The sequence below is a fragment of the Pavona decussata genome, unplaced genomic scaffold (assembly GCF_977016875.1).
Source record: "Pavona decussata unplaced genomic scaffold, jaPavDecu1.1 SCAFFOLD_300, whole genome shotgun sequence".
Taxonomy (NCBI): domain Eukaryota; kingdom Metazoa; phylum Cnidaria; class Anthozoa; order Scleractinia; family Agariciidae; genus Pavona; species Pavona decussata.
The window spans coordinates 5,944,234-6,010,000 of NW_028145697.1; the positions used below are offsets into that span (position 1 = coordinate 5,944,234).

Below are 65,767 nucleotides of genomic sequence, written 5' to 3' on the forward strand. Positions count from 1 at the left end.
ATTGTCTCGTCTTTAGATATTTTTGGTACAATATATCATTGATCGTGATAGAAGGATACAAGGACGTCTTTTGATCCGCTTTTATGACTGTTTTACAGTGGTGAGAAAAAAGGGGAAAAAATAAAAGCGCTTCACTGAGCAAGTGGTCCTTGCTTTATTCAAGGGTTAACATCCACTGCCGGACTATCAGGCTCTCCCCCCCCCCCCCCCCCCTTCCTCACTTAAAGAAGCCTGACACTCAGCTAAGAAGGTCCAAAACATAGGTTACATCAAAGCTAAAAATATAACAGATACCACTAAATAACAACAAATTGAACAGTGCGAATTAACAGCGACAACAACTAAACTTTTACTTTACCAGCACATACCATGTACACATGTGTAATCACACGCCATTTTTGTTTAATTTTGCCATGAAATATTTAGTGTTGCTGAGCGTAAAAACATTGATGGACGAAACTGAAGTTCATCATCATTACAAGCTTAGGCCTATAAAACATGGCTATTCCGACGTGAATCCAACGACCTGCATCCGCCAAATCATGTTTGAGGTTCTTTCCAAGCAAAAAAAACATCCAAATCTCTTAAAATTGATAATAAATAAAAGTGTTAAGTAAATAAACGCGTTCAAATCTGTACACTTTTAAAAATCTTATTTTTGTTTCATTTTAGGCTGGTCACTGATCGAGCCTTATTTCACATCACCATTTAAATTTCTATCAATGGGGAATACAACAGAGTATATCAGACTACTCTACTATATAAGGTGTTTATTACTTATTCTGTGACAGGCAAACTTAAACGCGTTACTTCACTGGTATTAGATTAGAAAAGATTGCGTGACGAGGCAAAGGGGTGTCTGCAAGGGAGACTACGTGTTTGAGAGTTATCGATTATTCTGATTTAGTCCATTGCCTTCAGTGTGCTGGGGTGTATTCTTTGTATACACTGTGGACGCCTTATCAAACTACGCACCGCTCGACGGACATCTCCATTCCTACCATAATTCAACAGCGGATTTAGGAACCCATTAAGGGTGACAAAAACGTGATAGAATGGCCTAAAAGGAATTAAACCAAAGCTTGAGTATCCTGCTATTACCAAAGCAAGTGGAGCAATAAGTGCTGGAAGGAAAGTGAAGCACAGCACTATTAAGAGCAAACCAACTGTGTTTGCTAATTTCTTCTCATGCTGCAATGTGGCGAGTGTTTGACCTCCGTGCTGATTCATGGTTGTCCTGTGGCGTCTATTTGCAATGAATATTCCAACATAAGAGCAGATTGTGATGAGGATATACAAGGCATACAGTAAAGCACCAACTACCCTTGATAAGAAAGCTACAAGTGGGAAATAAACTCCACAAGCCACAATCCCCGCCATTATCAGACTCAAACTCCAGATCACGGACGTCTCCTTGACGACACGTGATCTTGTCGCGCGATTACGATACCGCCAAGGTTTGCTCACTGCTAAAAACCGGTCTCTGCTAATTATGGCCAGGTTACCTAGGGTAGAAATCATACAAAGAACTACAAAACCCGCTCCTGTCGCACCCAGTTCCTCAGGACAAAAATCTTCAAGCGTAAACGTCACGGTGTTTTTGACAATGGTAAATATTGCCCACAGCACGTCAGTTATTGAGAGGCTACCCAGCAAAAGTAGCGAAGGATGCTGAAGCGATCGTGTGCGTAGAATAGCTGTGAGGACAAGACAGTTACACGTGATTGACAGCAAAGCCAACAGCATGTCAAGGGGAAGTATAACTCTGCTGGTGATGTCACTAACGGTGTGTTGGACATCTTCAGGGATGTTTGGAATGAGGCATCGCTGATAAGGAAGCTTTTCGGAGTATTTGCTTTGGTTGAAAGCAGATAACGTTGCCTTAAATTTAAAAGAAAAGTTGCATATAGTTAAAGCAAAACCAGCGATAGCAACAACAGTGTCTTTACAACTATTTACTTATGATTTTCATTAAATTCGAACAACAAAGTTAAAAAAAAAAATAAACAGAGAACAGGGTTGGCGAAGTGGTGAGAGCACTCGCCTCCCACCAATGTGGCCCGGGTTCGATTCCCGGACTCGGCGTCATATCTGGGTTGTGTTTGTTGTTGGTCCTCGTCCTTGCTCCGAGAGGTTTTTTTTCAGGTACTCTGGTATTCCCCTTTTCTCAAAAACCAACATTTCTAAATTAGAATTAGATTTGCAAAAGTGTCCCCAATTAGTGGTCTCCGCTAAATACATTGACACTTCAATAAAATGATATTTTATTTTTAATTGTCTTAAAATGTGGTAAAGTTATAAATTCGTGAGGACAGAGCTAGAAAATTGTGGCTAGCATTTTTATTTTTGGTGCAATTTGAGATAACATAATTCTAAAAGGGTATATGCAAGGCATGACCTTCATAACGGAAAATAATACACTTCTTTACTTATCTGTCAAAATTCTCAGTTTTAATAGTTTTATAAGCTACGATTTGGCAACTAATAAGCTTTCGATTAAAGCGCTCTAGAAAAATCGACTTTTTTTTTTCATAGGAACAATAATTTGAAATGTTGTAGAATGTGGTTCGAATGAAACCAGCTTGATAAGTAAACTTACATGGTCAATCCAGATAAATCTATTACTTTTTACAGCCTCCTTCATGATATGTAATAAAACACGGTTAATACTTACCATGGCGATTGGGTTTACAAATCCTTTATTCCATAGCGATCTTCATTGAAGTCTGCCTGAATTCAACATCTCTGTTCTTCTTGACACCTCAGTCAAATAACAGATTAATTTTAGCTACAGCGATTTGTAACTGAAGGATATGGTGGAACTAATGTCTGCTTAATGACTATGTCTTCCTGATAACTGCCTTCTTGATTGTAAGGTGCACGCAAAGTATGCTTGCTCCAGGGCTGCAAAAGAAATGTGTCATAGCTTTTAAAAAAGTTAAACTCGGATTACCATGAGATCTGAATAAAAATTTCCAGATGCTTAAACCTTCAAAACAATAGAACTTTAGCCACATTGTCTCGAGAATTTTTCTCAATTGGTTGGCTTTGGTTGGAGCATTGTCTGTTTGCCTCGTCATTGAGATAAAACAATAGAGGTATTCATCCTATATTGGATAAAATCATCACAAAGTACTAAAGTACTATTCGTTTATTTACATGTAAAATATATGCTTACAGACCATACTATTAACTTCCTTGTATTTGATATAATACTTAAGGGAAAGATAAAAATCAGCCCCAATAATGGATTACCCAATTCAAAGATGTTATTGGCGTAAAAGACACTTGTCGTACTTCCCCGTGTAACATTAAAAACACGGAAATAGAAAATATATTTAATTTGAGAATGTAATGGCTACAATCCACGACTTTGAATCCGCAAAACTGATAGTATGTTAATTTCACTAATTTAAAGGCAAGATGAATTATTTCGGAACGTTTTTTAGTTAAAGGAAGTTCATAGTATGATCTAAGTATATTTCCGACATGCAAGTACATAAAGGACTGAATTTGACACGAATTTTCCGCATTGGGCATTAAGAAAGGAAAGAATTAAGAGGCCAATAAATTGTCTTTGTGCTGACAGGATATTGGTCTTTCAATGAAGTCAATGTAGTTTTGTACTTGTTTCATAACGCAATTTCCAAACGCAATTTCTGTTTAATTGCACGTTAAGCATTTGATGGAAATAAGTCTTTTGAGATAAAAGGTACTTGAGATATTTCATCATTTAAACATTAACAAGATGAATTTTAAAAAAGCTTAATATTCAAAGAATTAAATATGCAATTTCATTTCTAACTATAAGTTTTTAGTTTCAACAACTAAAGCGTAAATGTCTAAAATTTATCTTAACTGCAGGCCACACTTTTGTAGTTAAAAACAATGTTTTTTTTTATTGTTTCAGTCAAAAATAATACATTTTCTTTTATTTATTTGTAAACTGTTAGTGTAGATTTTTCAGTTAACGCAGTTTTGAGATTCAAGAGTCTCAGAACGATGTACCAAATAATCTGCTTGTAATGAGTTTTTGGCTTTATATGTTACTTTCTCGATTTAAAGAAGTTGAGAGTGATGCTTTTAATCAGTAAATGACACAGGCATACTCAAAACACAAATCCGAGTGCTCCTATCAGGAGTCGAACCTAAGATCTTCCGATTACTAGTTCGGATGCTCTACTGAGCTACAGGAGACTCGTGGGAGCTAAGGCCGTTAAACTAAAAGAAGTTATTTGACTCGTGGGAGCTAAGGCCATTAAACTCAAAAAAGTTATTTGAATAAAAGACACTTATCGTACTTCCACACAAAGCATCAAAAACAACATGAGAGTGAAAAAAAAAAGGTTAGTATCCAAGAAACGTAATCCTCAGATGGACAGTATCTGCATTTGGCTGATAAAAAAGGTAAAATAATTTATTTTGGAATACCTTACTGATAAGTATAGAAAATTAACGCTCGTGTTTATTAAGGTATGGGAAATTAACGCGACTTAAATTAACGTGAATTGAAGGAAAATTAACGCGAAAGAATTGCTAAAATTTCAAAATGAGCGACATTAACGCGACTTACTCAAACAAAAAGAATTTGTTGAGACAACAGGAAAAATTATATTAATATACGAAATGCAAATGATCTTCGTAGGATTGTTCCTAAACGTAAGGGTTAAAGGGCCCTAGTCAGCCACATCTTTGTTTTTGTCTATATGCGAGAGTTTGGCTATTATATTTTATTCGGAGCATGTCGAAATAAACGAAATCACTGTGAAACTACTAAAGATAATGAAACATACTTTCAAGAACACAACTTACAGTTAAGCAATAAGATTTCGCTTCACCATGCAATATCAATAATTTCGATGGCATCGAAAATGGCGAAGGCTGACTGGGGGCCTTTAAGAGATGAAATCTGAGCACTTCGAACAACCGTTCTTCACAGTGTCCATGCTACCGACCGATCTTCACTCTGATAAAACAGTGCTTTTTCCTCTCTCCAGTGTATCGGTGATTTGGGGCGAAAATAATGGAAATTAAGGTCACGGAAAATTAACACGCCACTTAATTAATGACGCGGAAATTAACGTTAACAAAAATTTACGCGAGTTTTAAAAATTTCAGTCAATTTCATTAAGCGTTAATTTCCTATAATAAGGTATGTTTTGGTGAATTCAGTTCTTTGTTAAAACTTCCTCTGAAGGCAACCCAGTCAGAATTCACTGTGAAAATGATTTAGATGAACTTTGAAAGCTTTCTCTAAAAGATTAAAGGAGGACGAAAGTATAGCTTAAAACAGGTCTCAAAGAAGGTTAGTCTCTTTTAAAAGCGTTTGTTATAATGATGGCTTCTTTACACGTTTCTGTTTTTATATTTATCAACCAATCATATCTCAACTTTAATAATAATAATAATAATAATAATAATAATAGTAATAATAATAATAATAATAATAATAATAATTTACCAATTTATATAGCGCGTATTTTAAAAATTGTAACCATTTATTTCCAAGTTTTTGTTAGCTTTTCTTAAAAGAAGGTTACTTTATTGGACAATAAAATTACCCTTTTGTAGCTGTTTGATCGGTCTTGCATTTGTTTTGTTTTGTTTGTTTGTTTGTTCACTCAATATTGCTGATCCTGATCTACACAAATTTCCGGCTTCACTTTTCTGCTGTTTTTATAAGTTGTCCTTGCATTGTTCAGGAGTAAACACCCACTGCCCGACTATAAGGCTTCCCGTCTGCGACCGGGGGGGAGGGGATACTCTTCCTCATATGACCTTCACGGGGACGTGCTGCCAGATAGGGTATAGTTTTCAGGGTGTTTTGTCTTGAACGGGGTATCTATTCCATCACTTTCTATCTTAAACAGGGTATCGCTACATGACCTAATGGCTTAAAAAGGATAAGCTTAGATTTCTGTTTATTGGTCTTTATAAGAACGAAGAATATTTCAATGATTTCAAGTAGATTGTGATTGCCAATGCATTAAAATACACTAAGAAACTAGTGTATACTTATTTTCATTCTAGTCTTAAACAGGGTATGATTTTGGGTTAAATGTCTTAGATAAGGTCTGAAAATTTTGAATTCTGTCTTAAACGGGATAGGGAAATCAGAGAATTGTGTCTAAAACAGGGTTAGGGTTTGAACGCCCAGGCCGCACCTCCCTACCCAAGCATCTGTTGAGTAACTCCTCCCCCCGGGGGGCGCGGGGTCTGCGAGGAAGACTAAGTGCTTGAGAGATATTGATTATTCTGGTTTAGTCCACTGCCTTCAATGTGGCTGGGGTATATTCTTTGTATACACTGTGGACGCCTTATCAAACCACGCACCGCTCGACGGACATCTCCATTCCTACCATAGTTCAACAGCGGATTTAGGAACCCATTAAGGGTGACAAAAACGTGATAGAATGGCCTAAAAGGAATTAAACCAAAGCTTGAGTATCCTGCTATTATCAAAGCAAGTGGAGCAATAAGTGCTGGAAGGAAAGTGAAGCACAGCACTATTAAGAGCAAACCAACTGTGTTTGCTAATTTCTTCTCATGCTGCAATGTGGCGAGTGTATGACCTCCGTGCTGATTCATGGTTGTCCTGTGGCGTCTATTTGCAATGAATATTCCAACATAAGAGCAGATTGTGATGAGGATATACAAGGCATACAGCAAAGTACCAACTACCCTTGATAAGAAAGCTACAAGCGGGAAATAAACTCCACAAGCCACAATCCCCGCCATTATTAGACTCAAAATCCAGATCACGGACGTCTCCCTGACGACACGTGATCTTGTCGCGCGATGACGATACCGCCAAGGTTTGCTCACTGCTAAAAACCGGTCTCTGCTAATTATGGCCAGGTTCCCTAAGGTAGAAATCATACAAAGAACTGCAACTCCCTGTCCTGTCGCACCCAGTTCCTCAGGACAAACATCTTCAAGCGTAAACGTCAAGGTGTTTTTGACAATGGTAAATATTGCCCACAGCACGTCAGTTATTGAGAGGCTACCCAGCAAAAGTAGCGAAGGATGCTGAAGCGATCGTGTGCGTAGAATAGCTGTGAGGACAAGACAGTTACACGTGATTGACAGCAAAGCCAACAGCATGTCAAGAGGAAGTATAACTCTGCTGGTGATGTCACGAACGGTGTGTTGGACATCTTCAGGGATGTTTGGAATGAGGCATCGCTGATAAGGAAGCTTTTCGGAGTATTTGCTTTGGTTGAAGACAGTTAACGTTGCCTTGAATTTAAAAGAAATGTAGGATATAGTTAAAGCAAAACCAGCGATAGCAACAACAGTGTCTTTGCAACTATTTACTTATGATTTTCATTAAATTCGAACAACAAAGTTAAAAAAAAGTCAATAATCCCCTACAGAGAGCAGGGTCGGCGAAGTGGTGAGAGCACTCGCCTCCTACTAATGTGGCCCGGGTTCGATTCCCGGACTCGGCGTCATATGTGGGTTGTGTTTGTTGTTGGTCCTCGTCCTTGCTCCGAGAGGCTTTTCTTCAGGTACTCTGGTATTTCCCTTTTCTCAAAAATCAACATTTCTAAATTAGAATTCGATTTGCAAAAGTGTCACCAATTAATGCTCTCCGCTAAATACATCGACACTTCAATAAAATGATATTTTATTTTTAATTGTCTTAAAATGTGGTAAAGTTATAAATTCGCGAGGACAGAGCTAGAAAATTGTGGCTAGCATTTTTATTTATGGTGCAATTTGAGATAACATAATTCTAAGAGGGTATATGCAAGGCATGACCTTCATAACGGAAAATAATATACACTTCTTTACTTATCTGTCAAAATTCTCAGTTTTAATAGTTTTATAAGCTATGATTTGGCAACTAATAAGCTTTCGATTAAAGCGGTCTAGAAAAATCGACTTTTTTTTTTCATAGGAACAATAATTTGAAATGTTGTAGAATGTGGTTCGAATGAAACCAGCTTGATAAGTAAACTTACATGGTCAATCCAGATAAATCTATTACTTTTTACAGCCTCCTTCATGATATGTAATAAATCACGGTTAATACTTACCATGGCGATTGGGTTTACAAATCCTTTATTCCATAGCGATCTTCATTGAGGTCTGCCTGAATTCAACATCTCTGTTCTTCTTGACACCTCAGTCAAATAACAGATGAATTTTAGCTACAGCGATTTGTAACTGAAGGATATGGTGGAACTAATGTCTGCTTAATGACTATGTCTTCCTGATAACTGCCTTCTTGATTGTGAGGTGCACGCAAAGTATGCTTGCTCCATTGCTGCAGAAGAAATGTGTCATAGCTTTCAAAAAGCTAGACTCGGATTACCATGAGATCTGAATAAAAATTTCCAGATGCTTAAACCTTGAAAACAATAGCACTTTAGCCATATTGTTTCGAGAATTTTTCTCAATTGGTTGGCTTTGGTTGGAGCATTTTCTGTTTGCCGCGTCATTGAGATAAAGCAAGAGGGGTATTCATCCTCTCTTGGATAACATCATCACAAAGTACTGAAGTACTATTCGTGTATTTACATGTAAAATATATGCTTACAGACCATACTATTTACTTCCTTGTATTTGATATAATACATAAAGAATGATAAAAGTCAGCCCCAATGATGGATTACCCAATTCAAGGATGTTATTGGCGTAAAAGACACTTGTCGTACTTCCCTGTATAACATTAAAAACACGGAAATGGAAAATATATTTAATTTGAGAATGTAATGGTTACAATCCACGAAGTTGAATCAGCAAAACTGATAGTATCTTAATTTCATTAACTCAAAGGCAAGATGAATTATTTTGGAACGTTTTTTAGCTAAAGGTAGTTCATAGCATGTTCTAAGTATATTTTCGACATGCAAGTACATAAAGGACTGAATTTGACACGAATTTTCCGCATTGGGCATGAACAAAGGAAACAATTAGGAGTCCGATGAATTGTCTTTGTACAAGGAGGAAATTGGTCTTTCAATGAAGTCAATGTAGTTTTGTAGTTGTTTGATAACGCAATTTCCAAACGCAATTTCTGTTTAATTGCGCGTTAAACATTTGATTGAAAATAAGTCTTTTGAGATAAAGGATTCTTGAGATATTTCATCATTTAAACATTAACAAGATGAATTTTAAAAAAGCTTAATATTCAAAGAATTAAACATGCAATTTCATTTCTAACTATAAGTTTTTTTTCAACAACTAAAGCGTAAATGTCTAAAATTTATCTTGACTGCAGGCCACACTTTTGTAGTTAAAAACAATGATTTTTTTATTGTTTCACTAAAAAAAAAATACATTTTCTTTTATTTAATAGTAAACTGTTAGTGTAGATTTTCCAGTTAACGCAGTTTTGAGATTCACGAGTCTCAGTACGATTTACCAAATAATGTGCTTGAGTTTTTGGCTGTAAATGTTACTTCCTCAATTCAAAAAGTTGAGAGTGATGCATTTAATCAGTAAATGACACAGGCATACTCAGAAAAAAAACCGAGTGCTTCTATCAGGAGTCGAACCTAAGACCTTCCGATTACTAGTTGGGATGCTCTACTGAGCTACAGGAGACTCGTGGGAGCTAAGGCTATTAAACAAAAAGAAGTTATTTGACTCATGGGAGCTATAAGGCCATTAAACTCAAAGAAGCTATTTGAATAAAAGACACTTGTCGAACTTCCCTACAAAACATCAAAACACATGAGAGTGAGAAAAAAAAAAAGGTTAATATCCAAGAAATGTAATCCTCAGATCGCCAGTATCTGCATTTGGCTGATAAAAAAGGTAAAATAATTTATTTTGGAATACAATACTGATAAGTATAGAAAATTAGCCACTCGTGTTTATTAAGGTATGGGAAATCAACGCGACTTAAATTGACGTAAATTGAAGGAAAATTAACGCGAAAGAATTGCTAAAATTTCAAAATGAGCGAAATTAACGCTACTTGCTCAAACAAAAAGAATTTGTTGAGACAACAGGAAAAAATTATATTAATAAACGAAATGCAAATGATCTTCGTAGGATTGTTCCTAAACGTAGGGGTTAAGAGATGGAATCTGAGCACTTCGAGCAACTGTTCTTCACAGTGTCCATGCTACCGACGGATCTTCACTCTGATAAAACAGCGCTTTTTCCTTTCTCGGGTGTATCGGTGATTTGGGGCGAAAATAATGGAAATTAAGGTCACGGAAATTAACGCGCCACTTAATCAATGACGCGGAAATTAACGTTAACAAAAATTTACGCGAATTTTAAAATATTGCGTCAATTTCATTAAGTGTTAATTTCCTATAATAAGGTATCTTTTGGTGAATTCAGGTAGATATCGTAGTCAAAGTGAGAATGTTTCATGTAAATGATAATAGTAATAATAATTTTTGGGATGGGAGCCGACTGCAATTGTTTTCTCAAACGCCTAGCCGAGAAGCTCTCAGAAAAGAATGAGGAACCTTATCACATTACTATCACTTGGATTAGAACATTGCTTTCTTTTGAGATTTTAAAGTCGGTACACACATGCGTACGAGGCTCCAGGACACCTTTTCACAAAATTCCATTTGGGGATTTCATTGATGACTGCCGCTTAAACGCTAGCCAAGCGTGTCTCCGCTAATTTTAGAAAGTGAATGATGGCGTGACGTTGTAAATTAGTATTTTAGGATCTTTTTAACAACTTTTTTATTTCGTCAAAATTTTAGTCTTACTATTGTTAAAAAATTGTGCTTGAAAATAGCTCTGTTGTGCTTGGAAATAGTCGCTTTTTTTTTTAATCGAAATGAATTTTAAATATTGAATTGTAAATAGGTTTTAATAGCTCTTTTTTTCTACTTTTAACTTGTAAATATCAATTTTGCTTGGAATATTATAATAATAATAATAATAATAATAATAATAATAATAATAATAATAATATTAATAAAAAAATAAAATCTTTCTTTATTATAATATTCCAAGCAAAATTGATATTTACAAGTTAAAAGTAGAAAAAAAGAGCTATTAAAACCTATTTACAATTCAATATTTAAAATTCATTTCGATTAAAAAAAAAGCGACTATTTCCAAGTACAACAGAGCTATTTTCAAGCACAATTTTTTAACAATAGTAAGACTAAAATTTTGATGAAATAAAAAAGTTGTTAAAAAGATCCTAAAATACTAATTTACAACGTCACGCCATCATTCACTTTCTAAAATTAGCGGAGACACGCTTGGCTAACGTTTAAGCGGCAGTCATCAATGAAATCCCCAAATGGAATTTTGTGAAAAGGTGTCCTGGAGCCTCGTACGCATGTGTGTACCGACTTTAAAATCTCAAAAGAAAGCAATGTTCTAATCCAAGTGATAGTAATGTGATAAGGTTCCTCATTCTTTTCTGAGAGCTTCTCCGCTAGGCGTTTGAGAAAACAATTGCAGTCGGCTCCCATCCCACCGTTGGTTCCAAAAACTAGGGGAGTGAAAGATCCCATTTCAACGTCCAGCACCCTCTGTTGGTACTTCCGCTTTTTCTCTTCTACCTGCTCTTTAAAGATTGTCGATGTTGCTTTTCCCTGGTTACACTTGGAGTTAACATGCGTTACTCTGACATCGAAAAATGCTGTAACTCCTCGAGACCAAAAGCCCCCTGCCTTCATGTCCAGTCTTGCCTCCGGACTTGTCACCGCGCTTCTGAGGTTGAATTGCTCATTGTCGAGAGGTTGTAGTTGTGGTTCGACTTCAACGTTGGTGCAAACCTTACCAAGAAAAGAGGTAAGTAGGTTGCGGACGCCATCATGTCTCTGCGCCACGAACCCTCCCTTTTTGCATGACAGGGCATGGCAGACGGTATACTTCTCCCCACAAACACACTTGCTTGGTAAATCAGACAGGGGAAAATTATACCTTAAACGCAGAGAGTCTCTGAATTCTTGTTTATTCAGCACTAAGCCTTGATCGACAAGAGGTACTGCGGTAAGCCACGAGCTCGCACCCTTGTCTCTCGATTGGTTAACTGACCGCAGCAGATCCGAGGGTAGAGTGGAATCAATACTTTCCATTCTCGATTTCACCGACGCAATTTTTGAAGCTTGATGTTGTCTTTTTAACTCCTCCGTGGACCTCTCGCCTGCCACCATGAAAGTGCTCTGTTTGGTGATGGAATCTACGTGCGATGCTGTTATTGTCGTAGAAGCAGCAAACTGCTGTGGAGCTTCAAACCGTAAGTCAGGTACGCCAAGCCCTCCTTGAGCGGGTGTCAAAGTAAAAAGCTGACGCAGATTGCTAGGGATGGGCTCCGTTTGACCTAATAGTGTTGGGAGGAGTAAGTAGTCAATCGCCTCTTGAATAGGGTCAACGTAATCTTCAAACGACTCTATTGTATTTCAATAATAATAATAATAATAATAATAATAATAATAATAATAATAATAATAATAAAAAAAAAATAAAATCTTTCTTTATTATAATATTCCAAGCAAAATTGATATTTACAAGTTAAAAGTAGTATAATAATAATAATAATAATAATACTACTACTAATAATAATAATAATCCCGAAGTTTGAAATGCTTATTTGAAAAAATTGCATGTCAATGTTCTATGGATATTGCACAATTATCAAAAAGTTCCTCAAAAGTCCTTCTCGGAAAACGCATTATTAGAGCGCAGCAGGAGGAAAGTACTTCAAGCAAAAGCCGGCTAATGGGTGACTATTGGCTCAAATTCTGTGGTACTTTGAGGTGTAAAAACCTAGACAATTTATATTCGAATCACACAGTATTTTAATATACTTGTACTTATCTCCACAAAACTATTGCTTTGCGTCGCGAGACAACGAAACCAGTTTGTTTAGTATTCTTTGACGTCATGGGCTTGGTCAGTCTTTTCGTGTGCTATTTTGTAAGGTTGTTTCTTCAGCGCAGCTCAAGGGAAAAAGAACACACACCGTTAAAGTTAGGCGACTGAATTGATCAGTGCATACAGCGTAGGCATTTTGGTTAACATCTAATTTCCTCTTAAGACGTTTCTTAACGTTCCAAATGTTTTGAAATGCTTTTTAATGCTTTTTATTAAATTAAGAACAGTGTTTAATTCAATTTATATATTATTTAGTTCGTTCAACTATTAATCAACACACACATTGCTTTGGCTGGAAGGCCTCAGAAATGCGAAAGTAGTTGTTTTGATATACAAAGAACTGACAAGACCAAATGAAAATAAAATAACTTATCATGACCTATAAAAATATAACTTGACGGAGCGTCAGGGTGTCATCTATACCGCTATTTCAAAATTATCTGAATTTTTTCTTCTAAACGGTCAATAAGTAGACAAAGCTAATAATGCCGAAGCACATGAAGCAGTCCAAATGCCCTCAATGTGAAATGAAACTAATTTTAGAAGTGGCGTTACTTAACAAATTGACGGCAGTTTTCTATGGTCTATACTCAGTATTTTATTAATACTCTGGATCGTTGTATAATGTAATTCCAGGGATTTGATTGGCGTATATTAGCGATCATGGTATATGAGCCATTATACCATGCCTGAGACTGATAGCGACCATTAAATTGTCTTCTGGTTTTTCTTGCAAAGCGAAATCAGCAAGATCTATCAATGTTTCTTGATTGATTTTAATAAAACAATTACTCCATTCACGCTTGTACGTTGCATATGAGATGATTATTTATCATCTCATATCCAACGCGCGCTCGTGGAATAATGATTGAAGTCACAACAATGTTCAAACTCAACTTGGCAGTGAAACTACTCGCCGAACTCGAATTTTGAACATAAAAAACTTCTGTCGATTTGTTTTATTACAATAATATGGAAAAGTACGAGCGGAATTGGCTTTTTTTTTTCGTTGAGAAAGCGCGTGCGTTACATCAGATGTAATTTTTATTGCCTCTACTCTAATAAACAATAGCTACGAGCCAATCAGCGCGTGGGAATTTGACAGTTATTGTAAAAAAGCTCTTCTGGTAGTTTCGATAGATTTCGAATTACGACTAAATTTAATTCAGCGCGGTTTAAAAAACTAAAACTTTAAAAAAGGTTGTCTCCTGTGTAACCAGGTCGTTTTGTGACCTTTAAGGAATATTTTTGTAACTAATACAGTTGAGTTGATATTGTGGCACTAGAAAAGGTTCAAAGAAGAGCTTCGCGACCTACTTTAAGGCAGAATTTTGGCGGAATGAGTTATGAACATCGTTGTAGCTTACTGAAATGGCAAACACTAGAGAAGCGAAGGGAATTTTTATCTCTGATTCAATGTCATAAGATAGTTTTTGGTATTGATCACCTCTCTCTCCCAGCTTGCTTTGAGTTTGCCAAAAGTACTCGTATAAGAGCTAACTACGACTATAAACTTTACATGAGAAGAGCGGTTTGTAATTGCTACCAATATTCTTTCTTTCTTCGCATTGTAAGGAAATGGAATCATTATCTGTTTTTAAGAGTAGACTTAAAATTTACTTGAATATTTATTGAATCAGTAGCCATCGAATTTTATCTAGTTCTAGAAATTTTAAAACATTTTTGTAAGTTTGTAGTTGGGGAAATAGTTTTAATATAGGGCTAACCTCACGATTTTCCTATTCAGGATGTTTTTGTATTTGTGTTGAAGCCTCCTGAATAAATGTTATGTTTGTTTGTTTGACCTTATATCGCATTTTTAACGAGACATTTGCCATTTACTCCTCCAGTCTGACAATGAACGGGATTAGTTCTCCAGCGCTACGAAACTTTAAAACGAACTTTTAACAAAGAAAACGTTAGAGTTTCAATTCGTTAAAACCAGGAGCCAGTGACCATGGGCTCCTGTTAAAACTAAATGCCCGGGGGGAGGGGGGTACTCCCCTATATGGGCTATACGGGGACGTGCCGCTGGATAGGGTATGGTTTTTGGAGTCTCTGCCCTGAATAGGGTATATAATTTCAAGCGAGTCTGTTCTGGACCCGTCCTAGACAGGGTATGGTTGCAAGACTGTCGTCTTGTATTTGGCAATCCGAAATCAGGGACAGTTAGTCTGTATTTATTTTAGTGAACAATGCTTCACAGTTTCCACTGAAGATTCACCGCTGTTAATGCGAAATTTTGGGATTTTTCGCCATCACTTCAAGGAAGTGTATTATTTTATCTGTTGTGATTGGTATTCGCGTTTCAATGCGCGGAACATCACGTCCGGTAAGTGACAGTAGGCCTTTAAATGTTATTACTATTGCCAATAAACACTTGTGAAACACAAGAGATAGATGTTGTCCTTTGTCCTAAATAGGGTCTTAAAATAGAGGGGTCTGTCCTACACAGGGTAGGTATTTAAGGTTATTTTCGTCCTAAACAGGGTCAGGGTTACAAACCCCCAGCGGCACCCCTATACCCAAACATGGGTCAAGTGCCCCCCCCCCCCCCCCCCCGGGACTAAATGCTAATTTCTGAGGCAATTAAGTTTTCCCCACCCGGATATTCATCGAAATGCAGCATTGGCTGTCCCTGCTTATTACTTTTACCTTTGTCTGGAGATCGGTAAACAGGTCCACAGTTAACAGAACCTAAAAGATTTGAAACTACGTAAAATCCCGTAAAAAAATTAGAGGTCTTTGTTCGTTTACTATGTTTTCTTTTGTTTTTCTCTTCGCAGACAATTGTTTCTTCATGAAACCGAAATTTCCGTATACTGTATTTTGAGTAGCCATTCAATGGTTACAACAGGTACCTCCTACATTCGACACATCAAATTGATGAGACCAAACTGTCCACCGTTCTTTGACTAGCACTGTAAAAATGTAATTTCTGACGATTTAGTGATAGGGGAACGAACCAGTCAGAAATTATTATTCGGACGGCATGAGGCAGAGCCGTACTTCGGGACAGGAGCCTATTACCCTGGAAATGCGGAAGGCATGGGGCCAAACGTCAACGAATACATGTCATGACAGTCGTCACTGAAATGTCTCTAACGGACGTTTTGCACGGCTACAAAGCGATCTAAAGATGGCGGACGCATTGAACTTGCAAATGAAAGTTCGGCAAAATGCAGAAGAATTACAAGACATCCTGAAAGATTTAAACAGTTGGGAGGACGAGATGAAAGCCAAAGATAAGGAGCTTCGTAATTCAAAGATAATCAACAAACAGGTTTGGTGCTGAAAATTTCTGGTCTTTTATTCCATGTCGGAGAACTTAAGCTTGACTTATACGAATTGTTCATCACTAATTGCGTTTTGTTGTGGTGTGAAGAATCTGATTTAATGCTTACAACACATTTGCATGGCTTAGGAAATCACTCTTTATCTATTAATTCACAAATCAAGTCAAATACATGTGTAACAAGGATATGTGTCGATCAAAGTTACCATGACACCAGACAACACGTGAAGGTTATAGTTAAGGCAGTGATGGAGGACATTAATTTTGTTACTGCAGGATAAATGGACAATTAGGGGCATCTAATGGTTCGTTTTGGGTGGAATATCCATTTTGAAAGACATTAGCCATCTGAGAAATTCGGATTAAATTGTGAAGAACAAGTAGTGTTGTCTTTAGTTAAATTTGCAGCACTTAAAAATTAGTCCCCTTCGATTTTGGAGGGGCTAAAATTACATCATCAAGAATGCGAAAGAAAGTGCACCTAGCATTTTTGTAAAGCTTTGACAGCAGCTTATAAATTCAGTGAATAAAATTCCATAATTTCCCTAAAATGTCAGCTAAAGAATCTGAAGATATCAAACTGTGTGAGTTTACACTATTGATCACTTGTTTACATGTACATGTACATGTATGATTATTCACCAAATTGGACTGCACTCTGACTCCTATTACAAGTACCACTATTTATAACATATTGTCACTTTGTGTTGATTTAAGTGTTATGCTTTTTTAATTGATGTACCAAGTTGTAACGAAAAAAGCCTTAATTTGTAGTTAATACAAATAAACAACGTTACAAGACCAAGCTGGTAGTAAACCAACCAAACCGGTAACTGAAATAATTGTATACTGTACAAACTCACAAGTCCATGCTTGACTGGTGGTGTATAGGTAATGGGTAACATTGATATTATGTCTTAATGTATCCTATTATGAAATCCTGTGGTAATTTTAACAAACATACCCGGAATATGACAACAGGAAGAATTACATGTACATGTAGTTGAAATAGCACATATCTTAACACTAGTTACATGTACTCTATGTGACTCTATCCTTTCGATTTATTTTTCTGTTGTTTTGTTTTGCAGAATTTGCCTCCTATCAGGAATCAAACAAAAAGAAAGAAAAAGAAAAAGCAAGAGCCATCACCAGATACCAAAAAAGGCAACAAACCTCAAGAAGGAGAAAGAATAAGCTCTTATGACTACAGATCATGGGATAAATTTGATGTTGTAAGTGTTTGAATTCTAGTGTCACCTTCCTTGGTGTTAGGCATGCTGATGAAGTACATCAGTTGACTTGCTTTGTATTATCCATGCACTAATGTCAATTTCATGTTAGTACGTTTAGTTTACTATCAATGATAGTGTGCCCAATCTCCCAATCGGGGGACTCAGGTAAAAAACACTTAAATATGGAAAAAAATGGCTAGAATATGTCAATTTGATTAATTACATGCACATTTGTACACGGTGGAGGTTTGAAATATTTCTTAAGTTAAAAATCCTATGTACACTGAGTCTGTCTATAAAAATTGAATGACAACAAAGAGGTACAGTGTACATGTGTGAAGAAAGTAAATTAACTCAAAGACAGTTCTTATGCTGGTACTTTGGGCAGCAAACTGTAAGTTTTTCAAGAGAAATACAATAATTTAAAAGCTGCTCCTGAGGTGTATGCATTCATCTTTGGAAAAAAAAAAGAATGTTGACATTATGTTGCTGCATATATCTTGCAATGTTGATTTTTTTAATTTTTTATTTTTTGTGCTTGACTGGAGTTTATATATTGTGTACTACCATGTCCATGTATTTTCTGTCATTTTGTGTGTACAGGACAAGGTATTAAAAGACATGGATGATGATGAGGAGATGCAAACATTTTCCAGCTCTGAAGATGAAAGTGACGAGACTGATGAAGAGTTGGAAAATGAAAGGCGATTACAAAAGGCAATGGTTGAAAAAGACAAGGTCCGAATAACAATAATATTAAATCTGCATTCAGTGTGAATGGTCATCTTGACTGTAAAGCCTTAGATACAGGTGTATCATGAATTCTGTAGTGAATCATCCTTGGTTGGTCAACATGTACAGTCATGTACATGTATAAGCTGGGTAATGGACTCATTTCGTTTTGTGGCTTTGTTACATGCTGGTCCTTAAAATCCCCCCCCCCCCCTCCCCCTTGCTCCACCCTGTCTACAAAGAAAGAAAAAATGGGCAGTACCGCACGTTATTTGTAAATGGGAGACCACTGTAGTTATAATGTGCAACTTACACTATACATGAAAACAGTTTTGCAAGCAGAACACCTGAAGGAAAAATTCAAGTTGAAACAGGATTCATACCCATGACCTCAGTGATACTCAGTGGTGCAGTGCACTACCAACTGCACCAAGAAAGCTGAAGTATACATGTATTTGAACTGCGGATGAGAGAATTGACAAATGAGAGACCATTGTAGTTCCATGTACTAAATTTTGCAGCTTATTAATTGCAGGGATCCCGCTGAAACCTGAATTTTCGTTAGGCTCTCTTGTTTATCAAAATTTCTTTCATCTGCAGTTCAATAGAATTTTATTCTTTCACTTCCACCCCACAGTGTAATTGTCATCATCGCCATCATCATCACCATTGTTGTCACCACCATCCCTGGTGAAAAACCTCACAGGATCTTCAAGGATCTTTAAAGATCTTCAAAGACCTGCCAAAGATCTTTAAAGATAAAGATCCTCAAAGGATCCTTATAGGATCTTTGAAGATCCTCCAAAGATCTTCAAAGATCCTGCATATGCAAGATCTTGTTATACTATCTGCAAAGATCCTCAAGGAATTGGTAAGGATCTTGCAAGAATCTTTGTAAGATCCTTGCAGAGATTCCTGCAAAGATCTTTGCAAGGATCCTTCAAGATCCTCAAAGATTTGATGAGGATCTTTGAAGAATCTTACAAAGATCCTTTTAAAGATCTTGCAAAGATCTTTGCAAGGATCCTTCAGGATCCTCAAGGATTTAATGAGGATCTTTGAAGAATCTTACAAAGATCCTTTTAAAGATCTTGCAAAGATCTTTGCCAGGATCCTCAAGGGTTTAATGAGGATCTTTGAAGAATCTTACAAAGATCCTTTTAAAGATCTTGCAAAGATCTTTGCCAGGATCCTCAAGGATTTAATGAGGATCTTTAAAGAATCTTAGAAAGATCCTTTTGAAGATCCTGCAAAGATCTTTACCAGGATCCTCAAGGATTTAATGAGGATCTTTGAAGAATCTTTAAAAGATCCTTTCAAAGATCTTGCAAGAGATCTTTGCCAAAATCTTCAACAATTTAATAAGGATCCTTCGAAGATCTTGCAAAGATCTTTGTCCGGATCCTCAGGGCTCCTAAAGGATTTTTGAATTAAGCTGAATTATCTTTGACGGATCTTAAAAGGATCCTTGATAGTAAGGATCTTGCAAAGACCTTTGTCAGGATCCTTCATGAGCTTCAAGGATTTAATAAGGATGTTTGCAAGACCCCTATGATAAATAGAAAAAAAAGGTGATGGAAAATAAAAGGCCATTACACTTGCAATTACAGTGTAGGCATTTGGTAATTTATTTTATTTTTATTAATATAATCAATAAGACTGTTTATTCAAATACACTTCGCAGTCCAAAGACTGAATTGCGTGTACAAATAATTAAATTGTATGAAACTGAAAAACATAAATATATATACAAAATATACAAAAAATTTAATAATTACAGGTAACATATAATAAAGAAGAATGCATAGAACTCTGCGAGAGGAAAAAGGACATTATTTAAAAAACTACATACTCCTACTAATGACTAATAATAAAAGAGTTCTTTTAACGATTAGTCTTGCACACCGGAATTATAAAACGGTTATTGCTCCTAAGCTTGTGAGATGAAAGGGCAGGTGGAGGCAGCAAATTTGAGCGTTTGTGGTTTCTTGATGAAGATATAGAGTTAAAATAGTTTGTTCGAAAGAAAGTCACACAGATCTGCCCGCTTTAGTAACAAATACATTTGTCACTTTTAAAATTAAGAATCAAAATTTCTGTTTCTACTGAGTTTGAGCTTCCAGAGTAAATAATTATACCTTAAAGGTGTTGGAAGGCGGTAGGCCAATCACTTGCCCCCGGAAAAAAACAGAAGATTACCGAAACTGCAATTTCTCAAGTACTAATTAGCAATGGCGAAGCTGTGGCCGTGGACGGAGGCACAACCGGACACACCATGACGTCAATGGGTGAAAGCCTACGGGAAGCCCACAGACCGACAAGGTCATTGGCAACGCCAAAATCAAGAATGCGTGTGGGATGCTGGAACGTACGGACAATGTACACAGTTGGAAGCCTTATGCGCCTCATGGCGCGGAGAGAACTAACTAACTAAAGGTGTTGGAAAGTACAGACTGTTGACTAAAACTCTGAAAGTTGCAATAATGCAATGTCATCAATACTGCTGGGTTTTTGCTTGGAACTATTGCTTGGATGTCTCAGAGAAACGGGTACGTGGAATATGGAATTTTTTTGTTTTTTCGTTTTGGCAATTTAAATTTGTGATATGTTGCACCAAGATTCCTGCTTTATATGGCTTCCCACCAAAGGATATAATTCAATAGACAAATAAATAAGTTTACTCAGCTGATTGTCTGATCAGTGCTTGTCATGCAGCATGATAGTGTCTTAGTGATACTCAGACTCAGTAATTCATTCTTATAAATAAAGAGTGATTTCCAATAGCTAAAAGTTTGCTCACAGTCTTCATCAAATGATTACCCTGTCGCTTTCTTAGCTTGCACAATACTTCTTTTATAAAGGAAACAGGGAAACCACCGGGCCAAGAGCGGCAGCCATCTTGGATTTCCATCAGACTTGGAAGACTGGGCACGAGCAAAGCCAAATTTGGTCAGCAGCTATACACTGCAGGCTCGCAGAAAGACCGTTTCTTTTGCAGGACTCAAGAAAACAAGGCACATTTCCTCGGTTTTTTCTTCTTTTAAGCTAGAAAATGATGGCTTTAAGCAACAAATCGTGGACAACTACTTTTTAGAAACAGGTAGGCTTTAATATCAATGATTTTGATAAAAGACTGGCTTGAAAATGTGATGCACAATTCAACCAAATGAATGCATGTGCTTCTGTGAATTTAGCTACAAATTCATCTGATCTCGGTTGTCGAGGTAGCCATTTCCTATTTATTTTTAAAATAAAACATTTACAAACGTCTTTATGGGGTAAGTTTGTAGTTGTAGCGCTAGTTGAAATGAACAATCAGATGATTGTAGTTGTACTGAGAATCAATTGCAAGCTTTATTTGTGTGGTGACTTATTCGATCGAGTATAACATTACTTTAATTTGCCTGTGATTTGATTAAGGTTGAAGGTCATTTGGTGGAGTATTATAATCCCCACATGTACAATAAAATAGCACCATCAGTTAAAAACGAATATGAACACTGTAATCACACAGAAGAACTGACTAAAGTGCATGATTTTTTCTCTTTTTGCTGTAGATCCTCAACTCAATGTTGTTGTCAAGGCCGATACCCAAGACTGCAGCTTCAGAGTGTGTGAAGTCACCAAATCCTGCTCAATAAGCTAAGTCACTTGTAAGCAGGGGAGCCTATTTTTAACTGATTTAGTATGGTTATGAATTGTGACTTCTACTACTATATATACTACTCAGGAACAATGAAAAAAATAAAAAATTTTGTAACTTTGAGCCTTGAATTCATTACTTGATGTTTGATAGTTTAATAGAAAATTAGAGGGTCAAATTGTTTTGGTCATGTAAATTACAAGCAAATTGCTACTCTTTTGTCTTTTAGCACTGTGCTTGCACAATTATTATGCCTATCAAATTTTTATAGTAGCACAACATTTGCTGATGTTGTGATTGCACTGTTTTGTTACATTATTCATTATCTAGAATATAGTTATTCCACATTTTGTGGGTCATCACGAGGGAAAAACTACAATTTTTCTGAGCTACTATAAATGTGTTAAAGTTGTGCAGACAAGGCAGTAACTTTTAAGTTTTGTTAAAGGCTGATAATTTAGAGAGGGATTTTGACTTGCACTAATGTTGTGAACAACATCTGTTGAAATATGTTGCACTGTGTAGCCTTGTCATTAGAACTTTTGTACATAATCAGAGCTTGCTATAAGTTATTGTTTTTCTGTTATTATGTTTTCTTGTACAAACGTTTTCACTGGCAATTATCAAACCAAATTTTAGAATAAAAATTATTACAGTTTCTTGTACATTAACATTAGGATCGTGATCACCCAGGCTTCATGTTGTAGTCAAAATTTTGTCCATCATGGTTGAGGTAAAATATCCATCTGCTGAATATTATTCTTTCACAATACATATTAAAAGTTATGTTTCTATTTCTGATTTTATTTACTCAAGTTATTTTGTATTGATTTAGCATTGTAGACCTACATTTATATACAAATAAAACATTCCTGAATCTTAACTAAAATAAGTTAGGGATTGTTCAATAAAATTATCCCTTTTATGACATGCTGATGTTCTTTTTCATCTACATACTACATGTACATTCTCAACAGCTTATTCTGAGACTCACCAGAAATTTCAGTCACAAATGTTTTTGTGATTTTGGAAAGTTCAAAGTAGTACAAGATCTTGAAAAGGTTCATTCAAGATCCTTGAAGATCTTTTGCAAGATTATTGAAGATCTTCAAAGATCTTGGCAAGAGCTGCAAAGGATCCTGTAGGATCCTTGAAGATCTTTGGCAAGGTTATTGAAGATCCTCAAAGATCTTGAAAAGGTCTGCAAAGGATCCTTGAAAATCCTTTTAAGATCTTTGGCGACATAATTGAAGATCCTCAAAGATCTTGGCAAGTTCTGCAAAGGATCTTTGCAGATCCTCAAAGATCCTGGCAAGATCTGCAAAGGATCCTTAAAGATCTTGACAAGATCTTGGCAAGATCTGCAAGGATCCTTAAGGATCTTTGAGGATTCTCAAAGATCTTGGCCAAGATCTTCAAGGATCTTGGCAAGAAAGTTGAGGATCCTTAAGGATCTTGGCAAGGATTTTTGAGGATCCTTAAAGATCTTTGCAAGATTGTTTAAGGATCCTTAAAGATCTTCATAAGGATCCTCGAAGATCTTCATGAAGATCTTTGAGGATCTTTAAAGATCCTCAAAAGATTTTCACCAGGGATCATCAGTATTGTTGTCATCATCATTATCATCATCATCGTCATCATCATAATCACCGTCATTGCCATCAGCATCTGTCCGATTGAAACAACTACTACATGTACTACTACTACTACTACTACTATTTCAATTTCATTTTGTCCATATTTTAGGGAAATGCTTTGTTCAAGGAAGGCAAGTATGAAGCTGCTATAAACTGCTACACTACAGGAATTCAACTTGACCCAACAAATGCAGTTCTGCCTGCTAATAGAGCAATGTGCCTTCTCAAACTACAGAGGTGTGTGTCCTTTCAGTTGTTTGCAACTGAATTATAATTATGAAAGATTTACATTGTACCACTTAGGGATACAGTTCCGGCATATGAGAATGTGAGCCCCTGATGTCAGGTCAGGTCTCCATCAGTGAGGTGCCAGTGAAGTTTGCTTGAGTTTGACTTTGCAGGTACGGCGGTAATTCATCTGGCCTGCTGGTTATAAACATTATTTAATGAGAACATGTTTGGCAAGGCGACAGTGGTAAAATCTCTTCTAAAAATCATTAAATTCCAAATTCAGTTGATGGTGAGATTGGAGCAGTCATGTGAAGGAACACTGAAGCAATCATCGGGGGAACTGTACATGTATGTTACAGAATGATATTCTTGAGGCTCCATTGGGACTCAAAGTGAATACTTCTCCAGATGGCAATTATATCACATGTACATGTACTTGACTGGTACATGAAAACCAGGCTTTACAAAATAGAAAATTGGAATTAATCAAGAATGGTAGCCATCTATTATGATTTGAAACTGTAGTATAATGTTCAGTGTACAAGTTACAGTCAATTCACGTCACGCGTGACTGGTATTTTGGAAATTTGAACGGAGTTTTGAAATTTACATGTCAGTTTTGAACATCGCCAACAAGATTTCAGAATTCCCGTAGAAATTCCCCTTAATTATAATAGTTTATTGACGGTATAAAGCTATGAATTTTTCTTTACATTACAGCATTGAGTATTTCAACACTAACAATTGTTTCCCAAGTATTTAGAATCTTTTTTTTTCCTGTTAATGCGTCTTTTTCGGAAAGATTTCCAGAGAAATGTTCAACATTCCATTCACATGTCGGACATTACAAAGAGAAATTCGAATGTTCATTTCATTCTCGGAAGTACTGGTCACGTGTGACGTGAATTGACTGTTATGCATAACTTAACCTGATTTCTGTTCGCATATCAGGTTTAATTCATCAATGAAATATTTAATAAAATAATGCAACTTCTGGGCTAAAATGACAAGTCTGTGTTTTTTTATTCTATAACCTTTAAAATTTGACTAGTCATTATTAAATGTTTTTGTGTTTTATTTACAAACTAAGGGCAAAACATGAGAACTTTTAAAGTAGCATACAGTACAATGGCCTTTGGGTATTTGACTGTGTAATTTTATGTGTACAAATTTTGTACTCAGATATGGAGCTGCAGAAGTAGATTGCAACCAAGCATTGTATCTAGATGGATCATACACTAAGGCATATCTTAGAAGAGGAGCAGCACGCTTTCAGCTGGGGAGGATAGCAGAAGCAGAGGCGGACTTTAGAGAGGCGCTGAGACTTGAACCAAACAATAAACAGGCCCAAGAGGAGCTGAGGAATATTAATAAGGTGAACTCTGCTATAATGTGTGCTCCTTTATTACCTATACATGTGGTTTTCTGTTGAATTAAACTGTGTGATTACACTGTATATTGTTTTGTATTTAAAATGGATCCGTCTTTACTTCTAAATCTTTCCTCCAGACTCACTGTGACATTTTCGGTTGGACAAAACAAAAACAAAAAACAAACCAAAATACAAAACAAAGAAAATCTTGCTGGTTTAGAACTACATAATTTTGATATTTTTCTTGATTGTTTTCTTTGCTCCTTATAGTTTAAACTACATGTATTGCTATTACAGCTGTAAGTAATGTTTTAGCTCAGCTTATTTTATTTGGATGTGTAGGCCTTCATTAAAATTAAGTAGACACTTCCAGCTCTTGTGGAAAAAAAAAATACAAGACCAAACTCTGGGGAAAAGTTGGGGCCAAAAATGAGGGCAACTTCTGGAAACAGAATTCAACTCATTGACTAATTTTTGTTATTATGTTCACTGACAGTTCGTTAGAGGAATCTGGAATTTAATTGGCGATATCTTTTCGTAAAAAAATGAAAATGCAACCTAAATTTGACAGGCACTTAAGGTCCCCAGCTCCTCAATCTGTGCAGTGCACATGCACAGTCCAGTCAAATTTAAGTTGACAGTACGTTGAGAGTCACTGACAAAAAATTTTTGCTACGAAGTCCTTTGTTTTCTCATTTCAAAACTCAAGTCACTTGACTCAAAACTCAGAGCTCTCGACTCGAGACTTGATACTCCTAGATTTTGAGTTTTGAGGATCGAGAATTATTTAGTCACTTCATTCAAGTTTCTGAAGTGACTCACTTTACATTTGACTGGTACTCTGCATGTAAGTAGATTTTGGTGAACATTAAATTTTTGGCCTTCTGTTTCTTTTTGTGTGTGCACACTATAATAATAATAATAATGATAACTTTATTAACGCGTCAAGAAATGTAGCTGAGGGGAGAAGTCCCCTCTACTTATAGTGGACACCTAACTACATTCTAGCTAAAAAAGAATTAACATTCACATTTAGAAAATTATTTTCTTGGCTAAGTTTGGGCATCAGTACCAAAAGGCAGAATTTTGTGAAAATTATTTCTGAAGCAAAGCTTGTACCTAGGTTTTGGTAGTTATGGTTGTCATTAGAAAACAGTTTCCCTTGTGGCTAGTATCATGTTAACTGCTATTTATCTCTCCATTTCTTCAGCTACTGGATGGAAAGAAAAAAGAGTCAGGATTAAAAGCACCTTTAAATGAAGATGAAGGCAAGAGAAAATCAGCAAAGTCAAAAGTAAGCTGGATATTATAATAACTGTGCAACCTGCTTTTTATTTGAAATGATTGTAGTGATGTCACTTACCAAATTTAGGTGCATTTTACATCTTATACTGTCAGCCAAATTGTTTAAATATGAACTGGTGTTATGGGAACTGGTCATAACAAGTTTCTTCGAAGAGGACCCACCTTGTCGGTCTGGGGTAGGGGGGTTCTTGAAGACATGACATTGCTGACAAAAATTTATTAGCCTTAAAATTTGAGTTGACACAGAAATATTCAGCTAGCAACAGTCACCATTGTTAGATAAACAAGAAAAATGAGATTGGAATCTCATGGTCATTATTTTTTTTACTGCTGGATAGAGTGGTGGCTATGCAAAAAAGACACCATCTTTTAAGGTTGAAAAGGGGCGTGCAGGGAGAGATCACCATCTATCTTTTTGGTTTGGTGGGCCCTGTTTGAGTATAGTAGTTTTGATCTCTTCCCTAAGGCTATTGTGGTTCAGTGTCATGACATACAGAATCATGTCATTCACAGGAAGCCCATTTCACAGTGACACGAGAGAATATCAAACAAAATGTTCAAATTTTTTTATCCTGCATTTCCTCATACATAATGTAATGGCATGGCCTTCAAAAAGAGATATTTGTGTAACACAGTTCGACCTGTTCGGATTCTTTAGCTGAAAATTTGATTGCCGAAAATTTTAGGGGAAAAAATCTTTTTTCCCGAATTTATGACTCAATGCTGTTTGTTTTCCGTAAGCTAGAATACCAGCTGGCCTTTTTTCGCAACTTCAGTGACTCAAATAGAAAGGGGATTAGTTGTTCTCCACTGCGAAAGTTTAAAGTCACCTTTCGGTAAAGAAAGCACTTGTTTTCTTCACAGTTTAATCCGAATTTCTGAGGTGGGCAATGTCTCTCCGAACAGATATACAGTGTACCATCGAAATGAACCTTTGGTTGCCACTGACTTCAGTTCAACCAACCAACCAACCAACCAACCAACCAACCAACCAACCAACCAACCAACCAACCATTACCAACCAACCAACCAACCAACCATTACCAACCAACCAACCAACCAACCAACCAACCAACCAACCAACCAACCAACTAATCAATCAATCAATCAATCAATCAATCAATCAATCAATCAATCAATCAATCAATCAATCAATCAATCAATCAATGAGTGAGTGAGTGAGTGAATCTGTCAGTCAGTCATTCAGTCAGTTAGTCAGTCAGTCATTTAGTCAATCAATCAATCAATCAATCAATCAATCAATCAATCGATCAATCAGTGAGTGAGTGAGTCAGTCAGTCAGTCAGTCAGTCAGTCAGTCAGTCAGTCAATCAATCAATCAATCAATCAATCAATCAATCTTTATAGTTTATACACTAAATCGTATCATGTTACATGGTCTCCCTAGGAGTCGTGTAAATTTCGCCTAAAATACATCAAGTTACCTAACTACCGAACCTAAAAGACAAATAAAATAAAACTTTCAAAGTTAATTTTCACTGAGTAAAATGGTCACAAATGTAATTTTAAAATGGTTTAAATTGGGCCGCTGCCTAATCTCTAAGGGGATCCTGTTCCATAGTACCAGCTTTTAATTATCATAGGTCCGTATTCTGTTTTATGTGTGTGCTATTTTTCTGAACAGTTTTTTTATTTACATGTAGTACTGGATGTTTTTCAATATCTTAGAAGCCCCTAAAGCGGATTGTTATTGAAGAAATTGGTACAGCAAGTGAAACTGAAGACGATTCAGCTGAAGTCTCCACTAAAGCACAATCAACAACGTCTTTGTCAACTGAGGAAGAAAGGACAAATGTGCAGCAAGCAGTCTTAACAGAGCTTTCTGAACAGGCTAACAACTTAAAATTGGAATCAAAAGACACTCCTTCTAAAACACCATCATTAACAACTTCATCCTTAGCATCATCACAGTCCCAGTCCCCCACGTCCATTACTCAGTCCCAGTCCACCTGCAAAACATTTACTGTGCCAAAGTCGTCTGGGCAGTTTCAAACAGACTGGAGAGCACTGCAGAAACAACCAGAGAAGTTATTCCAATATTTTAAGGTAACATGTCAACACCTTGTCATTATTACTTCGGAGTGGTTTATGTCCTGTAAGTTTTAAAAGTATCAAAGGTTTCTACTTTTGGATTTACAACCATAGTTCTAACCGTATACTAATCATTTCTGTTTCTTAGTTGTGGGCGTTTGCTTCTTTTAAGCACTGCTGTACTGTAGTGCAGTAATGTTTTAACCCCTCATCAATTGCCATGTTACATTTACGTTTGGCGTCCTGATACAGTTTTGAAGACTAGCGGCTAGGGTGCCGGATTTGTAATCTGGAAGTCCCTGGTTCAAGTCCACTCTTATCACTTTGATTTGTTTCACGGTAGCCCCCTTTTCAAATCCAAGGCCACGCTTTGTAAATAGCCAACTGGTTTGCCTCCCACAAGTTGTGATTTTTAACATATGTAATGTCCAGTTTGCATATTTATTTCACTGATTTATAGTATCCCCAATTAGCGATACAGCGCTAAATACTTTAAATAAATTCAATTATTTATTTCTCAATTTATTTGTTTATTTATTTATTTATTTATTTATTTATTTTAGTTTAAGCGGTCCTCAGGTTTTTTATTACATGTACTTTTGGGAGTTGGTTATCGTATATGATTTCGGGTTTTTGTCAAAACTCTCAGCTGTGGACTAAGACCCTATATTCTAGAAAGTTTTGGCTAAAATTGCCTTGAATTCGACATAAAAACGCTCAGCTTTTGGCTTAAATAAATACGGCAGACTTAGCCGAATATGCGTGCCAGCCGAAAGAATTTCAAACCTACGGTGTTCCGTACGCGGACGAGTTTCGATTACAAAGTTTCAAGTCTGGTTTCAAACAAAATGCCATTGTGCATATTAAACATAATTATTTCTTTTCAGTGGGATTTCCCTTGGCAATCGACGTAACTCAATCTGGTTGCACTTGTGTTTTTTTCGCGTGTTATCCTTACGATAGTTTCTTACCATCGCACGAGAGCTTTACGCGACGATACTTTCAGTTTTTGGTTCTTCGCGCGCTACGCGATTCTCGTAGCGAGTGACTTGATTCGCGTCTCGCGTGAGGGTAGCGAACTTTGTTGCATATCCATCCAGTTCTTGTCATTGCATGGGTATTTAAAGGGGAAGTATCACGAAAATATGATGTCATTTCAAAACCCAAAAATGTTTGTCTAACAACAGAAACAAAATATAATTGTCTAGTTTTGTTATAAATTATCACCCCAGTGCAATAAAACTGTCGATTAGTGTCTCTGGCCAGAGACAGAGTAGGTCGGAATGGATTAAAACTTGAAAAATATTAAGCTAATGTTTTTCAAGTTTTCGTATTTTTGTTTCCAAAATGTGCCAGAGCAGAGTACGAGTTGTTCCTTTCAAGAATTGACTTGATTTTTCTCCTCTCGTTGTTCTAGAATTTTTTTGTAGCTATGTGAAGGTCTTATTTTACCATTTTTAACAAAAGAGGTCAAAAACCCCTTGATACTTCCCCTTTAAGAAAGTGAAGCAAACTTCGTGGTCAGTGGTAGTCAAATCAATGACTTTCTGCAATTCACCAAATACCCTAATCAACTGTGTTGTAGGGAAAGTTTTACTTTCGATCGGGATACAAAGAAGCTTTCCTCTGTGAATATGATGGCTTTATATGAAAATGGTCGCCGTAGATGAGAGAACTTAACATTATGCATGTAATTATACATAGAGTCTAGTGTATAATGAATACATGCAGGGTTAAGATAATACTTTATTACAAGTCTGTTGTGATATGTATCTCAATTCTCCTGACATGTTTTTTTTATGCTATGCCCACTGATACCGTGCACTTTGAAAATATTGGTTTCATTACATAATTTATTTTTTTTTTCTAGAATATAAAACCCGAATGTTACCCTAAGTTGTTCCAGCAGTCCATTGAGCCAGACATGCTGTTGAAAATAGTTCATCTTCTACGGGACCTCTACATCTTGTGAGTATTACTGTGATAAAATCTACAGTACAAAAACTAACGAGCTACTTTAGAGCGTTTATTCTGTGTTTGCATTTGTCCAAAGATGCTTTGATTTCCATTTGTTAAAACTTGGCGCCCGGGGCCCAGTTGCTCGAAGCATGGTTAGCGCTAACCCGGGTTAAATACCATGACAACCTATAGGTTTTAATACCTCTTAACCAATGGTTAGCGCTAACCGTGCTTCTAGCAACTCACTGAGCCCAGGGCTGAGTTGCTCGAAGCGCTAACCATGCTTCGAGCAACTGGGCCCAGACAGGTACAGTTTGTAAACTGAACGTGTCATTTTGAAGTGACGGTTCTACAAATTATTGGTGTGCACCATTCGAGGGGCTGATGTATAATCACTTCCTCATAATAGGCATATGAAAAGCTTTGCACTTAGCCTCGTTTTCGTAATGAGGTTCACAGCAACTCGGAAATGGCCTATTATGAAGACGTGATTATACTTCAGTCTCTTGAATGGTGCACACCAATAATACGTATTGTTTGCGAACTAATTGGTTTAGCCAGCACGTTGCGATAAATAAAAGTTGTCCTTATGTCTTCCTGTGCGTGCACGATGAAAACCATGATCAATGCCTAGTTTTTCAGGATTAAAATACGTTCTATAACAAAACAGATTATTTGGCAGAAAAAAAAACAACAACAACAACAACAGTAACAACGTTGTTTGGCAGGAAAAGAAATTGACCTAAACAAATGCGAAGTCAATGATGTTTACCGCATGTTATAAAAAGAAAAAAAAAATGCACAAACACACAATACAGAATATGAGACTATAGACCAGTGTGTATGTACACATATATCCATGCTGGTCGTGCATACATAGCATTTTAAAACAATTTACATAAGTTCTTTACATGGCCTGCGCTTGGCAGCAGTTCTGATTGATTCGTTACGTTATATCTGTTTGTTGCAATTGGCCAGATGTGATTTCTTTGGTTCTGGTTGTCCTTCAGTCATGAGAGAATCGCCTATTTGGATCATAGTTTATCTTGAAACACGCTTGAAACAACTTCGATGTATTTTTATAGAAATGGCCTTCCTGTGTACAAGGAGATGAAGTGGCTTGCGGACGTCAAACGTTTTAGCATGGCTGTCATGTTTTTGTCTGAAAAGGATAAGAAAGGTAAGTTTTTAACAATTATTGCACGCATGTATTTAACAATTATTGTTCCCAAGTTTGTACCCAGTGAGATGCCGGCGCTATGTTTTGGCTGTGGTATCATAATTATGATAACCCATAATGATAATTTGCTAAACTTGGTGTTCAACCTTGTGACTAATTTTTATGCTAAAATAAAAAGTCCCATTTTTTGTAAGAATTTAAATGCTTCGGGCCTTTGCAAAGTGGGTCAGCCGATCTTCGAAATTATTCCACCATTCTACTTAGGCCTCTTCGCGTTTAGGCCTTTTGTTACTTTGAGAGATGAAAAGTCCCCGATCGACATACATGTAGCTGTGTGTCTATTTCTTTGGTGTTGCCAACGAACAAAGGATTGCAACGTGGAGCTTTGGCTGTGAAAAATACCCGAGCTATTCTATGGCTGGGTTGTTATTAGTATTGTTAGTGCTTCCTCGCCTAATTTTTACATTAGTGGCTGGGCAGACCAAGGGTCGTTTTCAGGGACAGTGGTGATGCAGACTTGCTTAACAACACGAGAGGAGTGAGGGAGGGTGGGTGGAGGGATATGGGGCGGGGGGGGGGGGGGGTAATATTTTAGTCTCACGTCTGTTTTCGATCTCGGTGGTTGCTATGGTGTTCTCAATACCTTGTATTTGTAACAAGAAATGCACACATTTAAAGGTACCCCAGGAAAATGAGTTAGTCGTAATGTTGTATGTCCTTTGTTTTGCATTGCAGTGATAAACGACCTTTTACAAAACATACGACAAAGCAAGGAGGCATTGGAAATAAATGAAGAGGATGTCCTCAGTTTGGCAAAGAAATACGGAGTATCATAATGAACGTTACAACTCTGGTTTAGAACGGATTGATCGATTGACTGATGTTAGTCATGAAGTTTGCTCGAATTGTTGTACGTTGAAAAAAATCAGATTGCTTGGGATGTGCATTTGTTTTACTTCTAGGAATTACAATTATTTATAACTACTTGTAGCAAAAGTAGTCCAACTTCAGCCATTCAAGTGTGGCGAAATTTCAAACTTTCAATCAGTCAGTTTAGAATAAAATTTTAATGTCAAAAGCTTGTTTTAGGAGCATTTTTGCTGGTTTGGTTTAGTTGCCTTTATTTGTCTGGTTGTAAGCGATGCGCATTCGGCCTCATAAATCTGAGATTGTAACGTTAAACGATCTCACCCTCCCCTCCCCCCACCCCTTATGATACAGCTGTATGTCCTGTTTTTGGCTCAAAATAACTTACCAGGTGGTCACTACATTACGTGCTTCTACGTGCTGACTTCGCCAATTTGCCATTTTTTCCTTGACATCTACCCACCCCCTCCCCGCCTTCTCTCTTGCTTCACAGTATTACAATTGTCATGGTTATCATTATCATCATCATCATCATCATCTCCACCACCACCACCACCACCATCCCCACCATCACCACCACCACCACCACCACCATCATCATCATCATCATCATCATCATCATCATCATCATCATCATCATCATCATCACCACCATCTCCACCATCACCACCACCACCATCATCATCATCATCATCATCATGATAACGACGCTCTCCATTACTGAAGAGCTGCGTTTAAGTCAGGAGAAAATCTAAATAAAGTAATCCTCACTGAGAGTGGGACCTTAAGGCCATGTGTTACACTGGACAATTTTTCCTGCAACTTGTCTCGCAATTTTGTTGCGACACAAGTTGTACGAATCATTGCCTAGTGTAACATATCCTGAAATGAACATGTCTCGCAATTTTTTTGTTGCCGCAACCGTTGCCTGAAGTAGAAGTCGGTTCTACTTCGTGCAACGGTGACTGCAACAACAACGTTGCGAGACGCGTTAATTTCAGGGTATGTTACACAACGCAACGATCCGTGCAACTTGTGTCACAACGGCTCAACGAGATTGCGAGACAAGTTGCAAGAAAATTTGCCCAGTGTTAACAGCGGCTTATACTCAAAATGATGAAAATTGAAATACTTCCGAAAACTCAGCTTCATGCTGTGCTAAGAAAAGATCTATCGTAGCACTGAACATTCAATGAATTATCCAGGCAATTACCAATTTTAATCGAAAATACGTATACTATGTAAAGAAACAGAAACAGTAATTTCCGCTATACCTACGCGGCACGACCGTTATCACAAATAGAAAAAAACAGCGGGATTAAATTTTTGTTGTAATTTATTTCACCCACTTTAATCAGTTTTTTCATTACGGGCGCGTCAGTTTAATTAAATTATTGGGAAGATATTTATTTTCCAGTGGTGCTTTTACTTAACCAGTTCTATAGAATGACAGGTGGCTAAATGGCTTTTGCGCAGGAAAACAAATAACACCATCGTTGTCAAAATAAACTTCAAATGGAAAGTAGGTGAGATAGATTGAACGAGTAATATTTGTTAACACTTGGGGGCCGGCTACATATCATTTATTGGTCATATCCGGACTGTCTGGGTGTGTTTCCATCATTCCATAATTTCTTTTCCAAGGAATTTTTCCACCATATATACACGTAAAGAACCGTGCTTTTTCACTATGCCTTGCGCTCAAGGAATTTGCCAGATTTGAATTTAGGAATTACTTTAAGCAACAGCGAACTTGTGCCACAGTAAACGAGTGGAAGTGGCTCAATTTGCGTTAAAAAAACAAATACAAACTATGATGCCTGACTAAAGAATCAAGATGAGTCGCTGAGCTAAACATGGCAAACCTTGTACAAATTCTTCTCTTAGCGAACTGTGCTGTGAACATCCCTCTTGCTCTAACAGCGATCATTGGCAACGCTTTGGTGTTACATGCGGTATGGAAAACACCATCTCTCCGCTCTCCGTCCATCCTGCTTCTCTGTGGTCTGGCTTCAACAGATCTTGCTGTTGGTGTAGTTGTACAGCCGCTATTCATTACACGGGTGTTAGTACTGATTTACACGCATTCCGTGGAGATTAACACGCTGTTTTTTCTCTTGTACAACGTTGTGGTTTATACTGTGTGTGGAGTGTCGTTCGCTGTAATCGCCATCATCAGTTTGGACAGGTTGATTGCCATTCTGAAACCTTTTCAATATGCAAACATTGTCACAATTCCAAGGTTGAGGTGGATTTTTATCGCCATTTGGCTCTCCTTCAGTCTCGTTGGCAGTATGCAGATTTGGGCAGAAAGTGTTCTTTTCCTTGTCGTTGGTATGGTTGATGCTTGTGGACTTTGCATCTCAACTATTTAGCATATCATGATTTACAGAATCGTTCGCCATCACCAGAATGCGATACAAGTGCAGTTGGAAGCAGTTCAAGCCTTCACTGCCAATACCCCCAACATTGCGCGTCTGAAAAAGTCTGCCCTGAACACTTTTATATTTTACATTGTCCTTATTCTGTGTTACTGCCCTTACCTTGCAAACATGGCCTCAGGCGGGGGATTTCTAGCGAACTGTCTCACTGGTACAATCGTGTTCATAAATTCCTCGTTAAACCCGATATTGTTCTGTTGGAGAATACGTGAAATACGAGTCGTTGTTTCGCAGAACTGCCGAGCGCTTGTTTTCTGGAAATAAATTATTTGTAAAACAGGCCGGCATTTCAAGGAACCATTATATCCCCAAGTGCTGTGGGAACTGATAAATTCAATACTGGATACAGTAAACCTTGACTCAGCTTAAAGACCCATTAAAAGGTGCCTCCGCCTGAGAAGTGTTATAGAATTACAGAGTACTTGTTTCCTGTAAATAACTTGCCCATTCTTGTAAATCTGCAGACGGTATTTAATAAACCTTCATGTCTCTAGTGACACGGGAGCTATGCCCAAAGTACTGGTAAAGCACTAGTGATGTAGTAGGGGCTAAGAACTCAGACTTCAGGAGTTAACTTGCATCTACTTGTAATAGTAACACAATTAGCGTGCACTTGTTTCTGTAAATTAAGGAACTGTTGTGTGCCGTTTAATCTCATGTGGATGACGCAAGGTGATACTCAGATTTTTAAAAGAAGTATTTGTACAAAAGCTTGTAGTAGTCTTGCAGAATTTCCCTGCATTTGCTTTTACGAAATAAATTGATACCCATCCCTGTAAACCAAATGGTTTTTCAAGGAGCCATGATATCTTTCTGAGTGCTCTGATCAACGAAGCGATAAATCACACGGAGGACATAAGGCTTAACTCAGATTTTAGAAGTCAATTCCTTGTGCATGGTAAAAATGAAGTCAAATAGACCGTCAACAAGTAAAAAGCTCTGCAAATATTCTGGTAGGCTGAGATCATCCATATTGAAGCAAGCATCAAGAATGAATGAATTAAGGTTACCCTGTACCTTCAGAGGTGTCTTCAAAGGTGTCTCGCGTCCAAGCGATGTAGCGCGTCCGGTATAAACTGTAGATACCTGAACCCTTATATCAAATTAAAGCTTATAGAACTGGCTATCCACCTAAACCAAGAATTTTGAAATAAAATGAATTGCCGAATTTTTAGCGCTGTTTTCTCGAATAATTTTTTTTCACTTGGAGGAGCCACTTCAAAGAGCTAAAACTCAAAAGGAATTTGTTCGTTTGCCTTCAAATTTGGACAGTAGCTAGGTTAACATACAAACAACAAAAACGTGTCTGCGAATGTTTTCTTTCGAAATATTTTTTTCTCCGAGAGCGATTTTTGTACGATTACTCCACATTTTTTTTCATCCTATGTCGAAAATGCTCTATAACTTTTCACTGCGATTAAATATGGAAAAACGCAAACACGTTTTTTTTTAGCGCTTTTGATCCGGAAACTGAGGAGCAAATAAAATTAGCAAAAATCAAAATTCACTTTGACTTGTAGCTTTAAAAAGGTGATCCGGACGCTCGCAATTAGAGGTCGTGAAAAATTCTACAATTCATTTTTTTTTCAAAATTCTTGGTATGGTTTGATAGTCAGCTCTATAAGCTTTAACTTGATATAGGGGTTTAGGTATCTACAGTTTAAACTGGACGCGCTACATGGCTTAAACGCGCGACACCTCTGAAGGTATCGGGTAACCTTAAAGAATGAATGAACGAACGAACGAACATCTTTGGCTGGTGAGTTTTTGTGCTAATATCTCATTATTACACGTAAAAGGGCAGGGCTATTGAACAGTGAAAATTGAAATTTCCATATTTCATTGTCTCACTTCAAACAGAAACAAATGTGAATCAGTTCCCCGCCGATTTCTTATTCTTTACCGTTTGACATATGTTCGTTCGCCAGTAGTCACGTGATCTTGTTTATTTACACGTCAGGTGTTTCAGCTCTACTGAGGACAGTAGTTACAGTGGTTTATGTTTGCATTACACCAAGGGAGGGGTCGGTCTCTAAATTATTAATGAAAAAGCTTATTCGGTTGAAACTTGGCTAATAAAAATGAGTGCAATATATTTCAAAAATAATAATCTTCTTTTTCAAAATATTTTAATATTTCGTTATGCATTTGATTTGATTTAAGTTGAAAATAACAGCTTGTGAAGTCATTTTTCCTGGCGAAAACCGTTGAAATCGAAAACCTAAAACCATAAGAGTTTTGGGAATGCGAAGCTCTGTTATCCTTCTTGCGCCAATCGGGCAAGACGCACAAACGTTATTCCAATTATACAATTTCGTGCGTTTTTCTGGCCTGAGAGAAGATTAAATTTCAGAAAACCACCAACATTGATTAAAAAAACAAAACAACCAAAACAAATAGAAAAACACTGAAATGATCCAAAACACGGAAATAATATAACAAAGTTAAAGTTACTATTTCTGGAAAAGAAAAAAACCATGGTTATATCAAAGTCACTTAGCATTGAAAAATCGTCTCCAGATAAATTTCTTAAAAACTTTTACTTCAATATTAAAAAAATATATATATAAGAAAAGTTTTTAAAGTCGGCGCGGCAGAATCTGTCAGTTGACAATATTGTTAAAACTGCGAAGCATCTTGCTCAGGTGATACAAAAGGTTTTTGGTATTCTTTAACGCTATTAAGTTTGGTTTATGTTCACCGACGTTTCGGCAGTGCTGCCTTCTTCAGGGTGGCATGTTGGTTCTGTCAGCCCCTTGTCTTGATACGGGGCTTCGAGTCACATTTGTAAACCCTCTTCATTACCGCAGTGTAAAAGAAAACTTTCTTTTGTTTTCTCTTCGTATATATAGTATTAAGGACGGTGCCTACTTTTGTTACTGCGCATACGTTCTGCGCATCTCGAGATACTCGGTTTTCCTATGGGTGGTCCCTACTAATACAGGGATTTTTGTCCGGTTTAAAAATATGCGGACAAAGCAGCAAGTGCGCTAAGTATCCAGAAGATTAGTCACCAAACATTTTTCAGATTAGTCACCAAACATTTTTCAGCTTCAATTTGAAAAAAAAAAAAAGTGCCATGCGTTGCTTTGTATGCTACTGCTTATTGTATGCTACTGCTTATTGAATAATTGTTAATTAATCTCTAAAAAATTGTCCTGCTACCCCCAATTTTCTTTATGAATTCCAGTAGCCCATACTAAGATCTGCTTTTCCCGGATAGTCATAAACTGTGCAAAAATACTTCTTTATTAGGAGGCACCGTCCTTGACGAGTTTGCGAAAGAAGTATTCCATTACCTTTTTTTTATGATTTTGGGAAGTCTACTTTCATATCTTGTTTTCAGAACCCCTTCGTCGTGCTGATACGGGGAAATATTTTTCCGAGACCAATTTGAAGTACTTCCCTTTTACAGTACCGTAAAGTTTGACTCCTTCGGAAACAATCCTCCCCAGAATAAACCATTAAATCGCAGACACAAACATCTTTTTTTTTTTTTTTTTTTAATCGATGTTTTATTGGAGTAGAGACAGAAATAAATATTAATTGCATGTATTTATAAGGTAATTGAAAAACTGTAAAGAGCAGTGTTTAGTTTGTATATATATATACAGAATTCTATGATGAAGTAGCTAGATTTAACTGAATCTTTCCCGTCTTGGATTCAGAGATCATCCTTTTTCCAAACATCTTCGTATATTTGTTTCAAGTTTCAAACATTTAGATCGTCCTTCTCCATTTAACGAATGAGGGGCTCAAAAACTTAAATCCATCAAAAAGGCAGTTTGATTAAGTACATGTTATTTACAGGAAAATAGTTCACAGTAAGTCTTCAACACAGAGCGCCTTATCTCACGTAATCTCCAACAATATAAGAATGGGTTTAATGCCGAGTTAATAAACACTGCAGTAGAAGCAAGAGATTTGTAGAGGTTCTCGTTGCCCTTAACCCCAATAGAAAAAGCAATGTAAACAACTAAATATGGACAATAACAGATAACGAGAACAATAAAAACTATAAAAGCATTGAAAGCAGATTTCCGAAGGCTGGCCATATTATTAATGTTTGTTGTACCTCTCTCAACTACTTGCATCTGAATTTGAATCTCAATCTGATGGCGTCGAAGAATTCTGTATATTCTAACATGACAAGCGGTTGAGATACACAGGCAAAGACCTATAATTACAATAACTGACACTAGAAGAACTCGGTGTTCCCATAACTGTGCACTTGAACACAATAAACATATTGCCCAAGTCGGGATCAGTATGCGAGTAATTCGCGAAGTCGTGACGATGATTGGATACCGTAAAGGTTTTTGAATAGCTAGAAGTCTGTCCAGGCTAATTGCAGTGACTGTACAAAGTGACACTCCACACAGGGAGAAACCAACCGTACTATACCCGCTTCGAAATAGCTGTATTAATCTCTGTGATTGATCGTACAGTTGTATTACAGTGTTTGCTATGAAAAGCGGTTGTACGATTGAGCTAACGGCAAGATCCGTTAACGCCAGTCCACAAAGTAACATGATTGACGGAGAGCGAAGAGATGGTGTTTTCTTTATCGCATGTAACACCAAAGCGTTTCCAATGATCGATGTTAGAGCAAGAGGGATGTTCACGGCACAATTCACCAACATAAGTTTTCGTTCAGTATCCGTCTTATTTCTATTTCTGAGTTCATCGTTCTCAAACTTAATAACACTTCCTTGCATTGCGAACGTGCTGTAGTTGACGTTCATGTCATTAAACTCTGTTGTCTCTTTGTCTCTGTAAACAGGAGTCTAAGCAATATCTTACTACTTGCCTTACAGCAATAGGCTTCTTTTCATGCAAAATCAGTCACTGTAGCCAATTAAATAGTCACAACTTAAAATCCTGGGCTTTTTAGCTACTCAGCTTTGAATTATCAATAGTATTGGCGTATAAATAACGCCGAAATTGCGGATGTTTTTTTTTTGCCTCCTTATATAATTAGCATGAAAATGCTATGAGCTTCGTTAATAATTAATTCGAAAATATACCTCTATCCTACCACAAGAACTTTAATGAGACCGAACACTGCGGGTTTTTTAAATTTTTCACCTATCCACGCATTGCAATATTTATTACCTTCAGAGCGTAGCGTGTTAGGCCGTGTTTAACTTCTGCAAAGGAATGATTCATGGTACAAGGTGTCTGGATGGGAAAAAGACAATCTGTCATTACACATGAGCTGGCTTTGTTTTGTTTTGTTTTGTTTTGGTTTTTTTTTTCGGTTAAAATATAGACTATAGGAGCCTTTTTTAGGTTAGGCGAAGCGGTGCCAGATTAACATTTTTGTTTTGCTGCCTTCCGACTTCCAGCTGTTCGCAGGTTAAAAAAATAAAAATAAAATAAGACTCGAAGATCCTCAAAAGTGGTTGCTTACGAAGGAGGTCGGACACGGAGGTTTAAATATATCAGCTCAAATTAATTTACCAGAGGTAGTTGTAATCAACTAAATTATTCAGTATATATTATCCATTTAAACTCATTCCAAGCCCTTGAAAGCACTTTCATCCTTTGTAATTTTTAGTTTGAGGTATTGTAACGTTAGGAAAATACGGCAATTTGTTTTTTCCCACGAAAATGAGTTTAATACAAACAATTTTCAAAGTAAACTTTCTTTTCAATTATTTTTTGGACCAAAAGAAAATTAATAAAAACTTCTTAAAGTTACACTTTTTTTCTAGTTGATAATCACTTAATAAGGATTAACATAATTACATCGCTTTCTAAGAGACGCAACCGAATTTTTGCCCAGTTATTATTGGATAGAAGTGGAAGAAGCACATAAAATAAACGAATTGACGCGTGTAATATCTCTTGTCACTGGCAAGGTTTCAAAATCAATTTCCCAACATCTTTCAGCGAGTAACGACCAATCATTTGTATACAATATTGTATCTTTAAGTGAAACTGAAGCGAGTGACATACAAGCCCCAAATTAGTAAAACTGGCAAAAAATTACATTATTTAAGCTTTTCTTATTTTCCTAAACATAGACTCGGACAACTTCTTTCTGAGGAAAAATTAACGAAGACTGTGAAAATTTTCGAGTTCTTTTTTGCATATGAAAGACGCATTGTTATCCTCTTTTGAACACAGACGCACGAAATACCTGCTGGTTTGACGTTTACTTCACTCTCAGAATTTATTGAATAATTACATTTCGATCACGTTCAAGCACGTTATAGAGAATAAATTACAGGAAAAGAATCGTTGCTAGGGGACTTTTAGGGGTGGTATTTTGTGATGCTATGTTTTGCAGTGTTTTGTGGTGCTTTATTGGTGAAATGTATGTGGCATGGGTTAACAGTTAAAAAAGTCGTCATTACACGTATGTAGCTAGTGGCAGTCCGTAACCGCTTTGTAAACTAAGATAAAATAAAACAAACCACTTCATTTCAAGTGTCAATTTATTAAGCGCAGAGCAGTAATTGAGGATACTTTTCAGATCGAATTTAAATTTAAAAGTGTTGGTTTTTGAGGAGAGGGGAAAATCGGAGTTAACCGGAGAAAAACCTCTCGAAGCAAGGACGGGAACCAACAACAAACTCAACCCACATATGACGGCGAGTCCGGGAATCGAACCTGGGCCGCATTGTTGGGAGGCGAGTGCTCTCACCACTGCGCCATCCCTGCTCCTTATACTAAAACTTTGAGAAAAAGGGAGTAGACAGCATTTACTATTTTTTGAAAATAATACAAAACGCTACTGAATAAATGATGACATGAAGTCGTCCAAACGTCACGTAACGTTTTTTTCGTTAATTTTCCTTTTAAAATGCTACTGAAGGAAATTGTTTAATATTGGACCACAAGCTTTCAATATTTTTACGTTGTTAATATTTTACGAATTGTTAATTTTTAAACCTAATTTAGCTACCAAAAAGTAAAGAATCGCTAACTCCACTATTTTATTTATTAATGTTGTCTTGAAGACCATCTAATGAAGACAAAACAAAAAACTTTCAACGGACCCAAAATGAACTCGTCACCACGGGGCAGCGTTTTTGTTTCCGGTCGCGTTTGTACAACAGCAAGAGAAATGTAGCTTCTCTTTCATTTTCTAGTGGCTACTGAAGTCCATTTTTTGTTATTTCACTGGCGTTTTCATTATGGCTTGTAAATACCCTGAGGTGGGTTAGTCGGAATAAATTGTAATAACCAATTTAATAATCATTGAAAGAGGAAAAATTTAAATTACGACTTCTCTCGAATATCTGAAAATCGTTGAAGTGAAAATGCTAGAGGGGTCTTTACATTAAGAACAGTATTTTAATTTGGGCGTTAATTATCGTCCTAAACTTGCTTATTTGTGGTAAAACTTTAAATTGTGATGTAAAACAGATATAAAAAAAAACTATGCAAACGAGCTTTCCCTTGGCTTAAAACAGTTAATAATTTATGTAAGTAAAAAAGTTCATTTGTCTGGCCGAAGCAATAAGCGTTAATTATTTGCTGGTTTGCTCGTAAAAAGCAATCTTAAGGTAAGAAGGACACAATAGTATACTTATTTTACGAGTAGTATCATGGCCAAGATTACAACTTAAACAAAATGTATGACAAAAGCACTAAACACATTTCTTAAAGCTTGTTTTTAACTTAAGTTGAATTCTGTTCAGCATTGAATCGCACAGCCGGAGCGTCCATACATGTAGTGTACTTGTTGAGCTCTAAGTGTCTCGTTAAACCTTTGCAGCAACACCTGAAGTGAGCAAATGAGGACAAAAGTGTGAAACCGAAAAATATCAATATTTGGATAGAAAGTTAAAGGTACTTTTAGTTTAGTTACGTTCTTTTTACCATTGTTTTCGTCTTTTTTTTTTTTTTTTGTTTTTTTTTTGTTTTTCGCCAGTAAAACATTAATTTTTTAAAATTGATTTTGGTCACATAAGACACAAAAAGGATGAAAAATATTGTCCTAATATCTGGTCTGACATTTATCTACAATAGCTATATACTATAATAGCTATATACTTGGAAATTTATTTGACCTTGGACTGTTTTAATTTATTGTTCAAGTTGTGTAGTTTGATGAAAGTTACAGCATGGCTGTTGAATATACTCCTGGATGAATTTATATAAACATGATTATATGTTGGCCAATCGGGAAATTATTTCATCAAAAAATACCCCAAAGCCGTGTCAAATTGACAAGATGTTTGGTCAAGAAGTTAACCCAGTGTTGACCTTGTAGAGAAAACTTTATTCCGTGAACAATCACGTTAAAAGTGTTCTAATATTATACAGCGGGTATTACATTGTTAATACCAAAATTTACTGTATCGTATGCAAAATTTTACCTAAGGAATCCAAATTGCGAAAAAACGTGATTGAGGATCACAGAGCCGAGCTGAGACGGAATGTTCAGCACCCAGACCTAAGGTTAAAATAAGTAATAATATTAATCAGCAATCCTGCTGTTTGCTTTGATGAAGTTTTAGACAACATCATAATTAATTTAGTAAACTTTTGTTATTTCTTTGAAGGAGCGAAGTGATATGTCTAATATTTGGAGAATTACACTCTTATTTTGTTACGTCTGCTCATCTGAATTAATGTAAGTATCAGAAACACAAGCAAGGTAAAGATATACGTAGTTACGCGAGAACTCTGATATTGAATAACAAATCGGTCTGTTATAGAATCTGTATTACGAGGACAATGACATAGGAACTTGCAATTTTTTCTGCAGTTAGTCAGTTATTCGTCTTCTTTGTTCCATTCTCAATTTTTTCCTTCAATTTTTTCCTATAAAGGTGTTCTTGGTTTTAAGAGTCCTATTTCAAGCACCAGGAAAGCCAAAGGTCGACACAAATATTAATAATACAAGATAAATAAATCTTACATTCCATTCGCCAAAAATAAAAATTATAGTAGAAAAATCTTTCGTTAGAACACGAATAAATCAGAGCTATGGATTTGTGTCTATAAAGATTCATCTTCTCGATGTGCATAAGAGAACGCTACAGATTAAAAGTGCAGACCTAGGGTGTGTTTCTTTGGGAAAATCCGAATCCGGATTTTTGATCCAAGATCACTCGGATCATGGTGCATCAAAGGAACCGAAGAATCCTTACCCAGAGCGGTCACCTAGCCATTACCCGAGGGTGACCGCTTGATACAGGTTCGACTGTAGTCACGGCCAACAAAAAAACCAACTTGGAAATCCCCGTTGGCTCCAGCAGTTTTCTGTACCAACTCCTTATGTTAAGTCATTTTAACAGCTGCAATAAAACTGTCACCGTAGTTACGGTTCTCTAAGTTAAAATTCTTAATCTGAACTAAACAAACTTGGTTGTTGACGTCTGTCGGTAACTGAAGAAATTTTCCGCCCAAATCTGACATGAAATTTAAGCTTTATTTTGACTGAGAAATAGCTCTGAACAAATGAACAAATTCAAATAATTTGTAAAGTAATTGTACGTTCGTGTTTCATAACTATTTTTGTTTCCAGTGAAGTTACGATGGACTCTGAAGTGCTAAAGAAAATGTTTTTTGGGTACGACAGAAACGTGAGACCTAATTTTGACAGTGAGTACCAATGCTTTTGATACAAAATAAAATATTTTAAAATATGTTGACATAATATGTTAAAGATCAATGAATATTGGGTATTTAAAAGGTATTGCCCTCACTATTAGTTATCATTTCTATTGTTTTTTATGTAAAAATTGTAGTATGTTTCTATTATTGCACTTTTATTATTTTTTCCTTTTTTTGCTGTATAGTTGCACGTTATACGCCAGTTAGTTGCACGTGGCAGTGACCAACTCGAAATCCTAAGCTCCTTTGGTCACTGCGCACATTTTACTTTTCACATTTGTGTAATTTAATGCTATCTTTATGTTACTTTTCTTATATATTGTAATTTCCTTTTGCTGTAAGCCATTGAAATAGTGCATAATAATAAAAACCCTAAAACCTTAAACCTTAACTACATAACATAGTACCTTTAAGCTAAGTTGTTGAGAGTGATACGGGGGATACTATTCGATTGTATTTAAACGGCGAGTTTTTTGTTGTCTTGGAATTCAATGGAATGACAAATAACCCCCACCCCTGCATTTTCGTGACTTTTTGAGTTGAGATACTTGTCCAGGGATGAAATAACAGTGACTTGGATCAATGAACATATTCTTTTTCTGATCATTTCGGGAGAGAGAGGGTCTTTATACACAAAATTTTAAAACGTGTAATTTTTGCATCATGATGATCACCTTAAAACCAAGGAGGTATAAAGCTTATTTGTTCCGCTGCTTGCAGCGTAGACTAATAGTAAAGTGTTCTTGTGTATGCATCGCCTTCTCAGATGGCCCTACTAAAGTCATCGTGGATCTGTACGTCGAGTCCTTTGGAAACATCAAAGAGGCAGATATGGTGGGTTTTCAAGTTGTTTTTGCTTTGTTCTTTCAATAAGGAGCTTAACCCCTCACATTTAACCCTCCTCACTATTCAGCCTGGGGGGAGGGCACGGGAGCCAGCGATGACTTTGAGCATTAATAGCTTTTCTTAACAATTAAAAAACTTTGTGACTTTTCCTAAATTTCATTTGGGAAGAATTTGGTGCGGCACTTTATTGTTCATGTGACATAATACTTCCATGGCAACAAGATTTTAACAGTCATGCTTTTCGAGATTTGGATTATCTCCCCTTTTTGTGAAAAAAGGTGGTGTATCCTCGTTACTTTTACATTTCCCCCATTTTAGCATTTCTTTATTGGTTTTGATTATTTTTGGGTCAATTGACATGATTTTCTGAGGTTCTGGAAAAACCGAGAAGTCCAAGGTAGTGGCTGTGAAGGATAAATGAGGTAATTTACACGTCATCGTCCCATTTTGCTGCCTAGGCATGATAGGGTTAAGATATAGATAGCCATTCTTTTCTCAAGTCACCAGTGAATAACATTGGATCATAATACTTTCCTGTTTGATTTCCTGTTTGATTAAAAGAATTGGAAAGAGTGTAGTTAAATTACTTTCCTTCAGAGGGTTGATACTAGTTAAAACTGAATGGAACAAGATTTTCATTTTACTTGAAGACGATTTTACTTTACTGTTTGAAAGACCCACCCACCCAGCTCCCGTGTAGGATTATTCGCTGTCATTTGCAGTATAGACAGGGTATATAACAACAATACCCTTTAGTCCTCTCAGACTATCGGTAACCGACAGAATAAAAGTTAAAACCGATACATTCACAGGTTACCCTTGCCACGCATATTTTGTCGCTACTAAAATGAAAAGTATGATCCGAGTTTTGCATAACTGATCTTTTGTGCCAACTACATACAGTTTTTAATATATTTTATTATTATAATTTTAGGAGTACACAATTTTTGGTTATTTTCGCCAAAGTTGGATTGACTTTCGTTTGGCCGGGAAGTTTAACCGCTCAGTTACACTGAAAAACACGGCAATGGATAATGCGTGGGCTCCAGACACATACTGCAGTAACGCTCGGCAGTCCAACTTAATGATGAGCGGCTCCGATACTGACAGTGCCATGACTGTTGGTGCTGATGGCACTATCTTCTTTACTAAACGGTTTGTATAACCTGCTGTTACCATAAACCTATTAGGGAAGTAGTCAAAACTTCTTTACTCGAACAGGACCCACCAAACCACAAAATAGATGATGGTCTCTACCTGCAGCGCCCTTCATTAACCTCAAAAGAAGTTAATGTCGTTATTGCATAGCCACCCCTTTATCCAGCAGTAAAAAATATCAGTCTGATTCGAACCTCACTTTTCTTGTTTATCTTGCGATGCTGACTCTTGTCAACTGAATTTTAAAGCCAATAACATGTTATCGGTAATGAACCTCTAACCCCAGTGAGAGTGGATCCTCTTCGAAAAACTTGTTTCGACCAGTGCCGTTGTAGAACAAAGTTATGACCGAAAGAACTCATGGCAAATGGAGAACGCGTAAACGTGGGAATAACGAATGACTGTCGCTAAAAATGAGGTATGAGCGAGGAACAAACGAACAAACCTGACTAAATTAATAAATTGACGTAAGTTTTTGTCAACAGCTAACATCAGATCAACGAGCGACAGAAACCAATTTTTCTTTAGTATTTAATTTTTTTGACTCCAGGACGGTGAAAATTACAATTCACTTGATAAAACAAAGAAACAAAAACAAAAAACAGAAAACATCTGAAGAATTCTGGTGGCTATCACTAGTGATGCAACCACTCATGACTGAGTGCCAGATCATCGGTACCTTGGGCAAGGTCCAGATTACATAAATTGTTCTATGATCGATGATTTATTGTCATCATTCGATGTGATTTCCATTATAATTTTAATTTAATATATTGCCATATTTCTGTTTTCCTTTAGAGTAAAACTAGTGGCATCGTGTGAGATGAAGCTGCAGGACTTTCCTCTGGATCAGCAGAAGTGTTTTGTTAAATTCAGCAGCTGTAAGTTGACACTGTAAGCACAATTAAAGGGAGAGGTGAAGCTTTCAAAAAAAGCATTTTATTATCTATCGTCTCAGCGACCTTGACATTTTAAGAAATGTGATTGGTCAGCTTCCCCGGGATATTTCATAGCAAAATTATCTACCGATTACAAGTGGAGGTGGATAATGCTGGATAGTTACCGAGCCGCGAAACAGCAAGGTAAACATCTGCTACTATTCATAAACCCTGAGGTGAAAAAAATGTTTGGTATATACTAAATTAAAACCAATGGAAAGCTAGCCCTCTTCATTTCCGAAAAATCAGCGTAAAAAAAGCCGCGAGCGAAATCCAAGACAATGCCGGGAGGTGAATAACAAACGTTATCCAAAATTTGAGTAGCCAATCAGAACGATGAAAAGCATTATTTACTGGTTTTGTTTTTACAAATCAGCATCATCTTCCTCCTAGGAGGTGAATAGTATCGGATCTTAATTTTGGGAAACACCAATATTCGCAAGTTTATATCCAGTTCACAGTTAATTCTTACTTTGCTGGTGTTTCTGCAGGACAAGATACCAAAATTCATTAACATGTTCGGACAGAAACACGCCATGGACAACCAACTTTGACGCAAAAGTTCATCAGATCCAAATGATTTACGAAATCGTCGTTTTGAGTTCTTTCTTCGTAGCTCGGTACCCGGAATTAGTTTGGACTTCATTATTATCCTCAACAATTAATTTGGAGCGAGTCTTAAGCGATGAAGCAAACTCGTTTTGATAATCATAATTGAGGAAATTCGCATGCTGTCTAAGGGCAAGATGACGAGCAAAGACTTCACAGCTGCCTCCAAGATGGAGAAATTTATTCTCTCAATATTTGCACAAGAACACTTGGTCGGCCAAACTCTTGAACTACTCGTGTGCAGAGAAATTTGTCACCCCAAAATAAATGGCCATTGGAAAACAAAACAAAACACGTTGAAAACGCCCAGTTAGGTTAACTCGTATAGTGCCAACAATGATGACATCTTTTGCTCAAATAAATCATGCTTAGTTCCAGTGGTTGCTTCAAAAATAGCGACTTTATCGTTCGCTTAAAGTATATTGGCCTCCAACAAATTGTTTGATACTTGTTAATGTTATGGGATTAGCATTGGACGTTTTGCTGGGAAAAGCTTGGGGCAGGATGGAAGTGTTTCCATGACTTTGGCCCTTTCCACAATAAAGTTACTCTTTAGCAAGAAAGCGCAGAGGCTGCAATTTTCCTTCCTGACGTTATGGCAGAACTACAGCGCGGGAAATGTAGTTCACCTCCATTTAGCTAATAAAATTCTTTTTTTCCTTTGCCTGACTGTATTTACTTTCCTTTATCTGCTTTATACTCTTGACGATAATACAGTCTCATACATTTTTAAATCTTTGAATCGTGAGGTGCGAACGTAGTTTAAAGTAGTACAATTGCCTATTATAATGATGTTTTCTGTTGTAGATGGATACAAAACATCAGATATTGTGTATCAGTGGAAAAAGGAAAATGTGATACTTGAAAGGAAAACAATTGCCCAGTTTGTCTGCAGGGAAAGTCAATTGGGTGAACAAACAGCTAACTACAGTACAGGTAAATAAGCTATTGTTTCACTCATACCTAGTTTTTAGTGAAAATCAGGTTTATATACTCCCCTGTTTTCATGTAAAGCATTTATTTCTGTTACGGTCAGTATTTCTGTAATTTAAATTGATCGGCTGCAGTCAAATTCCATCACGCGGGAAAGTCAGAGTTCTCCTGCTTTACTTCAGGAGAAGTCATGTCTGCGCAATGCTTAAGTCTGTTTCTGACTTCTGAATGTGGCAACTAATTAATAATGTATACCCGATTTTATGAAAATCATTGTCACAATTCTAATTGCAGCTGGCTTCCAATGTCCAGGAAAATGCCCTTAAATTGGCCGGTTTTAGACACTAAATCTTACCAGGTTATCAGACACTGCTCCAATGAACAGCCAATTAGAGTATTGCCATAGCCATCCCTTCAAAGTCACCAAGCTTCATGTAGCCTGTAATTTAAATCAGAATTGGAACAATGGAACAATGTCAACCAGTAATGCAACTCACTCTCCCACTCTGCAAAAACACAACAGTAACAAACAAACAAACAAACAAACAAACAAAATAACAAAAACAAAACAAAACAACAACAACAAAACAACTCCCCCACCTCCCTCCCCACTTACAATACAATTTACCGTTAGAGATATCATCCAACTTAGACAGCATCATGGATTAGGCGAGAGTTCAACCCTGGAGCTAATTCTCATCATTCACTTTCATTTATTCACCTTACCTGCCGGCAAAATCACCAGCTCCCAGTTTGCTTGATAGCTAAGTGAGGGTACTGCACTGGTATCGCTGAGGTCATGGCTTCGAATCCCATTGGAGCCTGATTGTTTGAAAAAATGCTGTTAAAAGTTGTGTTCTTTCCTTTATTAAAAAACGAAAATCAGCCAACATCCATTTTTATTTATAGTAAGTATGCCTTCGCCAGGTACGTAGTTCAATGCTTTTTTAAATTTCGTAAGCTTTGTTCACATTATCTTCATTGCAGATACCACTGATAATAATCAAAGTTATCTAAGTGCATTCATTTTTCTGCAAGGAAACTTCTCACAGCTGACAGTCCGCTTCACGTTCCGTCGCAGTGTTGGTTATTACATCATGCAGGTGTATGCCCCGGATGTGCTTGTAGTTGCCATTAGTTGGACTTTGTTTTGGATGGATAAAAACGTAAGACTGAGAACTGCTGGGCATTTAAAAACTAAGTACCAGGTTAACAGGTCATTATGATGTAATAGAACCACCGTTAAAGATCTAACTAAAGACACTATGACATCTAAGAACCATGTAGTTTTAGTCAAATGAAGCTGGATTTGGTTTTTATATAATTAGAAAAAAGGTGAATGTTTTTTTTCCTACTATTTTGGAATAAATAAAGAAAGAAATTACTGAATAAATCAAAGAATCTAAAAATAAAACAAAAACAAACATATTATGTATAAACGATGCACGAGGGGAACTATGCTGATTGAACTGTTTTTCCTATATTATATAACAGATAATACTTGACTAAACTATGGTAGACAAAATTTGGAAATAAGCATTCAATCACAACATCTTGAGTAACCACTGAGGCAGGCAAAATACACAATTGGAATGATATATTAAAGGGGTTGGGGATGGGGTCAAGGGATAACAAGAGAGAGCTAATGAGGGGAAATGAAGCACATATAATTCCCCTTTTTGTCATCTATATTTGCATTTGTTTTAACCTATCCATTTTCTTTTATTCTTGTTATCTCAAAGTGTTTGTTGTACTAATGTTATCGGTTAAAGTTAGTTCTATCTCATCTTTAAGATTTCTAAGTGACATCGTCATAATAAATTTCAATAATTACTGTTAATTGGCTTCAGTGCATTTGTTTATTTATGGTATATCATGTCTTTTCTTCCCAGGACATGAACACCCGAATGGCGGTTGGCATAACAACCATACTGACCATTGTGTTTCTGTTGGGGTCAGCAAACGCCTCCCTTCCTCGTGTCAGTTACGCCAAGGCAATCGATTGGTATCTGATGGTGTCTTTTGCTTTCATTTTTGCTGCTCTCTTGGAATGCATGCTGGTGTTTCACTTCCGTGTCGATCAGAAGAAAGGCAACAAGCAAAAGAACCCATCAAAAAAGGTAACTGAAATCAAAATCATTGGTTTCTACTAAGAAAGGGCAAAATAAAGAAAAACAGAGAGCGAGAGGGAGGGAGAGAGAGAAGTAACGAAAAGGCAACTAAGACGCAAAGTAAGGAAATTGAGAAAGCTGCAAACCAGCTGTGTTCTCTATTGACATATATAATTTTTTCACAGAAAGCAAAATACATCTCTGACAGACTGGTTGCTGTAATAAAATCTCGGATGAGGCGCGGTTCATACAGAGTCGACGAAGAAGAGAGTCTTGAAGCTGGTTGCAGTCCCAGGGGCCAGAAATGTAACATTTTTCGGACTGACATAGAACAGAAACAGCTTGTGATCAAAGTTAAGAGGAAAACTAAGGAAGCTCGAGAAGTTGCCTTAAGTGACAAAATTGATTTAACATCGCGATACTTGTTTCCAATTTCTTTTCTTTTGTTTAATGTATTTTATTGGTTGGCATACGTTTATGACATCCGAATTCTGCCTGAAAGTGCTCGCGATATATCGGGCTATGCGTAAGGGGAAAGGTAACAGGTTTACTAGCGGCTATTGATAAGTGTTTGGGAGAAATGAGAGGTTGAAGAAGTTAAGAGGGAAGATGTGCATGTAAATATAAATAAACAATAATAATAATAATAATAATAATAATAATAATAATAATAATAATAATAATAATAATAATAATAATAATAATAATAATAATAATAGACCTAAAGATGTGCTCGGGAAGATGTACTCAGGGAGATGCAGAAGGCGTGCTTCTCAGGAACTCTAAACATTGCTCGCACGTTTAAAGTCGCAACGTGAGCACTCTCAAAGACTCAGCCGCCAATTTGACCTATTTGCTTGAGAAAGACATCTTTTAAGCTTTACTTGATCTCTTTTTTTTATAACTAGTTTTTATTAGTTATCATTTACTTTATAGCTCACGGATTACGCTGCGTTAGCGCCTGGTGATGCTTCTTAACTGTATATAGCATGCAGACGTTTTAACTGCTATCATGATGATAATAATAATAATAATAATAATAATAATAATAATAATAATAATAATAAATGATGATGATGATGATGATGATGATGATCATAATAATAATAATAATAATAATAATAATAATAATAATAATAATAATAATAATAATAATGATACTAATACTAATACTAATAATAATAATAATCATAATAATAATAATAATAATAATAATAATAATAATAATAAAATTCGCTTGTTCAGAGACACCGAACTGTCCTGCATCCTGGCCGGGTGTTCTGCACTAGCTAAGATTAAGTATTTGCTCAGACATAACATGGCTTTAAAAGTCCTGTTCTATGAGCTCCTTCGTGACCAAGATCTTCTTGAGGAAGTACCACAATGGTACTCGCCAGTGATGCCAAAGCCAGAGTACAAGTCAGAATAAGTAGAAGCGTGGTGGGATGTACTTGCGTATGCAGATCATCAGGAGGTGCGAGCCAACCGGGTCGATACAAGGGTTGTGAATCATGAGAGCAAGAAAGTCATGACCATAGAGATGAGTTGTCCATGGATCAGTAATCGAGAGAAGAAGAGCGAGGAGAAAACTATGAAGTATGGTCCCTAAAGGGGGAACTGAAGGAGCAATATAAAGGATACGAGGTGCACCAGTATAATATTATCATGGATGTGCTTGACGGCTGGTCGAAAGAGTCAGAGATTAGTGTTTGATCACTGGTTGGGCGAAAGACTACTCAAGTCCTAGAGAAAATACAGAAGGCGGTTTTATCGGCGACGCTGAACATTTCAAGAACTTTCAAAGTAGTAACATGATGATTTTATATTATACCAAGATTGATAGACCAGCCATGAATAGTTTTTTACATGAGTCTTAGACTTTCAGACATCTAGATTATGACTTTTATATATGTATATATATATTTTATTGATTTATTCACGTGCTATCTCAAGTTTCGATTGGCTTACAGGTTACGCTACGCGCCCTGTGTTGCTTTCTGATACTGTGCATACAGACAGTTTTACTGCGCATAATAATAAATAATTAGAACTAAAAGTAAGTAGATTTGCGCCAAATCAAAACTGTAAGTGTTAGAATTTGAACACTCATTTAACCAATCCTTTTAATTTTTCTTTGTATTGTTTACCGTTGTAGTTTATGAGTGATTGGGGCGGGTTCCACCACACAAAACCTGACGTGCACGAGTCTAAAGATGCCTATTAAAAACTGGGTCATTGGATAGCGCAATTCCAGAGTTTTGATTAGCTTAGCAGGGGGCTGAAATTTATAGTCGGAATATAAGGCCAGCCCTGTTCGTTCTTAAAGTCGACCGTGAACTTCTTTGTGTAAATAGCTGATATCGCCCAATATGTTACGTTCTGCGTTGTGTGTGAATTTATATATGTATTTAAAAATTAAAAAAAAGGTGCTTAGCAACTGTAAGTTAATACGCAAAGATGGGATGCGATTGAAAAAGAAAATAAAATTAAAATAAATAAAAACCGCGCTTACCTTAATGAAGACGAGTATTCATTACCATGACTTCAATTATTAAAATTCTTGGCTGGGAGCAATTCAAACCTTGAACATCAGCTGTTTTTGATAAGCAAATTTTGATCTTGAATACATAGTTCATGTACAGCCACACGTCATCCATAGCATTGTTATACTGTGTTTGAGTCAAAATGGCTTTGGAATCATCAATGACTTCTTTCTTTATTGATAGAATACGAGATAACTTTCTTGAATTGGAAATTTAGCCTTCTTGTTCGCGTTAAGTTTCATTATATCAAACCAAATTTCCCTCAATTCGCGTTAATTTCAAATACCATAGTTAACACAAGCATTTATGTCTTACAACAAGGTAATTTGTCAGAGCTTATTCAATATTAAAACGGGAATGTATAAACCGAACGTTCAATGAATACTTATGATAATTGACACTGAATAAAATGACTGTTGTCCACTAATAGACATTGGTTATTAAATAAGAAAGAATATTTTTCGATATATGACACAAACAAAAAAGTGATAAAGTATACTACACATTACAGCTTACACTGTAACGCAATGATACAAGTTTGCAATAATATTTCACTAGAAAGAATAATATACATTGTTAAGTAGAGCTAGAAATTATCGAGAGCGCCCCTTGTAGGATAGCAGTGGTGCAGATCCTGTTAATGATTACTGAGACAACATCTCTCTTTAACAAGCCGTAGAATTCAAACGGGTTTTAACAAGCCGTATTCACTATCGGTAGGAAACGGCTTAGTATTGATTGCCCACTTTCTCGCAGTTTTTACCTGCACAAATACACACAATCACATTCTACTCCTTCAAACCGTCCTGTGACTAAGTTGATAATCAAAAACGCGCGAACGTAGAAGCGGAGGACGTGAATACTTTATCAAAAGTTTCCTGCACAAACAACCAAAAAAAAAAAAAAAACAAACAAACAAACAAACAAACAAAAAAACAAAAACCTCCAGCCCATGTACGTGCTGCCGCCCTGATGGATCTCTAAGTTCAACGAGGCTAATATAACGGGTGTTGACTATCCAACAGCCATTTATAATCAACTAATCGCGAGCGCATGAAATAACAGAAACAGAGAAAAACAACTATTAGCTGTTATAAACAACTATTTTAGCTTGAGCTACTTAACCATTTCCCCGCATAAAAAATGCGCCCGAAGGACGCTGCCAATTTACATTATAAGTGAACCTATGTGAGCGCGAACGTAGAAGCTGGGGATTTGAGGACTTTATCAAAACACTGTAAGTAATTAATTTCCTTTTACTATGTTCATGGGATAGTTTGTTCAATTAATACTGGTGAAGACGTTTCATTTAATAACTTGGATCACCAGTTCGTTTTGTTGCATACATTAAACAGCCACCGTTCTCAGTCTGTAGTTTTCTGGGAAGCGACAGAAAGGCTTGACGTTTCTCTTTCTTTTTTGTCGTCAATAGTTTTTTTAAGAGATACTTATTAATATTGATCTTGCGGATAAATGCTGGCCCTGTACGAGGATATCGCACTGTTGTTTATTTAGTGAAACTGAAGCAGCGTTGTATGTTAATAATTACACTAAAAAAAAAAGAAAAGAAAAAGTGATCGTTTCTTTACAGTAATGCAGTGGCAGGGGTTGGAAACGTAACCAAACAAATGTAACAAAAGCATTTCACGCATTCGTTGATTCACTTGAATTTTAATACATGCTTTATGAGTAAGTTATCAGTCAAAACAACAATGCTGATCACGGTAAATGAAAATAATTACAAGTAGGTTTGAAAGTTTGCCTTGTCTAAATCTCGCGAAAGGAAACGTTTAAAAAGACCTGTTCTCACCATGGCATGTACCTGAAGGTCATTTTGAGCACACTATCGGTGAAGCTTTTCTAGCTCGGTCTGATTCGTTTGCGTTGAAAGTATTAAAAAAATTCAAAATATCAACGGCAGACTGATCCCAACGGCGGAGGTGACGAGCTTGAGAGAACAAACAACAAAAGCTAGAATAACTGAAATATATTTGTTTTTTAAAAAAACAAATTTTTTTGCCCGATATTTCGGTTTGCAATACAAACCTTCCTCGGGGGGTGAACGGAAAAGAAAAGTGAGAAACATAAAAGGATCGTTACAAAGAAGATTTAAAATATAAAATGCGCGACAATGATTGGTTGTTTAGGACTAAGTTACAAGTGTGAGACATGTCATTGGCGTGTTTCGTCACGTCTATTTATACCAAGAGGGTGCAATGTTTTAGCTTTGTTGATTAAATGAGCTTCACGAGCCTTTCTAACTGAGTCACGTTTGCTGCGTATAAGTTCAAGCGGGATTAGTTGGACGTCGTTGATTGAGTGGCCAGGTTGGTTGAAATGTAGCGAGACAGGAGTAGGGTTGAGTAGTTGATGGTGATTCAGGATAGATCTGCGATGCTCCCCGAAACGTTCATTAAGTTTGCGCTTTGTCTCCCCAATGTATTGGGAGTGGCACCTCTTACATTGAATTAAATAGATTAGGTTTTTGGAATTGCAAGATATGTAGTCAGTAATTTTGCGTGATTCGTTAGTGTTGAAAAAAGTGTAGTTCGTTTGACCTTCTTGGAAAAATGGGCAAGTTAGGCATCGTGGGTGGTTGCATTTATGAATTCCAGCGGAAACTTAATGAACGTTTCATTTAATCAACAAAGATAAAACATTGCACCCTCTTGGTATAAATAGACGTGACGAAACACGCCAATGACATGTCTCACACTTGTAACTTAGTCCTAAACAACCAATCATTGTCGCGCATTTTATATTTTATATCTTCTTTGTAACGATCCTTTTATGTTTCTCACTTTTCTTTTTCGTTCACCCCCCGAGGAAGGTTTGTATTGCAAACCGAAATATCGGGCAAAAACATTTGTTTTTTTAAAAAACAAATATATTTTAGTTATTCTAGCTTTTGTTGTTTGTTCTCTCAAGCTCGTCACCTCCGCCGTTGGGATCAGTCTGCCGTTAATATTTTGTATTTGAGATAATTTGCTGATCCAGGTCTACAAGTGATCCGGCACCACTCATTGGTTTGTCGCTGTGGAATTGCAGATTTTATTGTATTCATTAAAAAAATTCCTTTAGATAGCCTGGGGAAGCCAGGTCAACCTGGCTTTTCAGGTTATGCTTTCCCACTACACTTGCCCTGAAAGTCTGGGAAAACCCGTCTAACCCGTTTTTTTAGGTTCAGTTTTTTAACCACACACACCCTGAAAGCCTGGTAAAACCAAGGTTACCAGACTCTTAACCAGACTTGACTACAAACCAAAAGCCTGGTTAGCCTGGTTGAACCACACTTCACCAGGCTTACCAGTCTTCTAACCAGGCTTTGTTGCCAGGGTAAAAGTAAGGCCGTTAACTATAATTACAGTTATACCTCGTTCTGTCATTAACTGCTTATGCCAACAATTCATCAGCACTCTGTTGATTGATTTCCTATTAGGCCACATGTTCACTAACAGAATATTTCACAGACGTGAAACGAAGGAGATCAATAGCCAAGGTGACATATTTTGCTAGAAAAGACGATTAAAATATCAATTGAATGGTAGTTCACCGCCATTATAAATGATTCATTGGCTGAAGATATCAACGAAGCCCATTCATTCAGTAATTTTGACTTCATTTGTTGGCACTTATAAGTAAGGGCTTTAATTTTTCTTTAAACCTCCACACCTACGCATTAGCTTAGGGCAAACTTATATTGGTCTACAGTTGTTTACATATTAGTGGTACTCTTCTATGCTGAAATTAACTTGTGGATTTGTAAACCACCCTAAATGTGTTATAATTCCCACCAGTGGAAGCTATTGAAAACTTCAGTGAATTCTGCTTTATTTTAATTTTATTTAATAATAAAATATTACTTGCTTTCATGGTCAGCGTATGTAAAGTATCTTCATCCATCTCATTTAATAAAGATTTAAATAAATCCATATTAGCTTATAACTGACAAATATTCATAAGGCGGTGTCTCCTTTTTCAAATGTTAATTTTGTCTTCGAACGTGTTTTCTGCCTTGTATACGAGCAGATTAAGAAGGCGAGCGTGATAAACGGTGAACAAATCAACTTATTTTCACTTCAAGGGAAAGTAGCACCTTGATCGATATAAATTTTCCATTTTCATCTAGCTACTCTACTGTTTACTCAAAAGGTATTTATTTCATGTTTGGTTTACGTACATGTGTAATGTTTTTAATTTTTCTCCCAGCCAGGGTCCTAGAGACGCAGCCATTTAACCAATATTCTATCAGTTTTATTTATTCAATTTTTATCGTAAATATACGAATGTTATATGTTCGACCAATTAATTCGCATTTTACAACGAGAACTTCCTTCCTTTCACCGAGAAAAAGATGTAGCATTTTTGTTGAGATCCGCTCAGAAGCAACTAAAGTACCTCAAGGTTTGAGTCAATCATTCACCTCTAACACCTATTCGAACTCAGTCTTCCTATTTTACCTGGCTGCGTTGTAAGTACCAAGTTTATTTGAAGAGGAGATGTCGTTATTACTTTTTAGTAAATAGGCCGTAACATTTAAAACATTAACTTAATAAATTGAGATTATTATTTTCTCAAAGAACATATCCAGAACTAAGCTGTTGCTTTGTATAAATTCTTTCGATGCGCATTCTTTGAATTAATGTTTGCTTTTTAAAACAGCTCTTACTATTACGATACAAATATACAATCTTTTTACAGTTAACGTACAAATCAACAACTTTTTGAAGTCCTTAGTCACTTGCGTAACATTGAAACATGTTTCAACTTATGCTCTTAAATATTAATTTCCCGCAACGTTAAGTTTTTTAGGTACTATCAGCAGGTGTTTTCTGTTTTCAATCCGAAGGCACTCATGACCTGCTGATTCTCCGAAAATTTTCACAAGGGAAGACGTCTGTCTAGCTTTGCACACTTCAGCGCCTTGATTGACCAAAGAACAGCCATTTTTTTTAAGAGATGTGGTTCTTTGCAATCGTCGTGATTCTTTTTCGTCCCTGTGGGTAAGTTATTATAAGTGGCTATGTTTTGTGGCATTGATCCAATAATTTTAAATCGTGTTATATTGAAAGTTTACTTTAAGCATGGTTGATAGTTAGCATAACCCTGCTCTGAGGATTTTTCCTTATTTGCAGCTATCGCGTTTTTTGACGAACGGTGATGTTGTGCAACTATAAACGTTTACAATTTTAGAGATCTTCGTTGTCACCTGATTCTAAAGTGCTGAGTGGTTCTCTTTAATTGGTGGTTCTAACATTTGGCGCTCCTTTTGCATTGAATAAATCAAGTAGCATCTCGCGATAGATTAACACTGAAAAAATAAATCAACAAATAAATAAATCGCACAGAATGGCCTTCATTCTCGCCACATCTAATTACAGTGCATGAAATTTTTTAGCTCTGTAATATTGCGGGAAATAATTCAAGTAAACCTGATGAAAGCTGTTTTGATTGGTTGCTATGACGCACGCCCGTCCACTACTAGAAATTTCGCTCAGAGAGTAGGTGGGCAACTGCAACATTCAAGTAGTGAAGCCTTTATTGTTCCTTTTTTTTTCCAATATCATTCATTTTTTGTGTAAAGGTTAGAGGTTCCATAATTCACCATTTTTCTTAGGTTTATGCCTGTAACTTGTTTCCATGGTCAAACGTTTTCAGAATGCAACCACTCTCGCGCCTATCAAAGCGAGCGAGTCCTTACTTAATGAAAAGAGCTTCTCCTCTTTGCCTTTGAACTGTTAGATAAACGTTTGTTTGGTGTTTGTGCGAGCTCATGTGCCGCATAATTCTGTGGTCGTGCCTTTTTTAAGCTAATAAACGAAAAACCTTTAACTTTCTTTCTGTTTCGGGTTCAAACGTTGGGTAGGTGATTGAAAGACTCAATTTCCAATGCATAAATTAAAAATATGTTGTTTGAAAAGTTGACATATGAAAATCTTCAAAGAAAACTGAGGAAAAAAAGAGAGGAAGGATTTTAAAAGCATTTGGAACCAAATGTTACATATATTTTTTTTTACTGAAAGGGAAGGAATAGTATTTAAGAGTTACTGACTGATTTAAAATTGCTTTAGTCTGATATTTATTTTCACATTAAATGTCACATGCCAGTTAAATTTACAAAAAAATAATAATAATAATAATAAAATGAAATAAATAAATAGTAACATTGAACGCGGATCACAAAAACACTCTCAGCGAGATTATTGTAAACTAATTAACAAGCAAATTTAGCTTCAAAACAGTATTCGTTCCTGTACTCTTCGCTTTTTTTTCTGCTCTGTTTTTGCTGAAGGTATGTCGTGTAGTTTGTTGCGTTCAAATTCATTTGTCTAAATAGAACTGCTTTCAATAAATTTAACATTAGTTACTCGTTGCATTTTCTTCGAGTGTTGCTATCCGAAATTTCAAGAAATCGTCCAAAAAATCATCTGAAAAGTTTATCTACGAAAACGTGTCGGAAGTTATGAGAACATTCTGTTGGCACAATTCGATTCCGGGACAGAAATAAACGGAATAGATGGTTTTAATGTTATTTTGGGACCAATTCCTTTTTCGGAATGGAAAGAAGAGTATTCCGTTTATTCTGCCCTCGACAGAAGAGTGAAAGGAACACGGTTTTTCCAGAAGAGAAGGAATTGCGTTCTTTTGGGGAGGCTTTCAGCTTAATCGGTTTAATTCCGTTCGTTTGGTAAATGTTATTCAACGCACTTCTTTTGTTCCTGAATCGAAGTGAGTATAGTAAGAATTGTTCCAAAAGAATGCGTCCTATCATTCCTCACATTTCAGTGCTTAAGTTAAAGTACAAGAGAGAATTTTAAAAGTAGAAGCTGGCGGAAATAACTCTTAATTAAAGAATACTGAACCGATATAGTTTTAACCCACCATAATCATTATATTTTTGTTTCATTTATTATATTTTTTTAAGGGGAATTAGGCTCCTTGAGAAAGTAATTTTTGTTTTATAAAATTGTTTTTATATCCTGAAATATATTAAAAAATGAAAAAAAACATTTAAATTGGCAAGCTTCGGGGCGCTTTTTTATATTAGTAGTAAATAATAGTTCCCCGCCAGACTGTTTTGCTTTGCATTCGTGCCAGGCGCTGGAAAAGTGGCCGTGTTGACATAAATATTGCATTAGATGTAACTCACAGTAATAAAGTTAGCCAAAAAAGATTTGAATGTTGAAGGGAATAAATTAACAATAACTATAAATAAAAGGTATTTTATTTTATTCAAGTGCCTCTCTCGTGCGACAGCAAATCCTCCCAACACACAATCATTACAACTTGTTTTCTGCAGCACGACAGAAGTAGTTGTGAACAAGACTCTACTGGAGCTTCTGTTTTCAGACTATGATAAAGATATCAGACCCAATCATGGAGGTAGGTTCTTTTTAATACAAATAATATTAATCCAAAACTGTAAGGGATGAGAAAACTTCACCGATCCCACCTTCATGTATGAGTAGGATAATGACTTCTTTTTAAAGTCAAGAAACTAAAACATAAGCCCAGCCACCTTTAATGAGAGGTGCTTTTTTGTTATTCTTTTGTGACGGAAGGTTTTTCCACTTTCTGGATAACTAGGGACTTTACGGTTCTCTGGCGTTCTGAAATAACTGACAACGGGGAAATTAGACTCAAATGGTCAACTTGCTTGCGGGAAATAGCCGTCACTCTCTTGAGGTACGGGATCAAACCACGAACTGGTACGCGCAGCAATGTGAGAAACTTGACTTGGGTCCAACAGCGTTTATTTCTAGCACTCGTACACCTTCTCGAAGATTTAATCGTACAGGTTGTTACAGATGTAATCGCGGATGTAATCTAAGCTAAGCTTTCCTAACACTTTGTTATAAAAGTGACGTTGATCAATGAAGATAATGATGACGAAGACTCAGACGGTGAAGATGATGATAGTGGTGGTAATAAGGAGAAAATAAAGGAAAATTCTGAAATGGAAATGATTGTAAATTATCTTCTCAAATACTCTGACGAAATTCTCATGGTAATTGTTACCACCGTGGCCAGAAAAACGAGTACGTAAAACTAGGTTTGCTTACTTACCAATTTCGGTGGCATTTTTCACTTAATAATATATAACCCATTGATCAGAACAACGCAAAGTAAGAGAAAACGTTTTGTAAGGAGTTTCAGTTTATTTTAAAGGTATTTCTTTGTTTTAGCATGTTTGTTTTTTTCTTTTTAGTCTCTTTTGGCCTTGCACTCTTTGACTGAGGAGGCTCAACAATTCACAAAACTATGGTTTCCTTTGGGACTCTTTGACACAATTTATTTTATTTATTTGCTAACTTTGTCTTTCATAAGGTATATTTTGTGTGGGTGGTAAATAAATAAACTGAAATTGAGCAGCTTAATACATGTTTACTTCAGTTAGTTCTCCGACCATCTCAAGTGATGTGCCTCGTGTGAATCTCTTCAATTCCTCTTCTTGTTTGTTTGTTTGTTTGTTTTTTAGCGGGACCGCTGTTGATCGAAGTTGATTTGTATGTTGAATCATTCGCCAATATTGCTGAGGCCAACATGGTAAGGTGCTGCAAAACTTGTCTCAACGTTTCAGCCATGTATAAATGCTTTAAAAGATAAATTTGTTGTTACTGTAGTTGATTGAGGGACTGGTTATGAAACCTTGCCTAACAAAGGTGCTGCAATTTAGGTTGGAAGGGCCGCAACCGTGCACAACCCTTTGTTTTAACATTTACACTACGGCTGAATATTTTAACAGGAATGTTTCTATTGGCCAGTTGCTCCAACACATTTCAAAAACTATGTGGTTTGTGGACGGTCAAGGCCAAAAATGTTAACAAAAACATATGACAAAGAAACTTGTTAGGCTTCATAACCACTCTCCTATGTTAACTTTGGTGTTGCGTATACGTGGATAAATAGTTCTTACGAATATCTAAAAGATCATGATCTGACCTTCCTTTCTTAATGCATTGAAGAAAACTTATAGTAAATATTTAAATTCCAAGTCAGCCGTCGCTTAGAAAGAGGAACTTTCTGACGCGCATGATGAGGAAACTATGATGGATTTTGAATGTGAAACAACGCCGCATTTTCCATTCATTGGAGCTTTGAAGACTAACTAGTACAGGCTCTGACGAGTCGTCGACCAGGTGCATGTTGAAAAGGTGTCTCAGTGAGGCCGAAGCCACCAGTTTAATTAAATCTTTGCCACCCCGCCGATCAAACAACAAACCCTTATCCCGGGCCCAGTCGATAGAAGGCAGATTAGCGGTAATCCTCGATTAAAGTACTTTACCAAGGTTTTCACCTCGCTCATTTTTAATTAAAATGTTTTTCAAAGCTAACTTTAAGCTTATGGCAAAGATTGTCCATGTCAAAAAGGAGGGAAAAGTCATTACCGCATGATTAGTAATTAAACCCGAATCAAAGTTCACATAGCTTAATCGGGCTCTGAACAACTTGGCTCAGGTATGGAATTCAAAATGGGGGGACAGAATAACCTGGCAAACATCGAACCGCGTGTAAGTTAAATAAAAAACTGGCAAGTCTGACGTGGTTTTCTTATAATTAAAAATTATAATTATAATGCATTCCTTCCTTTCTTCCTTCCTCCTTTCTAGTTCTTTCTTTCTTTCTTTTTTTTTTCTGTCTTTCTTTCTTTCTTTCTTCTACATTTCCCAAAATTTGATCCTGGCGCGTTTTGCTGCCTTCGATTGAATGAGACTTCACCAAATTTTAAAGATTGTTTTCATTTCGCCGAAGTGCTTGACTTACGCTTTTTGGAGTTTTTCTATAGTCTTTGACTCTTTTATTCGCTGATTTTAAGTTTCGTTGGCTCTTCCTATATTCCAAAAGGAACGTTCCTCTAGTATGGACTGTTCCTCGTTTTTGTGTTCCTATTGACTATAAGAGGACCAGGTGTTTTACAAGGTAGGAACAAAATGTTCACTCTAGTGTAAAAGAGGAATATTTCGTTCCGAGTTCCCAATTGTAAATGGAACATATTGTTCTCAAATTGATTAATTAGGACTGCTTTGTTCCGAGTTCCTATCTGTGCATGGAACACATTGTTCCCAAATTGATAAATAAGGACTGTTTTGTTCCGAGTTCCTATCTGTAAATGGAACACATTGTTCCCAAACTGGTCATTTAACACTTTTTTGTTCCGAGTTCCTAACTGTAAATTGAACACATTGTTCCCAAATTGGTCATTTAGGACTGTTTTGTTCCGAGTTCCTATCTGTAAATGGAACACTTCGTTCCCAAATTGATAAATAAGAACGGTTTTGTTCCGAGTTCCTATCTATTGATGGAAGACATTGTTCCGAAATTGATAAATAAGGACTGTTTCGTTCCGAGTTCCCAACTGTAAATGAAACATATTGTTCTCAAATTGGTAAATTAAGACTGTTTTGTTCCGAGTTCCTATCTGTGCATGGAACACATTGTTCTGAAATTGATAAATAAGGACTGTTTTGTTCCGAGTTCCTATCTGTGCATGGAACACATTGTTCTGAAATTGATAAATAAGGACTGTTTTGTTCCGAGTTCCTATCTGTGCATGGAACACATTCATTTGTTCCCAAATTGATAAATAAGGACTGTTTTGTTCCGAGTTCCTATCTGTTGATGGAACACATTGTTCCCAAATTGGTCATTTAGGACTGTTTTGTTCCGAGTTCCTTTCTGTTGATGGAACACATTGTTCCCAAATTGGTCATTTAGGACTGTTTTGTTCCGAGTTCCTCTCTTTGAATAGAACATATTGTTCCCAAATTGGTTGTTTGAGAGCAGAGTTTGGACCATTTTTCTACGCATTCCCATTTTGTTCCCAAATTAAGGTGGCCTTTGGGAATGAGGCAAACAATAAGGCGCGCTCAGACCTGCTTGGGCGAGTTTGGTGGCATGTCACTGTCATGAATTTTGCACAATAGTAATGAGGGCGGGCAAGTAAGGGCATGCTTTGGCAAATACAAACATATATGCAGCTCCTTTGCTCGTCATCGGCTCCTCGGTTATGGTTCAGATTAAAAGGAGATCGTGTTGACTAGATGCACTTAAAAGGCAAAATGAGCAAGAAGTATAAAGTCGATTGGTCGGATATCGATGGAGCGTCGCCCAAATCGAAACGGCTTCACTTGGAAAAAGATGAAACCGACAGCTTGTATCACTGCCCAATAAAAGAGTGCGACCATGATGGATTTCAAAGTCAAAGAGGGTGCAGAAAGCATGTTTATAACAAGCACACTTGGTTCTTTTATTTTGATGAAAAGCCCAGTTCGAAAGAAATCACAGATTCGCGAAATGTTCCGATGGTGAAACCAATTCAAGATCAAACAACCGAGAGCACAAAGCATGCCGTAAAGTTACTTCCTTCGTTTTCATTATCGTGTGACATTGCCGAGTTGTTCACGAAATGGTTGACTGGAAGTGGTGGCGGTTACAAGAAGGATCGCGCAGCGCAACAAATAGTTACAAGATGCTTTAAGTTTCTAAGATTTTGTTGTGAAGACGAGGAAGAGTTGACTTTTGACGTGGTGGACTTTAGTTTATGTTCTCCAAATTTGTTGTTCAAGTTTATCGACTACTTACAAGACGAATGCAAGCTCGGCCATGGTGGGCGTTTGGGCTACATAGACTCTATTTCCGAAATGATCGACTTCAGAAAACTTCACGGTGCATCAGAGGCAGTCTTTCAAAAGTTCTCTGCAACAGAGTTGTACCTCAAAAGAGCGAGAAAGACAGTTGCAAAGATGATGCGATTGCAGTGGACACAAGATTTAGACATCGAAACACTGGAAGCAAGAGGCCACTGGGCAACAATGGAGGAGTTGCTGGAGGTCGTGAAATTCCATCTGCCGCGCTACGAAAATACCGTGAAGATCTGCAAATCGAGTCCAGCTCAAGTTAACCCCTCGGACTTGACATTTGCCACGAAATTCGTAGCCATGTATCTGTTCATCAAAGTGAAGGGGTCACGTCCTATGACTTATCAATATTTGACGGTGGACATGATTGATACAGCGAAGGAAAAGGGTGGATTCATTGATCAGAAAACTTTCAAGACTGCCGGAAAGTATGGATTTGACTCTTTGATTCTTTCCGATGCAAACATGCAAGTGCTCAATGGCTACATCTCGTACGTTAGACCTTTGCTTAAACCCAAGTGTGATTTCGTTCTCGTCAACAGAAATGGAGGCCAACACGGTAAATTGGGCGAGATCATGAGCAAACTGGTGTTTGATGCAATTGGAAAGTACATCCATCCCACGCGTTATCGCCAAATTGTTGAAA

The 65,767-nt window shown here is 36.7% G+C and overlaps 7 protein-coding genes and 1 pseudogene across 8 annotated transcripts; 4 read left to right on the forward strand and 4 right to left on the reverse strand.

The window, feature by feature from the left end:
- Positions 1–903: 903 nt before the first annotated feature.
- Positions 904–1,897, reverse strand: LOC146454848 (cannabinoid receptor 2-like). Its single transcript, XM_085095379.1, has one exon. It carries the CDS (start codon positions 1,744–1,746, stop codon positions 904–906), a length of 843 nt encoding a protein of 280 aa, XP_084951505.1. The 5' UTR covers positions 1,747–1,897.
- Positions 1,898–6,228: 4,331 nt separating this feature from the next.
- On the reverse strand, positions 6,229–8,012 carry LOC146454849 (adrenocorticotropic hormone receptor-like). The gene is made up of 2 exons (XM_085095380.1): positions 7,968–8,012; positions 6,229–7,239 (listed from the first exon to the last, which is right to left on the reverse strand). The coding sequence occupies exons 1-2, from the start codon at positions 8,010–8,012 to the stop codon at positions 6,229–6,231; spliced, it is 1,056 nt and encodes a 351-aa protein (XP_084951506.1).
- A 2,938-nt stretch (positions 8,013–10,950) lies between these two features.
- On the reverse strand, positions 10,951–13,635 carry LOC146454850 (uncharacterized). The gene is made up of 2 exons (XM_085095382.1): positions 13,629–13,635; positions 10,951–12,301 (listed from the first exon to the last, which is right to left on the reverse strand). The coding sequence occupies exons 1-2, from the start codon at positions 13,633–13,635 to the stop codon at positions 11,181–11,183; spliced, it is 1,128 nt and encodes a 375-aa protein (XP_084951508.1). The 3' UTR covers positions 10,951–11,180.
- Positions 13,636–15,942: 2,307 nt separating this feature from the next.
- Positions 15,943–32,554, forward strand: LOC146454851 (RNA polymerase II-associated protein 3-like). Of its 2 annotated transcripts, none has more exons than XM_085095170.1 (10): positions 15,943–16,102; positions 17,206–17,349; positions 17,953–18,087; positions 23,471–23,598; positions 24,775–24,967; positions 26,175–26,258; positions 27,959–28,336; positions 30,192–30,289; positions 31,366–31,460; positions 32,196–32,554. In XM_085095170.1, exons 1-10 carry the CDS (start codon positions 15,959–15,961, stop codon positions 32,294–32,296), a joined length of 1,500 nt encoding a protein of 499 aa, XP_084951296.1. In that variant the 5' UTR covers positions 15,943–15,958; the 3' UTR covers positions 32,297–32,554. The 2 variants fall into 2 exon arrangements, with proteins under 2 accessions (XP_084951296.1, XP_084951297.1); XM_085095171.1 differs by having other exon boundaries at positions 15,944–16,102; positions 26,190–26,258; positions 32,196–32,436.
- A 1,537-nt stretch (positions 32,555–34,091) lies between these two features.
- Positions 34,092–35,165, forward strand: LOC146454852 (melanocyte-stimulating hormone receptor-like; annotated as a pseudogene).
- Positions 35,166–38,304: 3,139 nt separating this feature from the next.
- LOC146454853 (melanocortin receptor 4-like) lies at positions 38,305–39,626 on the reverse strand. The gene has a single exon (XM_085095221.1). It carries the CDS (start codon positions 39,511–39,513, stop codon positions 38,569–38,571), a length of 945 nt encoding a protein of 314 aa, XP_084951347.1. The 5' UTR covers positions 39,514–39,626; the 3' UTR covers positions 38,305–38,568.
- A 2,824-nt stretch (positions 39,627–42,450) lies between these two features.
- LOC146454854 (glycine receptor subunit beta-like) lies at positions 42,451–45,217 on the forward strand. The gene is made up of 4 exons (XM_085095360.1): positions 42,451–42,571; positions 43,288–43,358; positions 44,256–44,332; positions 45,111–45,217. The coding sequence occupies exons 2-4, from the start codon at positions 43,300–43,302 to the stop codon at positions 45,215–45,217; spliced, it is 243 nt and encodes an 80-aa protein (XP_084951486.1). The 5' UTR covers positions 42,451–42,571; positions 43,288–43,299.
- Positions 45,218–46,155: 938 nt separating this feature from the next.
- On the forward strand, positions 46,156–51,880 carry LOC146454855 (glycine receptor subunit alpha-3-like). Its single transcript, XM_085095261.1, has 6 exons — positions 46,156–46,345; positions 47,147–47,229; positions 48,703–48,831; positions 49,867–49,994; positions 50,721–50,948; positions 51,125–51,880. The coding sequence occupies exons 1-6, from the start codon at positions 46,218–46,220 to the stop codon at positions 51,467–51,469; spliced, it is 1,041 nt and encodes a 346-aa protein (XP_084951387.1). The 5' UTR covers positions 46,156–46,217; the 3' UTR covers positions 51,470–51,880.
- The last annotated feature ends 13,887 nt before the right edge of the window (positions 51,881–65,767 follow it).

Excerpts from the sequence above, each read along its gene's own strand:
- LOC146454853 (XM_085095221.1), bottom strand. The coding sequence starts at position 39,513 with ATGAACGTCAACTACAGCACGTTCGCAATGCAAGGAAGTGTTATTAAG.
- LOC146454855 (XM_085095261.1), top strand. The coding sequence starts at position 46,218 with ATGGATAATGCGTGGGCTCCAGACACATACTGCAGTAACGCTCGGCAG. Across the intron at positions 46,346-47,146 it reads ACTATCTTCTTTACTAAACG|AGTAAAACTAGTGGCATCGT; the intron begins GTTTGTATAACC and ends GTTTTCCTTTAG. Across the intron at positions 50,949-51,124 it reads AAAAGAACCCATCAAAAAAG|AAAGCAAAATACATCTCTGA; the intron begins GTAACTGAAATC and ends ATTTTTTCACAG.
- LOC146454854 (XM_085095360.1), top strand. The coding sequence starts at position 43,300 with ATGTCTAATATTTGGAGAATTACACTCTTATTTTGTTACGTCTGCTCA. Across the intron at positions 43,359-44,255 it reads GTCTGCTCATCTGAATTAAT|TGAAGTTACGATGGACTCTG; the intron begins GTAAGTATCAGA and ends TTTTGTTTCCAG. Across the intron at positions 44,333-45,110 it reads CGTGAGACCTAATTTTGACA|ATGGCCCTACTAAAGTCATC; the intron begins GTGAGTACCAAT and ends TCGCCTTCTCAG.
- LOC146454848 (XM_085095379.1), bottom strand. The coding sequence starts at position 1,746 with ATGCTGTTGGCTTTGCTGTCAATCACGTGTAACTGTCTTGTCCTCACA.
- LOC146454851 (XM_085095170.1), top strand. The coding sequence starts at position 15,959 with ATGGCGGACGCATTGAACTTGCAAATGAAAGTTCGGCAAAATGCAGAA. Across the intron at positions 24,968-26,174 it reads AGCTGAGGAATATTAATAAG|CTACTGGATGGAAAGAAAAA; the intron begins GTGAACTCTGCT and ends CCATTTCTTCAG. Across the intron at positions 31,461-32,195 it reads GTCTGAAAAGGATAAGAAAG|TGATAAACGACCTTTTACAA; the intron begins GTAAGTTTTTAA and ends TTTGCATTGCAG.
- LOC146454849 (XM_085095380.1), bottom strand. The coding sequence starts at position 8,012 with ATGAAGGAGGCTGTAAAAAGTAATAGATTTATCTGGATTGACCAT. Across the intron at positions 7,240-7,967 it reads GATTTATCTGGATTGACCAT|GCAACGTTAACTGTCTTCAA; the intron begins GTAAGTTTACTT and ends TTTAAATTCAAG.